The sequence below is a fragment of the Solenopsis invicta genome, chromosome 5, assembly GCF_016802725.1.
Source record: "Solenopsis invicta isolate M01_SB chromosome 5, UNIL_Sinv_3.0, whole genome shotgun sequence".
Taxonomy (NCBI): Eukaryota; Metazoa; Arthropoda; class Insecta; order Hymenoptera; family Formicidae; genus Solenopsis; species Solenopsis invicta.
Genome location: NC_052668.1, coordinates 838,266 through 910,354, shown reverse-complemented (window position 1 = coordinate 910,354; position 72,089 = coordinate 838,266). Strand labels below are relative to the sequence as shown.

Below are 72,089 nucleotides of genomic sequence, written 5' to 3'. Positions count from 1 at the left end.
GAAAATCCACCTTCTTTCCCCCAGCTTTCCATAAAAAAGCAAGAAATCTAGTAAACTGTGTCCCTCTAGAATTAATCGAAGAGATAGCAGAAATCTTCGATTGCTTTCCACCAAACTTCTTTTAAGAGTAAGAAGAATAACCTCACGCTTTCCAAGAATCGCCTATTTAAGCAATTATTATGCTAATAACCAATTAGAATTAAAATTTTTTAAATTTCTTAGTTAATCAAATTCTGTTACTCGACTTAAGATTTTATTAATCATTTTTTTTTTACTAGCGTAAACATGTGTGCGTGCGTGCGTGCGTGCGTGCGTGCGTGCGTGCGTGCGTGCGTGCGTGCGTGCGTGCGTGCGTGCGTGCGTGCGTGCGTGCGTGCGTGCGTGCGTGCGTGCTGTGTGTGTGTGTGTGTGTGTGTGTGTGTGTGTGTGTGTGTGTGTGTGTGTGCGCGCGCGCGCGCTATTAATCTCTAATTACCTTATTTTATTTATCAAAAACCTGTGTAATCATCTTTATCTTTTAACAATAGAATAAATTCTAAGTTTATTTCTAACCATTACTGATTCATTTTAATCATCTCTGATCCCTCGCTCCTTGAAAGATAGTACTTGGTCCGATCCCGTGTAAAAGAGATTCAATTTGTTTAGATAAAATAAGGATCACCGAATACATGATATGAAATGAGTGTTATAGCATCCTTGTGGCATGCTGACCTACATTCGGGCTCACTCGGAGCATTCAACTCGTGGACCACGTTGTGAAAACATGCGTGCACGAAACTAAGGATCCGTTCCGTCCTTCTTTACCTCTCTCCTTAGTCAAATAAATAGACTCGGAGACCTCCTCGAGGACCTTGGACATATTATTACTATTTTATATTCATTGTATAAACGTTTTTACAAAATTATAGAAGTTTTTATTTTTCTAAATTATTTCTATAATTAATTAATTATTAATTTTTATTTAAAATGCTTTAACATATTTCTAAAATTTTTTGTTTTAAACTGCAGACTTACAAAATATAATTTATGCCGCTCTCGCGAGTGCTCCTGGAAGAGGGAGAGAAAGAGGACGAGGAAAAGGAAGAGCAGGAAGAGGACAAGGAAGAGAAAGAGCAGGAAGAAGAAGAGGGAGAGGAAGAAGAAGACAATGACAACGAAAAGCAGAAAGAGGACGAGGAAGAGGGAGAGCAGGAAGAGGACAAAAAAGAGGCAGGGGTGGGGGTAGAGGTAGAAGGGATACAGGTAGGGACAATAACAAGAGGAAAAGAGGAGGAGACCCGGGTTTAATTTCACAACTAATAAAAGGTGTTTTTCAAACAAATTAAATGTATATACAAAAGAACTTCGTTTACAAATTAAATTATTATCGCCCTCATCCATCTATATGCTTTCGCCACTCTTGTGCTACCTATTTTGAATAAAATTTGGAAAAGGTGAACCCACCGATTTAATTGCGATTGGTATACTACTGTATTTTGATGCGTTGATTACGAATATGATAATAAAAATCACCGACAAGGTCATATTTAAGGTAAAAAATTAAGGTAAAAATCAGGTTTTTTAATTCTTTTACATATATCTCAGAAAATATTGATTTCCTAGAAGTGTCAAATAAAAAAATAAAATTTTTGAAATTGTTTATAATAAAGCTTTTATAAAAGCTTTTATGCATATATGCATAATTTTTGTAATTGCATTTTGGTATACGCGAAATAATACTTTTAAATAGCGCATGCTTGTAATTGTGCAAAATAAAGTGTATTTGTTCTGTTATGTTAATTATACACACACACACACGCGCAAACGCGCACACGCGCACGCGTGTGTGCGTGTATGTGCGTGTGTGCGTGTATGTGCGTGTGTGCGTGTATGTGCGTGTGTGCGTGTATGTGCGTGCGTGCGTGCATGCGTGCGTGTGCGCGCGCACGGGCGCGCGCGTGTGTGTGTATATATATATACGAGGTGTGTTCAAAAAGTATCGCGAATTTTGAATTTTCGCGGGTTACGTATATTCGAATTTCGATCTTTTTGTGGCGTTATGTCTATACTCATGTCTCTCACTTATGCCGACAAGCCCGGCCATTTTGAATGTTCACTTAATTGTTGCCAGCTGCTTTGCTTGCACGTGTTTTGGATCGTCTTCGATTTTACCTATTCAAAAAATGGATCAAAGAACCTGTATCAAATCTTGTGTGAAAAACGAAATTAAGTGCGCGGATGCATTCCGAATGTTGACTGTGGCATACGGAGAAGCTACCTTGGACCGAAGGAACGTTTATCGGTGGTACAAAATGTTCTCAGAAGGCCGAGAAGATGTGAACGACGAAGAGCGTGCCGGACGCCTGAGCACTTCAACAACAGACGAAAAAATTAATGAAGTGGAGAAAATGGTATTGGCCAATCGTCGAATCACCGTTAGAGATGTTGCTGAGGACCTAAACATATCGATTGGCTCGTGCCATTCGAGTTTTATCAATGATTTGGGCATGAGACGGGTCGCCGCGAAATTCGTACCAAAATTGCTCAATTGCGACCAAAAAAAGCATCGCATGAACATTGCTAATGAGATGTTGGACTCTGTCCGCGACGACCCAAATTTGCTCCAGAGGGTCATAACTGGTGACGAATCGGGTTTATGGTTATGACGTGGAAACCAAAGCTCAATCATCTCAATGGAAGCTGCCGCACGAACCAAGACCGAAAAATGCGCGCCAAGTTCGGTCGAATGTGAAAGTTTTGCTGACAGTTTTCTTCGATTGCAGGGGCGTGGTGCATCATGAGTTCTTGCCACAGGGTAGAACGGTCAATAAGGAATATTACCTGCAAGTTAAGCGCAATTTGCGCGAAGCAATCCGCCAGAAACGCCCGGATTTGTGGAAGAACAAAAATTGGCTTTCGCACCACGATAACGCCCCTGCACACACATCGTTGCTTGTGCGCGACTTTTTGGCCAAAAACAACACACTAACGATGCCGCAGCCACCGTATTCCCCAGATCTGGCCCCCAGAGACTTTTGCTTGTTCCCTCAACCGAAGAGGCCCATGAAAGGACGACGTTACGCTACGCTTGGCGAGATAAAGACGGCATCGAAGGAGGAGCTGAACAAGAAAAAAAAGATTTTTTGAAGTGCTTCGAAGATTGGAAAAACCGTTGGCACAAGTGTATAATATCTCATGGGGATTACTTTGAAGGGGACAAAATAGATATTCATGAATAAATAAATAATTTTTGAAAAAACACAAAATTCGCGATACTTTTTGAACACACCTCGTATGTATGTATGTATGTATAATAACATAAATTATTACTAACTTCAAATCTGATTTGCTTATATAAGTATAACGAAAGATAAGACACTTGCAAAGAGTCAAAGAAGATAAAAAATATTTTAGCGTACAAATTTGTAAAAAAATATTTCTCAGATGAGAACAGTAAGTTTCATTTAATTTAATCCAAAAGCTTGTCCTATGCCGACAAATTTGTCACTCGATTATTCACTTGTATCGTAAGCATTAAATATGATCAAAGATATAAAAGAAGCAATCGAGGATCTGATCAAAAAGTCTTACTGAATAAATAAGAAAATTAAGAACTTGGCTTTAGCAAAAGTAAAGAATTTCAAAGGATTTATCGGATTTATCGGATATCCGAAATGGTACAAAAATACCACGATTACCCAAAAATACTTTAAAGAAGTAAGTTTTTTAAAAATTGTATTAATACTAACTGTTATTGTATAACTATCATTTTATATAAAGTTATTTTATTGAAACTTATTATTAGTACATCGTAGTATGAGAATAGTATTCGATGACAGATACGTCAAAGTGTAAGGTCTACGGAAGTTATCGGATAATAATAATGAAATTCAATTTTTCTATAAAACATGAGATAATTTATTATTTAATATATTTCAAGTTAAAGAAATTTTATATACACAATAAATTTTATGTTACAGAAATTCATTTGAATTGCTGAATACCATTACTGTGAACGCATTATATGTATATGCCCTGGTTAAATGCCTTAGGTACGTAATATATTTTCTTATTCAGTGAAATATTAATTACATATTATTCATACATCATAGTAAACTAGGAAATTACATTAATGAAAGTTTTACATATTTGCAATTAACTTTCGTCAACAGTTGTCACGGCAGCAAATTTCCAGAGCCCACGCTAACGGTCGACGTAGATAAGTTGTAAAGTGTGGTCTCCTACCGACGGGGTCGGTGCTGTAGGCCCACTTTCTTGCACCCTTTCGTGTGTGTGCATGCGTACGTGTGTGTATAAATATAACATATTTATCCATTTATATACTTTATTTTGTAAATCCATGCGCAACAGTACTAATAACTTGTAAGATCAATCTCGTTCAGCGTGGAACGTCGAAAGCCCATATGTATACTGAATATGTCCGAAATAATAAATACACTTACTGTAGGAAATATTCCTTGTGTTTAGTAATAGTCGGATTCTCAGTAAGCAAACTTGCGACTTCACGAGTTCTGCGTTTAACCGGTAATAACGTCAATTTAATTTCTTATTTGTGAGAAAAATGTTATTAGGCAAAACATTGAGTGCCCACGATGTAAGCATCTCCTTAATTTTGTGTATGGAGACAACAAATTATTGTTTCATTGTACAGTAGATTATTATAAAATTGATCGTGAACGAAAAAGACAAAGGAGCACATGCAATTTCAAATTAAGCCCATTGAATGGAATTCTTTTTTCGTTTCTGTTTGGACATAGACAAAGCGTGTCGTTTTATAGCATACTTTTTAATGTTATGTTCACCCTTGCAACAGTTTATACAATTTAAGTTAAACATGAATTAAAATATAAATAGTACAATTCCTCGCTATGGAATTTCTCAAAATCATTATAAATTTTATCTCAAAAATTTTTATTTAAAAGAATTTATCCTATTGATGAAAGCATTTTTACAAATTATGAAAGATATGTATCCACAATTAGTAACAATATTGATGAATAAAATATGTATATAAAAATAAAATTGGTAGAAATTGTGTTTTATTTATGAAACTTTTGTGCTTATAATATTTTAACGAATGGCGAGCGACAGCTAAAACTTGTTGGAGGTTACTGAGGGCAATGACATTGACAACTTATGTCAAGGTCAAGGTCATTGGAACTGCCTTCCCTCAACGGTATATTTACCGCATTTTTCCTATACATTTAATAATTTTATGTTAATGTAAATTTTAATAAAATATATTCCTAACAAAACTATTTTTCTATGGATCAATTAATTTTGAAATTATCATACGATTTGTTATAATCCATGAAAATAATCATGGTTTCAATAATGATGATATGTTAATAACACATTGCTTTTATGTTCTACGTTTTCTTTTAAATTTACACTGTAATATTTTTTATTATAGTATAATGATTTATTATTTTAACGAATTAATGAATATTCGAGAATATTTGATGAGAAAGAGAAATAGAGAAATAATTTTTAAGGTACATGTACGATAAAGATGGTGACTTTTTGGGATTGTTCTCATCAGTAGTCGACGCGTAGGACAATAAAGAAGATTGTGTGATTTGTGAAATAGTTTAATAATTATCCTATTGAGGAAAAAATAAATTAAAAAATAAAAGTATATTAAGCTAATATCGCAAACTTGCTAAATATTTAAATTTTTAGTTTACTAAAGATTTGTTACGGTTCAAAGACAATGGGTGTCTTCATCGCGGATTCAATGGGATTATAGACGATATTTAAGGCTTATCAAAAGAAAAAGAAGGAGAGCGATACACCGGATGCCACGTTACCAAGCATGGACGATTTTACCGATAATCAATAGTTCTTTTTATCCTTTGGCAATGTGAGTATCACAGACATTAATAGAGAACTATACAATACAAAAGTTAACTATAAAGTTAATAATAAAATATGTTATTTCTTATATGGTTTAATTATATTAAAATAATGACATTTACAGTTATGGTGCGAAGCAATCGATTCTGAAAGGTTAATAAACGTTGGCAAAGATGATGAGCATAGCATCGAACGACTGAGAGTTATAGACTCTGTATCAAATTCGGATGACTTTGCTATAACTTACAATTCCCCGGTTGGCAGTCCAATGAATCCCAAAAAGAAGTGCAATATCTCAAAATAATTTAAAAAGTCTTGCAAGTCATATTTCACAAATTTATCTTACAGAAATTAAATATTCTGTATTAATGAATAAAATTACGCATATTGATTGACTAAATGTTTCTTTTTGCATTCCTTTAACTCCTAAATATTGTACCAACTCAACCGAATTTGAGCATGATTGTTCGATATATTGAAGATAAACGTAAGTTAAATATATATGTAACATTTTAAATCATGATCGAAAATGTGAAACTTTCATAGATTGTTTTGTTAGTATTTGCTTATCTTCGTAAAATTTGTGTGCAATCCTCTTATTAGCTCAAAATTTATTTAATTTCATGTTTACTCTTAATTCTTATGTAAAATAATATTTTATAATATTTATATATTTGTTGAGTAAATTATGAATTAAACTTTTTTTATATATACTAATAAAGATCTAATAAATCATGCAAGAGGTTCATTTGGATTTACTTATTTCATTATTTGTTTATAAGTTATTTACTTAAACCTGCAATAAATTTAATCATTTACGCTACATAAAGTATTATCAACCAAATTATTTACTATTTTGTTCTTTGCAACTTGTTTTAGAATCAAATTTATATATTTACGACCAAAACTTTTGTCGTTTGTTAGGAAACAAGATAGAAAGCTAAGAAACTTTTACATCTTCTAAATTTTGATAATTTTTAGCTAATATTATACAGCAAGTACATCTTAAACTGCAATATATTAAGAATATCAATCAAAATCCGATAAATTTGCGTTAGGGTAATAAATTAAAAAACGTTTTAAATTAAGAAAAGCTTAAATTAAAAACATTTACATTACAATTATTTATTTAATATGTGTAAACAAAATAAAATAAATATTTACAAACATCATATCAAATTTCAAAAAGCAACTTTACTATTTTCAGTGTGTGCACTTATGTAAGTATATAAATGTTTTTCGTTTTCTTTACGATACACCTATTATAAATGCAATAATAAACGAGAAAGTATTTCTGAGTAACTTTATTACTGCAATGCGCAATACAATTCAGTAAATAACTTATCTTCACTTATATTGCATTATATAAATAGATATAGTAATCATGAAAAGACGGATGTTCTGGAAGCGATAATTTGTGGTAATTCCGCTAATTAAATTGTATAATAAATACACGCGTTCCGCTGGCCTTGATAAGAATTCTAAATTTATGCAAAAAATAGATAAGTAACAAATAACTGAAACTACACAATTACTGAAAGATATGGAATAATAAATAACTTTTTTTAGAAAAGTGAAAAACGTATTACGTTTGGGATAAATGTTACATCACACATAAAATCATTCATATATAAATATAATGTAACTGCTAAACATTTGTTTAATATTTTAGAGGTTCAATCAGTAAGTCTATTTTATCATTATTCTTTATTAATCATTCCCAAATAAAGAATAAAATCCAGAAGAAAGAGATACTCTTCTTAGAAATCTATGTTCCGCATTATTTTGCACGATAATAAAACTTAAAAAAAAAATTGTGAAAAGGAATATTGTTTAAGTTTTAAATGCAAGATTGATTATGGCAAAATTCATAGATATATCGGAAGGACGGAAGATATATCTCCGTCCTTCGGATTTATCAGTTTGATATGCTTGCGTAATAAGACCCTTCCGCTGAAGTAGTGATATATAAAGGAGTAATAATCTCTGCAACAAATAATTTTACAAATCACAGTGGAGAATACAAAAATACATACGTACCACATAGCGCAATTTGAAATTTATATCAGCCTCAGGTTGCTTTCCGACAATGAGACGGTTCATACTTTTGTAAGTAAAAAATAATTATTTTTTAATCCTGTTGCCAACAATTATAAGTGAATTCAACGATTCATCATTCTATTTTACAAAAAATTAATTTGTTTTTATTGATTAAAAAAGGCGTTAAAAATAAAAAAAGACGATTGAATATCACGTGATCTTTTTTATATTGTTTCAAATTCTAAAGCTATTCGAAAAATGACATAAAGTAAGAGTTATCATTTCTTTTATCATCTAATTTATTATTTTTATATATTACACTATATATCATTTCTAATATATAAATATATTGTACTGATTTTTTTTCCAATTATACGTTGAAGCGCCTTCATTGGCGTACTTTTAATGAAGAATGCAACGCCGTTCGAAAATCAAGGATATCCTTCACATCTGGCTTGGTTATTTGACTCAAACAATAAATTAACTAAAAACAATGAGAGTGAACATAAGGAAGAAGACAAGCCTACTGTATGCCAAACTCAAGAGTGCAAAAAATTTGGTATTTGATAGTGAAAACTATACCTAGAATTATTATTATTACTAGATACAGCTAGTGTGAAAATTCAAATCATTATTTATTTCTACTTTTCTTCTTATTTTTTATTATCTTTCAGCACAAATGTTATCGGGGAGCATAGACAAATCTGTGAATCCGTGCGACGACTTCTATGAATACGCGTGTGGAAAATGGCCGGAGCATAATCCCATTCCGGAAGGAATGGATTCATGGAATATGTTCCGCAGAGCCCAAGTAAATGTTGCGAAACAAATAAAAGGTTAATATTAAATCACTTACACTATAGCTCGAAATGTGTATGTAATAAAATTCTAAAATATTAAACAATACTTTGCAGAAATCTTTGACGAGGGTCCAAAGGATGACGATCTTTATGCGATAAAACTCGCGAAAAAGTGGTATGCAGCTTGCATGGATACAGGTAAGCACCGATAATTTGATAATCAAAGCAATCGAAGAGTCGTGCCTAACTTTAATAATATTTTCATTGATAATAGTGGTTTGTGGTATGTTTGTTGAATCACAAAATGCTTCCAGATACAGCGGAAAGGCAAGGTCTCCAGCCTATTATTAACACTATATCCCGAATAGGTGGATGGCCAATGATAATGGAACCGGAGGAATGGAACGAGGAGGAGTACAGCTGGCAAAAAGTGGATGATCAATATATGCGTTTGACAGGAAGCAATACTTTCCACGGGGTGCAAATATGGTACAGTGCTCCGGAAACACCTCAGGAAACGCTTCAAAAAATAATACTTGTACGTATCACGTGTGTTACGTAAGCTCCTAATGCAAATTATGATTACATTAATATTATAACGCCAGTTGACAAAGGAAGATAAAAGTTTAATATTAATATATAGAGTTTTATAATTAAATTCTACTATATGTATATGTTAATATGAACCTTTCTAAAATCCGCGAGATACCTGGATCTGCCCTTGTAAATAAAGAAATGTGTTTACGGTGCACATACAAGTGGCATTTACAATTTCATTATGTAATTCATAATATTACAGTGTGTTTTGTTTCCATTTTGTTTTTTCTATTTTGTATAGGTATAAATTTATAATTAAAAGATACAATCAAATTTCTCAACAACGATATTTTAAAATAAAGCTTTTGTTGCTAGATACATATGCCAGAGTTACTTCTGAAATCATACGACGTTTGGATTAATTGGAACGATAGCAAAAAAGAATATAACGAAAGCGACGAGCAGGAAGATAGTCAAGAACCTGGAAGCGAAGACAAAAGTGATAATAATAGTAACGAAGACGATGGTAATAATAATCATAATAACGACAATATTGACAATAAAAATGACGTTGATGATGACGATACAAACGAACAGAATGATCCTAAAAACAGAAAGAAGAAAATTAGTATGAAAAAGATTAGTAAGTTGATAAAAAACACAAATGTGAAGCATAATAGAAAAATGAAGAGTAGCATCCATTCCAAAAAACATGAAGATTATAAGACAAAGAAAGAGAAAATAAAAAGACGAGTAATACCAACAAATGTTAGCGAAAAATTACGCTCGCCAAAGAACGAAAAGAATCATATGAGGCAAGCACGTAGAGAGAGACTGCAGAAAACTTTAGTGGCGACAACACCACAAATTAGCATAGAAAAGACGGCTGACGAAGATAACTTTAGGAAGCACTATACTGATTACATCTCAAAAGTAGCACGCGCCATAGCAAAAGCAAGAGGCGTCGACGTTACGGAGAAACGTATAAATAAAGATATTCAAGACATGATCGATTTTCAAATAAAGCTATTTGATGTAAGTGTTGCACTGCTTCATCGAACAACGAACAAGAAGAATAATAATATAATTAATGATAATGTATTCCAGATTGTGGACTTCGGAGAATATGAAAAAATGAATCTCACTGATCTCCAGGAATGGTATGATAAAAAAAATCCTAAAACTGCTAATAGCAAAGTAAGTTGTTATTTTAATCGATTAACATCATGTGTAATTTTCTCTGATTAAATAAGCTTGATTAACATCGCAGATTAACTGGCTATACAAAATTGGGGAAATATTTGATGAGGCCCATGTAGACGTAGATGTCAATTCAAATGTAGTTATTGAATCAAGTTATGTCTCAAGTCTTGTCACTTTGCTAGACGAGACGTCGAGTCGAACAATCGGTAAATTCTGAAAAAAAGTACGGCTACTATAATAAAATATTGTCAATAAATATACTTACGTGGAGTATATATTTTAGTGAACTACATACATTGGAATTTTGTGAGCAACATAATAAGAACTACTACAAGTGAAATGAAAAAATTATACCATGAATGGGAAGAGAAACAGAAAAATGTTAATGCACGAATTTTTGGAGTGCCAGCAAGGTGTGGTATAAGCTCTTATATGTATAAAAGAGGGGTTCGCTTTTCAATTAGCTGAAAATATAACTTCTTATATTAAGATATATTTTTTCATACGACGCAATTTTAATACATGATTCAAAATCAAAGTTTTAAATTTTATATGTGTGTATTTATATTAAACTCATAATAAACTATTACAGATTGTTTGAATGCATACAGGAAAAAGAGATGAGTGATATTGCAGCATACGAATACGTGAAAAATCATTTCTCTGATGAAATTACAACAACAGTAAGCACATTATACTTTTTAAAAGTTTTATTCTGCCAGTCTCTATATATAGCTTTTTGTTTAAGAATGTATAATTAAATCACTTATTTCTATTGTAGGCTTCAGACATGTTAGACGATATACAAAAGGAAGTCGAATATGAAATTAAAGAGACGGATTGGTTGAATGACGATACTAAGGATATTATTTTAGCGAAGTTAATAAATATGAAGAAATTTATTGGATATCCAGATTGGTATAAAAATAACACTATTGTTAAAAAACATTTTCAAGGAGTAAGTTTGTTCAAATTTATTAAATGCTACTACATATTAACTATTTGATTTAATTACTCTATTTCATTATAGCTCATGGTCATTAATTCGTATTATGAAAATACACTCAGTTTTAATAGATACAGCAAGTGGAAATCATTGCGACCCTTGATGCCAGATGAAAATGATCTATTGTAAGAAATGCATATGCATACATTTATTCCAGTATAATAACAGATTTATTTCCTAATTTACAAAACTAAACATATATAAATTCTGTTTTACAGAACGAGTTTTATAAGTCCTATTATGGTAAATGCTGGTTTTACAAAGTATTTTAATGCTCTAGGTACGTCATATGTCTTCTTTTAATAGCTTATATAAATTTGTAATAATTAATATTAATTAGTGACTTATATAAATTTGTAATAATTCAATTAAGCTCATAATAATTCACATCATTATCGATATTAAGCTCTCCTTTGTTTATAGGTCTTTCGGCAGCGGATTTCCAGAGCCCATTGTTCGCTTACGATAGACCACAGTAAATAAACCATTTTAATTTAAAAAAGGCAATAACGGAACACAGCGATAGATTCATATAAACTATAAATTATACCATTTTCACAATTTTATAATTTCTAATAAATTCTTAACAAATTCGTTTTCTAACTATTCTTTGTTTCAGAGTTATTAATTACGGCATTGTTGGAGTAATAATGGCTCATGAAGTTAATCATGGATTCGATGACGATGGTAACGTTATCAAATAATATTTTATATTACATCTTTAGCTTTTCTAAATTTTAGTACATACGTGTATATGTATATAAAACTATTGCGATGATTTAACAATAGCTATGACTTTAAGGGAAACTGGGGTTACAAGTAACATTGATAAATTGTAACATCCATATAAAGAATATTATGAACAAGATATAAAAACTTAAAGAAAGATAGTAATCTGTTATGGTGATTGTAACAAAACTTCTATCTTTTCTTACGTTGTTATTATATTCATAATTTTTTTGTATAAATGTTGCAACTTATCCTCCTTTCTCTGTTACTTTTAATCCCAGTTTCCTTACCTTAAAAAGTATATCTCCACAAATGATCTTTTAAAATATTTAAGAAGTATTGCAAAAAAAAACAGAGACAATTTTTTTAGGATACGCTTACAATAAGAACGGAAATTTGATAAAATTGTCATCTGCAATAACTGAAGCACACGATAAAAGAACAGAATGTTTTGTAGAACAATTTAATAATTATTCCATTTCAAAGAAGTCAAATTACAAAATAAAGGTTCGTTATTTATTCTGCATTTGATTAATGTAATTCACATTATGTTTCTTGTTGTGTATTTTGAAAATATTTGATCGAATGAATTATTGAGAAAAATTGCAGAACTATGGAAATAAGACGATAGGGGATAATATTGCTGACACAATGGGATTAGAGGCTGCGTTTAGAGCATATGAAAGGAGAGAAAGAGAATGCGGAAAAACGGACACTGTATTGCCGGGCCATGAAGATATCACTAATGATCAACTTTTCTTCTTATCCTTTGCTAATGTAAGTATACAGAGAAATAGTGAATTCATAGATGTAAAAATTTGTTGTACGGCTAACGTACAAAATTGGGCATAAGCCCGATGGACGCCGTGGAGGGAGTGAGAACCTAAGAAATCGTTGACCAACGAAAAGAGTCCGAACGTTTGAATATAAGCGTATATTTATAAACGTTTGATAAGACTCACGAGCGGCAGCTCGTATTACAGCTGTGGTACCTCGAGTGGTACTATTGTGTATGTGCTAACGGTGTGACCGTGCTGGATGTATGGCTCATCGTAGGTACGGCTGCTGCTCGTGGCTGACTTCTTGACGAAGATGTGTTTTGTATCAAGGCTTGGGATGACTGATCGCCGCTTGACCGTCAAGCGGCGTTTTTATATTGATCGCAATTGCGAAAAGCTATTGCCAATCGCAAGTGCGATGTTCGATATTTCCGCGCGGTTAGCGTGTGTCAGTATTGTCGCAACTAATTCGGGGAACTACCGTTGGATTTTAAGGTTTCCGGGTTTGTCCGCGTTGCGACAGCGCTTTAGACATAAGTTTAATTTCTTTCCGGTGCATGCTAACCGGAGATCGGTTGCCATGCACCAGGTCGTTATAATGCTCAGTTATAACAAATTAGATTATGAAAATAACAATAGTAATCGAAATAAATTATGAAAGACCAATACTAATTCAAATAAATGTTTATATACTGTAATGCATTAAATTGCGATAATGTTTGCAGTTGTTCTGTGAAGATATAACAAATAGAACCTTAGAAAAGGCCAAATCAGATGAGCATAGCATCGGAAGACTGAGAGTGATAGGGTCTGTTTCAAATTCACGAGACTTTGCCAAAGCTTACAATTGTCCGGTCGGCAGTGCGATGAATCCCGAAAAGAAATGTCATGTCTGGAAGTGACTTTCTTATATACATATTACAGAATGAGTTTGCCAATGCTTAACAAAAATGGGAAACGATTAACAAAAATAATCTTATTACATATATCGATAAATAAAGTGAAGCATATATATAAATCAATTGTTTTATTTTTCCTTCACTATAATAATTTGTGATCTACACTACTCAAAAAAAAATAGGGAACACTTTCCAGACACCAAAAATTAGGCTATTTTCAAATGACTGTAACTCGGTGAAAAATCATCGTAGATAAAAAATAAAAAAGCATTTTGAAGCTTGAAGATCCAACTTTAACGCTCTATCAGCCGATTTTCAAAATTCTTTTAACTTCCTTGTCTTATGCAGTAAGAAAGAACACCCTGTTTTGTTCTTTAAAATTTCGTATTTTTGACACTTTGCAGCTCGACCAACAAATTTTTTTCGAATAATTCAAGTAAACTTCATAAACTACAACATTTTGCCTACAAAATGCTTTTTTTAAAATTTATCTACGATTTTTTTGACTGAATTACGCAACTTTGAAGTTAAACCTGCATTTTTTACAAATGATATCCGTACTCCGTGAAAAATCATCGTAAACAAAAAATCAAAAAACCATTTTAAAGCTCGAAGTTTTAGCTTTAACATGTTAATAATTGTTTCAAAAATTTTTTTAATTTCTTAGTACTATGCCCCAAAAAGATACACTGTTTTTTCCTTGAAATTACGTATTTTTAACAGCCCGTAACTTAATAAAATAATTTTTCTCGACAAATCCAGTGCAAGTGCCATAAAGTATGACATTTTTTCTACAAAATGTTCTTTTTTTTAAATATTTTCTACAATTTTTTTTGACCGAGTTACAAGACTCCGAAGAAACACATCTTTTACGTATATTTTTCTGAAAAATGACGTCTACCGCCGACATTAGCATTACCCAATATGCACCACGTGGAGGTTGCCGGTCGGATTTTTGCACATCGTGTGTGTGTGTGTGTGTGTGTGTGTGTGTGTACGTGCGTGCGTGCATGCGTGCGTGCGTGCCGGTGTGAGTGCGTGCGTGCATGCGTGTGTGTGTATCACAGCAGAGATAAGGATCCCACAGTTCATCACTTCTGCGGTATTTAATGACTCCAAACCCTCTCTTTTGTGTGTGTGTGTGCGCGCGCGCGCAAGAGTGTTTAAAAGTGTGTATTTCCTCCTCTCTGATCAATTACTGCTTGCAAGCGTTCTCGCATATTTATACATCTTGCAATACGATCTTGCGAAATGTTGTGCCAAATTTTCGTTAAAATTTCTCTCAATTTTTCTAAATTTTGCGGCTTTTCTTTGCGACGCCTTAATCGTCGTTCTTGGCGTCGACGAAATAAACGCTATGATCAACGTTGCGTAATGCCAGTACGATCTTACAATGGCGGTTCCGTGATGGTGTATATCACTTACATGACAAAGTGATCTAGTAATCCTGTCACCTCCGGCAATGACAGGTGTTCAATATGTTAACGATATTTTACGACCACATGTTTTGCAATTAAATCGTACTTGTCGAAACTTTATTTTCATGCAGGACAACGCTCGACGGCGAATATAACGCGACGTTTTTTTGAACGATACGCAACTAGACTGTTAAATCATCTCGCCAATAGCCCGGACTTAAATCCAATCAAGCACATTTGGGATAAAATGGAACGACGATTAAGGCGTCGCGAAGAACAGCCGCAAAATTTAGAAGAATTGCGAGAAATTTTAACGAAAATTTGGCACAACATTCTGCAAGATCGTATTGCAAGATGTATAAATATACGAGAATGCTTCCAAGCAGTAATTCATCAGAGAGGAGGAAATACACACTATTGAACACTCATGCGTGCGCACGCATACACATACACACACAGCAGAGAAGGTTTGAAGTCATTAAATACCGCAGAAGTGACAAACTGTGGGGTCCTTATCTCTGCTGTGACACACACATACACACACACACACGATGTGCAAAAATCCGATCGGCAACCTCCACGTGGTGCATATTGGGTAATGCTAATGTCGGCGGTAAACGTCATTTTTCAGAAAAATGTACTGTAAAAAACGTGTTTCTTCGAAGTCTTGTAACTCTGTCAAAAAAAATCGTTAAAAAAATTTTAAAAAAAGCATTTTGTAGGCAAAATGTTGTAGTTTATGAAGCTTTACTTAAATTATTTGAAAAAAAGTTTGTTGGTTGAGCTGCAAAGTGTCAAAAATACAAAATTTTAAAGAACAAAACAGGGTGTGCTTTTTTACTGCATAAGACAAGGAAGTTTGAAAATCTGCTGATAGAGCGTTAAAGTTGGATTTTCAAGCTTCAAAATGCTTTTCTTATTTTTTATCTACGATGATTTTTCACTGAGTTACAGTCATTTAAAAATAGCCTAATTTTTGTTGTCTGGAAAGTGTTCCCTATTTTTTTTTTTAGTAGTGTATATCATATTTTTGTTCGTTATAAAAATAACAGTTATAAACATTTTTGCGCATCAATTATACATGAAAGACATAATGTGTGTAGTTATGACGCAAAGCGATGCCACGAAAAATCAAAATATCAGGTAATTTTTTTTAAATATGAAGGAGGATAAATAAAATAATCTAATTTTGTCTTAAATGATGGAACCATCATTATGCATGTTTTTTATTTATATTTTTTGGTATGCTGAATTATTTATAAATGTTAATTTTAAGTTAGCCTGTTAGGAAATTATAGTATTTACGTTATGTTACCGTTAATTGGTGTTTTACTAAACATTCAAACGCGTATTACTTTCTGGGTTAATAAAAATTTGAGAAAAAAAGAAAAAGGTAAATGTGAAAATTAATTACTTCTTGAGTTTTAGACGTTGCATTGATATACATGTTATCATAAGCGCCATTTAATTGACATAATTCAGAAAGTCAAAGATGCGTTTTCTTAGGCTCTATCAATTCAATATTGTGATGTAGCAGGATTTTTCTGCTTACATATAATAATGACATTTAAAAGAATAAACTGTGTAGTAATTCTATATTGTAACGGAAAACATAGAAATATTCATTTACCGCATAGTGCAACTGAATCTTACATCAGCCTCAGACAACGTTGCAATAATGAGATGGATCATTTTTCTGTAAGTAACTTATATAATGAGAAAAAAGTTTGTTAATTTTAGTAAATGTATTTACTAATTCTAAATTTACTTAATTAAAGAAAACAATATTTTAATTATAAAACTTTTTTCTTAAATATAGTAAAATGTTTTGTTGAAATAAAAAAATGATTTTTTGTTGAAAAATTTACTTAAATCTAGGTCAGAATTCCTAAATTACTTCAAAATATTTGTTGAAATCTAGTAAATAAATTTTTATAATATTAAATCCAAATTTCTTAATTTTAAAGATAACATTTTAGTACATATTTGTTCAAATTTACTTTTTCAAACTTACAAAATTAATAAATAGTTTCTTAAAAAAAAAAATAATTGTTAAAAATAATTTGTTACTTTTGAGAGAACGTAAACTTGAATAAATGTAATATATCCGATAAAAAACACAAGTTTTTATTTTTATGAAATATACATTTTTTCTTTTAAAAGGCAATTTTTTAATCTAAAAATTCTATTTTCTGGTATTAAAGTATTATTTTGTATATTTTTTTATAAATCTTAAAGGGCAAATTTGGTTTTTTGGGTCGGAAAAATCGATTTTTGATTTTTCACTGAATATTTTAGTTTACACCTCAAGAATATTTCCAGAAAATTTCATTTCAAAATTTGTAAAACGAGTTATGAGTCAGTCTTAATTGACCTGAGCACAGGTCTTGATGAATTCGATTACGAACCGCCACTACATGAAGATGCTTAGCAAATCATAAGAGCAAGATTAATACCGGCTTGAAAGATCAGTGAAACGAAGCCTTGAGACTACAAAAAAGCTTGAACAAAGCGTAGAAGCAAATTAATGACACAAAACCAATTCTACGAAAAGGAGGAAGAACTATTATATGGCCCTGGAATAGCTGAGTAACAGAAAAATCATGTAAGTATTTGATATACTTATATAAACTAAACTTAGAACTTTAAACGCTGTTTTTTTCAAAAAACCATGTTTGTGGATTGTGTGCGTGATATTTTTCTAACCATTAAACCAATTACCTTCAAACTTGGCCTGCATGTTCAGTAAACATCACTTCATTATTTGATGAACCAGAATATTGTTAAATATTGGTAAATTACATATTTTTTTACATAATAAAAATGGACAAATTTTGTCAGTAAAAACTATAGTTTTGATTTGAAAATTAATAACTTCCGCAATAATCTTTTTCTTGTAATTCTGGTCAAACTGAATCTACATGTATATAAAGTATAACGCCGTTTCATTTTTCTGTTTCAGATTACCTAGAAGATCAATATTGTGCACACCAGAGATGAAGAACATTGCGTGATATTCATATATAACTTTTCTATTTATAATTAAAAATTAACAAAATAAATTATACGTTCTTAAAACATGGATAAAAACATGATGCAAATTTTACATTAACTGAATAGTTAGTTTTTGAGAAAAAAATTCCTATACTTTATTATATTTTTGGCCAAAAAGACCGAATTCCCCCCTTAAAAACAGCGTTTAGCAAAGAAAATAACTCAATAAGCATTTAGTGACTAATAAATCTGATTATGGAGCTGTTATTAAAATAATATTTATTCAATTTGGATAATATACTTTTTGAAAATGAAAAATTTGATTTTATTATATTAAATAATTATATATAAATAAATATTTTATAAAATCAATTTTTTAATTTATTTTATAATGTTATACTATTTTATAAAGATTGCTTAAATCAAATGTAATAAATATTTCATTGAAGATATTAAATTATTTATAGTTTAATTTTTTGTATAAAATATAAATGATTTAAGAAAGAGTGATGTATATTCCTTTAGTAATTTTTTCTGTAAAATCGATTGACACAATCAGTTTCCCTTTACAGTTAATCTTTAATAACTTGTTTATAACAATTAATTGAAAAATTGATTTTCGCAACGTGCTTTTTATGTCAATAATGTTTCTTCATGTTCCGGTACTATTATTAATTGTTTTTTTGGCATCATTACTGGCATGGTTATGAGCAGGAACAAGTTAATTATTTATATATACTATGTGTAAGAAAAAAATTTACTAAAAAGAATTTTTCTTAACATTAGTAAACCATGTGTTTCTAGAGTATTGTAAACGCATTTTTTAAAAATAAGGAATTGTATTTATTAATTTAAAGAACGCCATTCTTCTTTTTAGTAAATCATTCACTAATTATATTATCAAATTTATTTTACGCATTACAGTAAACATTTATTGAAATATAAGTTTTATTAATTAAAACAAATACGAAAGATTAGAGCTTTTGTGAATAACAATTTGAATAGGAAAAATGAGCTTAGGAGCCGGATGTTGTGTGCCAAATCAAAAATATAATGACCAAAATAAAAGCAAACGTGTCGACTTTTAATCAACAGTCTTCATCAGAACAGAGCTTAGAATCAACAACAACAAACAATTAAATTATACGACTTATTATACTTATCGCAAACTTAACGCATTGAAATAACTAATAATTAGAATCTTACCGAATATGAATCAGGGATATCCACATAGAAAAACGTACAAATCAAATCAAGCTTACACATGATATGTCGAAATCGCTTTAGTCTAAATGATACTCTGAAGGAACGTGAAAAGAGACATCGTTTTCGAAACATGAATCTAGTGAAACAGCACAAAATGCAACATAAAAACAATAGGTAAAAAGTATTAATTAAAACAATTACCTTTAAATTAAACTAATTATATATAAAATCAAGATGTAAAAATAATAAATAAGAACAAAAGTTAAAAAATTTAATTAAATAAAAGCTGTACAAATCAGTGTTGTAAAATTGTAAAAAAAAAAATTAAATAGCTTAGAAAGAAATTGTAAGAAAATTATACTATACATATATTATACCTGTGTATTCCGAAAACTTTATCTTACAATTAGACAATACTTGTACGAATGTCACATCACAGAGCGTTTCGAGACGAATAATAAGAAACAAACGAAAGTGAATTGTCAGAACAGAACGATACGAGTGGAAAGAAGAGGAGTTAGGACGTTAAAGAGGGGAAATATGTTCGAGAATAAGAACAAAAAGATAAGCATCGGGAAGGAGTTTGGCATCACTTTGTTGAGTCCTTTTCGTAGTTTCTAGTACGTAACATTTCAGATATCGATCTTGTTACAAAAGATTGTTTTTTCATTTTTACGTTCTCCAATCAAAATCGTGATTATTCGCGATGTTTCGTGATAACGGAAGGAAAGCTAGATTTTCTAATATTCGCTTTCTGTGACTTTCGTTTTTAACTGACGTTTTGTCTGTCACACAAGAAAACTCACAATCTCTACAATTGATTGTAAACTATGTTGTTGCACGATAGTCGATCATGTAGTCTTTTTCAGTAGTTATAAAGTTAAGTTTACAAGGAATTGTAAAAACTATATTACAGTCATACTTATTAAAAAACGACAAAAATTTCTCAAATGATTGAATTGATCCTTTGTAGAAAAATATTATTAAGCATTACTAGTGCGCAGTAGTATTTTGAAGTACTACGGCACTACTGCACCACTACACTACTGCACTGAACACTATTTCACCTCCCTTACGAAAAAGATGCACTGGCTAGGAGTTGTAATCCATGTGATTATTGCATGCTTGAGTAGTAACTGGTTAAAAAGTTAAAAGTTAAACAAAATATTAAAAAATTAATTACTTTTAACTTAATTAAGTTAATTTTAAATGCGTTAATTTTTAACTTTAACTATTTATTTTTAAACATTAACTTATTAACTTTTTTCTAAGTTAATTTTTTTTATCTGTTTTATAAATGACAGTATAATATATCACGACTATCCTCAGCACTTGTAAAATAAATGTTTAGTGCAGGTAGTTTGCTATGTGATAACTTACGAGGAAAGTAAACCGATTGTCATTTTGAAATAAAGCTCTTATTAATATTTTTTAATACTTTAAGAATGATAAATTTTAATAGGATTATATTTTATCGGTTTATTATATGTAAGGTTATACAGGGTGTCAGGTAACGATCGCCCGTGGTTTCGTGGATTGATAGATCAAGTAAAACTGAGCAGAAAAGTCCTTTACCATTTTTTAATATTTGCCATAGTTAACGAAATAAAAATTAATAAATTCTGCAAATAAGCGCGTTTCACCGCGCGCAAGGACCGCCCGCCGGTCGCCGAGACGTAGGCAGCCATGGCTGTAGGCGCGGCGCTGTGCGGTGAGGAAGGAAAAGCAGTAGCTGTTTTCCTTCCTCACCGCACAGCGCCGCGCCACAGCCGCTGCCTACGTCTCGGCGACCGGCGGCGTCCTTCGCGCGGTGATACGCCTTATTCGCAGACTTTATTAATTTTTATTTCGTTAACTATGGCAAATATTAAAAAATGGTAAAGGACTTTTCTGCTCAGTTTTACTTGATCTAGCAATCCACGAAACCACGGGCGATCGTTACCTGACACCCTGATATATGTATATATATATATATATATATATATATATATATACATATATAACATAAATTATTACTAACTTCAAATTTGATTTGCTTATATCAAAGTATAACAAAAGATAAAACACTTGCAAAGAGTCAAAGAAGATAAAACATATTTTAGCGTACAAATTTGTAAGAAAATATTTCTCAAATGAGAACAGTAAGTTTCATTTAATTTAATCCAAAAGCTTGTCCTGTGTGACAAATTTGTCACTTGATTGTTCACTTGTATCGTAGGCATCAAATATGATCAAAGATATAAAAGAAGCAATCGAAGATCTGATTAAAAAGTCTTATTGAATACATTAGAAAGCTAAGAACTTGGCTTTAGCAAAAGTAAAGAATTTCAAAAGATTTATCGGATATCCGAAATGGTACAAAAATATCACGATTATCCAAAAATACTTTAAAGAAGTAAGTTTTTTAAAAATTGTATTAATACTTACTGTTATTGTATAACTATCACCTTATGTAAAGTTATATCATTGAAGTTTATTATTAGTACATTGTACTATGAGAATATTATTCGATATGACAGATACGTCAAAGTGAAAGGTCTACGGAAGTTATCGGATAATAATAATGAAATCTAATTGTTGGACGAATAGTGAGATAATTTATTATTTAATATATTTCAAGTTAAAGAAATTTTATATACACAATGAATTTTATGTTACAGAAATTCATTTGAATTACTGAATACCATTACTGTGAACGCATTATGTATGCTCTGGTTAAATGTCTTAGGTACGTAATATATTTTCTTATTCAGTGAAATATTAATTACATATTATTCATACATCATAGTAAATTGGGAAACTACATTAATGAAAGTTTTACATATTTGCAATTAACTTTTGTCAACAGCTGTCACGGCAGCTATTTCAAGTGTTCGAAAACTTCCTCAAAAACCATTGAAATCATTGGCAGCAGAAGCTGTTCAACTACTGGAACCACCCGAAATTCCTGCTAATACACCACACAATTATAATAGTGATGATGCGGGATCATCAACCGAAACCTCGCTTAGTTTATATGAATCTGACAACGAGCAAGATTTTTGTTATTAAAATACAAATAATGACTATAAAATTATTTTATTTGTTTAAATCTACTCCAAAATCCCTTTTGTGACATCCCTTTTACATTTTCGTCCACCATTTTGTATCCGCCATTTAAAATTTTTTCATTTTGACTTTAGATTCATAATCAGCGTCCTTGAAAAACCCAGTATACTCAATTTCGCTTCATTTATACGATTTTTTAATATTTTCGTCCGCCATTTTTGATCCACCATTTTGAATTTTCAAATTTTGACTTCAGAGTTTTAATCAGCGACATCGAAAACTCTAATATACACAATTTCGATAATTTTTTATAATTCTTTTATATTTTGGCCACGTTTTTGCAATTCGGCCCCACTGTGCGACGGGGTGGGTGCTGTAGGCCCACTTCCTTGCACCTTCACGTGTGTGTGCTTGCGTGCGTGCGTACATCTGCGTATAAATATAACATATTTATCCATTTATATACTTTATTTCGTAAATCCATGCGCAACAGTACTAATAACTTGTAAGATCAACCTCGTTCAGCGTGGAACGTCGAAAGTCTATTTCATATGTATATTGAATATGTCTGAAATAATAAATACACTTACTGTAGGAAATATTCCTTGTGTTTAGTAATAGTCGGATTCTTAATAAGCAAACATGCGACTTCACGAGTTTCTGCGTTTAACCGATAATAACGTTAATTTAATTTCTTATTTGTGAGAAAAATGTTATTAGGCAAAACATTGAGTGCCCACGATGTAAGCATCTCCTTAATTTTGTGCATGGAGACAACAAATTATTGTTTCACTGTACAGAAGATTGTTATAAAATTGTTCGTGAACGAAAAAGACAAAGAAGCACATGCAATTTCAAATTAAGCCCATTGAATGGAATTCTTTTTTCGTTTTTGTTTAGACTTAGACAAAGTGTGTTGTTTTATAGTATACTTTTTAATGTTATGTTCACCCTTGCAACTGTTTTTACAATTTAAGTTAAACATGAATTGAAATATAAATAGTACAATTCCTCGCTATGGAATTTCTCAAAATCACTATAAATTTTATCTCGACGAATTTTTATTTAAAAGAATTTATCCTTTTCATGAAAGCATTTTTACAAATTATGGAAGATATGTATCCACAATTAGTAATAATATTGATGAATAAATATGTATATAACAATAAAATTGGTAGAAATTTTGTTTTATTTATGAAACTTTTGTGATTATAATATTTTAACGAAGGGCGAGCGACGGCTAAAACTTGTTGGAGGTTACTGAGGGCAATGACATTGACAACATACGTCAAGGTCAAGGTCATTGAAACTGCCACCCCTCACCGGTATGTTTACCGCATTTTTTCCTATACATTTAATAATTTTATGTTAATGTAAATTTTAATAAAACATATTCCGAACAAAACTAATTTTCTATGGGTCAATTAATTTTGGAATTATCATAGGATTTGTTATAATCTATGAAAGTAATCATGGTTTCAATAATGATGATATGTTAATAACACATTGTTTTTAAGTTCTACATTTTCTTTTAAATTTACACTGTAATATTTTTTATTATAGTATAATGATTTATTATTTTAACGAATTAATGAATATTCGAGAATATTTGATGAGAAAGAGACATAGAAAAACAATTTTTAAGGTACATGTACGATAAAGATGCCTTCCTGGGATTGTTCTCATCAATAGTCGACACGTGAGACAATAAAGAAGATTGTGTGATTTGTGGAAAAGTTTAATAATTATTCTATTGATGAAGAAATAAATTAAAAAATAAAGGTACATTAAGCTAATATCGCAAACTCGCTAAATATTAAAATTTTTAGTTTACTAAAGATTTGTTACGGTTCAAAGACAATGGGTGACAACATCGCGGATTCAATGGGATTATAGACGATATTTAGGGCTTATCAAAAGAAAAAGAAGGAGAGCGATACACCGGATGCCACGTTACCAAGCACGGAAAATTTTACCGATAATCAATAGTTCTTTGTATCCTTTGGCAATGTGAGTATCACAGACATTAATAGAGAACTATACAATACAAAACTATAAAGATAATAATAAAATATATTATTTCTTATACGGTTTAATTATATTAAAATAATGACATTTACAGTTATGGTGCGGAACAATCAATCCTGAAGGATTAATAAACGTTGCCAAAGATGATGAGCATAGCATCGAACGACTGAGAGTTATAGACTCTGTATCAAATTCGGATGACTTTGCTATAACTTACAATTCCCCAGTTGGCAGTCCAATGAATCCCAAAAAGAAGTGCAATATCTGAAAATAATTTAAAAAGTCTTGCAAGTCATATTTCACACATTTATCTTGCAGAAATTAAATATTCTGTATTAATGAATAAAATCACGCATATTGATTGACTAAATGTTTCTTTTTGCATTCCTTTAACTTCTAAATATTGTACGAACTTAACCGAATTTGAGCATGATTGTTCGATATATTGAAGATAAACATAAGTTAAAAATATATGTAACATTTTAAATCATGATCAAAAATTTGAAACTTTCATAGATTGTTTTGTTAGTATTTGCTTATCTTCGTAAAATTTGTGTGCAGTCCTCTTATTAGCTCAAAATTTATTTAATTTCATGTTTACTTCTAATTCTTATGTAAAATAATATTTTATAATATTTATATATTTGTTGAGTAAAAAGCGTTATGAATTAAATTTTTTTTATATACACTAATAAAGATCTAATAAATAATACAAAAGTTCATTTGGATTCACTTATTTCATTATTTGTTTAAAAGTTATTTACTTAAACCTGCAGTAAATTTAATCATTTACGTTACATAAAGTATTATCAACCAAATTATTTACTATTTTGTTCTTTGCAACTTGTTTTAGAATCAAATTTATATATTTACGACCAAAACTTTTGTCGTTTGTTAGGAAACAGGATACAAAGCTAAGAAACTTCTACAGTTTCTTAATTTTGATAACTTTTAGCTAATATTATACAGCAAGTACATTTTAAACTGCAATATATTAAGACTATCAATCAAAATCCGACAAATTTGTGTTAGGGTAATAAATTAAAAAACGTTTTAAATTAAGAAAAGCTTAATTTAAAAACATTTACATTACAATTATTCATTTAATATGTGTAAACAAAATAAAATAAATATTTACAAACATCATATCAAATTTCAAAAAGCAACTTTACTATTTTCACTGTGTGCACTTATGTAAGTATATAAATGTTCTTTGTTCGCTTTATAATACATCTATTATGCAATAATAAACGAGAAAGGAATTCTGAATAACTTTATTACTGCAATGCGCAATACAATTCAGTAAATAACTTATCCTCACTTATATGGCATTATATAAATAGATATAATAATCATGAAAAGACGGATGTTCTGGAAGCGATAATTTGTGGTAATTCCAATAATTAAATTGTATAATAAATACACGTGTTCCGCTGGCTTTGATAAGAATTCTAAATTTATGCAAAAAATAGTTAAGTAACAAATAACTGAAACTACACAATTACTGAAAGATATAGAATAATAAATAACTTTTTTTAGAAAAGTGAAAAACGTATTACGTTTGGGATAAATTTTACATCACACATAAAATCATTCATACATAAATATAATGTAACTGCTAACCATTTATTTAATATTTTAGAGATTCAATCAGTAAGTCTATTTTATCATTATTCTTTATTAATCATTCCCATATAAAGAATAAAATCCAGAAGGAAGAGATACTATTCTTAGAAATCTACGTTTTGCATTATTTTGCACGATAATAAAACTTAAAAAAAAAGAAATTGTGAAAATGAATATTGTTTAAGTTTTAAATGCAAGATTGATTATGGCAATATTCATAGATATATCGGAAGGACGGAAGATGTATCTCCGTCCTTCGGATTTATCAGTTCGATATGCTTGCGTAATAAGACCCTTCCGCTCAAGTAGTGATATATAAAGGAGTAATAATCTCTGCAACAAATAATTTCACAAATCACAGTGGAGAATACAAAAATACATACGTACCACATAGCGCAATTTGAAATTTATATCAGCCTCAGATTGCTTTCCGAGAATGAGACGGTTCATACTTTTGTAAGTAAATATTAATTATTTTTTAATCTTGTTGCCAACAATTATAAGTGAATTCAACGATTCATAATTCTATTTTAAACAAAAATTAATTGGTTTTTATTGATTTAAATGGCGTTAAAATTAAAAAAAAAACGATTGAATATCACTTGATCTTTTTTATATTGTTTCAAATTCTAAAGTTATTCGAAAAATGACATAAATTAAGAGTTATCATTTCTTTCATCATCTAATTTATTATTTTATTATTTTTATATATTATACTATATATCATTTCTAATATATAAATACATTGTACTGATTTTATTTCCAATTGTACGTTGAAGCGCCTTCATTGACGTACTTTTAATGAAGAATGCAACGCCGTTCAAAAATCAAGGATATCCTTCACATCTGGCTTGGTTATTTGACTCAAACAATAAATTAACTAAAAACAATGAGAGTGAACATAAGGAAGAAAACAAGCCTACTGTATGCCAAACTCAAGAGTGCAAAAAATTTGGTACTTGATAGTGAAAATTATACCTAGAATTATTATTATTACTAGTTACAGCTAGTGTGAAAATTCAAATCATTATTTATTTCTACTTTTCTTCTTGTTCCTCTCATTACTTTTCAGCACGGATGTTATCGGAGGGCATGGACAAATCTGTGGATCCGTGCGACGACTTCTATGAATACGCGTGTGGAAAATGGCCGGAGCATAATCCCATTCCGGAAGGAATGGATTCATGGAATATGATCCGCAGAGCGCAAGTAAATGTTGCGAAACAAATAAAAGGTTAATATTAAATCACTTACACGTCTTACACTATAGCTTGAAATGTGTATGTAATAAAATTCTAAAATATTAAACAATACTTCGCAGAAATCTTCGACGAGGGTCCAAAGGATGACGATATTTATGCGATAAAACTCGCGAAAAAGTGGTATGCAGCTTGCATGGATACAGGTAAGCACTGATAATTTGATAATCAAAACAATCGAAGAGTCGTGCTTAACTTGAATAATACTTTTATTTATATTTGTGGTCCGTAGTATGTTTGTTGAATCACAAAATGCTTCCAGATACAGCGGAGAGGCAAGGTCTCCAGCCTATTATTCATACTATATCCCGAATAGGTGGATGGCCAATGATAATGGAACCGGAGGAATGGAACGAGGAGGAGTACAGCTGGCAAAAAGTGGATGATCAATATATGCGTTTAACAGGTAGCAATGCTTTCCACGAGGTAGACGTATGGAACTTTGCTCCGGAAACACCTCAGGAAACGCCTCAAAAAATGATGTTTGTACGTATCACGTGTGTTACGTAAGTTCCTAATGCAAATTATGATTACATTAATATTATATCACCAGTTGACAAAGGAAGATAAAAGTTCGATATTAATATGTAGAGTTTTATGATTAAATTCTACAATATATGTTAATATAAACTTTTCTAAAATCCGCGAGACACCTGGATTTGCCCTTGTAAATAAAAAAAATGTATTTACGGTGCACACATAAGTGGCATTTCTAATTACGTTATGTAATTCATAATATTACAGTGTGTTTTGTTCTCATTTTGCTTTTTCTATTTTGTATAGGTATTTAAAAGGTACAATTTCATTTTTCAACAACATTTTAAAATAAAGCTTTTGTTGCTAGATATACGTTCCAGAGTTACTTCTGGAATCATACAAAGTCTGGATTAATTGGAACAATAGTAAAGAAGAATATGATGAAAGCGACGAGCAGGAAGATAGTCAAGAACCTGGAAGCGAAGACAAAAGTGATAATGATAATAACGATGTCGATGACAATAGTAATCATGATAAAGATAATAATGACAATAAAAATGACGATGATGGCGATACAAACGAACAAGATGATGATAAAAACACGTACAAGAAAATTAGTATGAAAAAGATCGGTGAGTTGGTGAAAAAAACAAATGTGAAGCATAATAGAAAAATGAAGAGTGCCATCCATTCCAAAAAACATGAGAATCATAAGACAAAGAAAGAGAAGATAGAAAGACGAGTAATACCAAAAAATGTTAGCGAAAAATTACGCTTGCCAAAGAACGAAAAGAATCATATGAGGCAAGCACGTAGAAAGAGACTGCAGAAAACTTTAGAGGCGACAACACCACAAATTAGCACAGAAAATACGGCTGACGAAGGTAACTTTAGGAAGCGCTATACTGATTTCATCTCAAAAGTAGCATGCGCCATAGCGAAAGCAAGAGACGTCGACGTTACGGAGAAACATATGAATAAAGATATTCAAGATATGATCGATTTTCAAATAAAGCTTTTTCATGTATGTGTTGCACTGTTTCATCAAACAACGAAAAAGAAGAATAATAATATACTTAATGATAATGTATTTTAGATTCTGGGCGACGGAAACTATGAAACAATGAAGCTCACTGATCTCCAGGAATGGTATGATAAAAAAAATCCGAAAACTGCTAATAGTAAAGTAAGTTGTTATTTTAATCGATTAACATCATGTGTAATTATCTCTGATTAAATATACTTGATTAAAATCGCAGATTAACTGGCTATACAAAATTGGGGAAGTATTTGATGAGGCCCATGTAGACGTAGATGTCAATTCAAATGTAACTATTAATTCAAATTACGTCTCAAGTCTTGTCACTTTGCTAGACGAGACATCGAGTAGAACAATCGGTAAATTCTGAAAAACAGTGCGGTTATTATAATGAATATCGTCAGTAAATACACTTACGTGGAGTATATATTTCAGTGAACTATATACATTGGAACTTTTTGAGCAACATAATAAGAACTACTACAAGGGAAATGAAAAAATTATACTATGAATGGAAAGAGAAACAAAAAAATGATAATACACGAATTTTTGGAGTGCCAGCGAGGTGTGCTACAAGCTCTTATATGTATAAAAGAGGAGTTTTATAACTAGATGAAAATATAACTTCTTATATTAAGATATAGTTTTCCTACAACGCAGTTTTAATATACAATTCAAAATCAAAGTTTTAAATTTTATATGTGTGTATTTATATTAAACTCATAATAAACTATTACAGATTGATTGAATGCATACATGAAAAAGAGATGAGAGATATTGCAGCATACGAATACGTGAAAAATCATTTTTCTGATGAAATCACGACAATAGTAAGCACATTGTACTGTTTAAAAGTTTTATTCTGCCAGTTTCTATATATCATAGCTCTCCGTTTAAGAATATGTAATTAAATCACTTATTTCTATTGCAGGCATCAGACATGTTAGATGATATACAAAAGGAAGTCGAATATGAAATTAAAGGGACGGATTGGTTGAATGACGATACTAAAGATATTATTTTAGCGAAGTTAATAAATATGAAGAAATTTATTGGATATCCAGATTGGTATAAAAATAACACTATTGTTAAAAAACACTTTCAAGGAGTAAGTTTGTTCAAATTTATTAAATGCTACTACATAATAACTATTTGATTTAGTTGCTCTATTTCATTATAGCTTATGGTCATTAATTCGTATTATGAAAATACACTCAGTTTAAATAGATACAGCAAGTGGAAATCATTGCGACACTTGGTGCCAGATGAAAATGATCTATTGTAAGAAATGCATATATTTATTCCAGTATAATTACAGTTTTATTTCTTAATTTACAAAAATTAACTTATATAAATTCCGTGTTACAGAATAAGTCCTATTAAAGTAAATGCTGTTTTTGACTACATCTTAGATGCTCTAAGTACGTCATATACCTTTTTTTAATGATTTATATAAATTTGCAATAATTTACATTAATTAGTGAATTATATAAATTTGTAATAATTTATTTAAGCTTATACAAGTTTCTAATAATTCATATCATTATCGATATTAAGCTCTCCTTCGATTATAGGTCTCTCGGCAGCGGATTTCCAGAGCCCATTGTTCGCTTACGACAGACCACAGTAAATAAACCATTTTAATTTAAAAAATCAAGGCGATAACGGAACACAGCGATAGATTCATATAAACTATAAATTATACCATTTTCACAATTTTATAATTTTTAATAAATTCTTAACAAATTCGTTTCTAACTATTCTTTGTTCCAGAGTTATTAATTATGGCATTATTGGAGTAATAATGGCTCATGAAGTTAATCATGGATTCGATAACTTTGGTAACGTTATCAAATAATATTTTATATTAAATCATTTGCTTTTCTAAATTATAGTATATACATGTATATGAAACTATTGCGATAATATAACAACAGCTATCACTTTAAGGGAAACTGGGGTTAAAACTAACATTGAGTTGTAACATCCATATAAAGAATATTATGAACGAGATATAAAAGCATAAAGAAAAATAGTAATCTTTTATGGTGATCGTAACAAAACTTCTATCTTTTCTTACGTTGTTATCATATTCATAATTTTTTTATATAAATGTTATAACTTATTCCCCCCCTTCTCTGTTACTTTTAATCCCAGTTCCCTTACCTTAAAAAGTATATCTCCACAAATGATCTTTTCAAATATTTAAGAAGTATGGCAAAAAAAAACAGAGGACAATTTTTTTAGGGTACGTTTATAATAAGAACGGAAAATTGATAAACTTATCATCTGCAGTAACTGAAGCACACGATAAAAGAACAGAATGTTTTGTAGAACAATTTAATAATTATTCCATTTCAAAGAAGTCAAATTACAAAATAAAGGTTCGTTATTTATTCTGCATTTGATTATTATAATTCACATTATGTTTCTTGTTGTGTATTTTGAAAATATTTGATCGAATGAATTATTGAGAAAAATTGCAGAACTATGGAAATATGACGATAAGGGATAATATTGCTGACACAATGGGATTAGAGACTGCGTTTAGAGCATATGAAAGGAGAGAAAGAGAATGCGGAAAAACGGGCACTGTATTGCCGGGCCATGAAGATATCACTAATGATCAACTTTTCTTCTTATCCTTTGCTAATGTAAGTATACAGAGAAATAGTGAATTCATAGATGTAAAAATTTGTTGTACGGCTAACGTACAAAATCGGGCATAAGCCCGATGGACGCCGTGGAGGGAGTGAGAACCTAAGAAATCGTTGACCAACGAAAGGAGTCCGAACGTTTGAATGTAAGCGTATATTTATAAACGTTTGATAAGACTCACGAGCGGCAGCTCGTATTACAGCTGTGGTACCTCGAGTGGTACTATTGTGTATGTGCTAACGATGTGACTATGTTGGGATATATATGGCTCTTCGTAGGTATGACTGCTGCTCGTGGCTAATTTCTTGACGGAGATGTGTTTTGTATCAAGGCTTGGAATGACTGGTCACCGCTTGAGCGTCAAGCGGTGTTTTTATATTGATCGCAATTGTGAAAAGCTACTGCCAATCGCAAGTGCGATGTTCGATATTTCCGCGCGGTTAGCATGTGTCAGTGTTGTCGCAACTAATTCGGGGAACTACCGTTGGGTTTTAATGTTTCCGGGTTTGCCCGCGTTGCGAGCAAGCGCTTTAGACATAAGTTTAATTTCTTTCCGGTGCATGCTAACCCGAGATCGATTGCCATGTGCCGGGTTGTTATAATGCTGAATTATAACAAATTAAATTATGAAAATAACAATAGTAATCAAAATAAATTGAAAGAACAATAGTAATTGAAGTAAACGTTTATATACTGTAATGCATTAAATTGCAATAATGTTTGCAGGTGTTCTGTGACGATATAACAAATAGAACCCTAGAAAAGGCCAAATCAGATGAGCATAGCATTGGAAGACTGAGAGTGATAGGGTCTGTTTCCAATTCACGGGACTTTGCCAAAGCTTACAATTGTCCGGTCGGCAGTGCGATGAATCCCGAAAAGAAATGTCATGTCTGGAAGTGACTTTCTTATATACATATTACAGAATGAGTTTGCCAATGCTTAACAAAAATGAGAAACAATTAACAAAAATTACCTTATTACATATATCGATAAATAAAGTGAAGCATATGATATAAATCAATTGTTTTATTTTTACTTCATTATAATAGTTTGTGATCTATATCATATTTTTGTTCGTTATAAAGATAACAATTAAAAACATTTTTGCACATCAATTATACATGAAAGACATAATGTGTGTAGTTATGACGCAAAGCGATGCCACGAAAAATCAAAATATCAGGTAATTTTTTTTAAATATAAAGGACGATAAATAAAATAATCTAATTTTGTCTTAAATGATGGAACCATCATTATGCATGTTTTTTATTTATATTTTTTGGTATACTGAATTATTTATAAATGTTAATTTCAAGTTGGCCTGTTAGGAAATTAGAATATTTACGTTATGTTACTGTTAATTAATGTTTTCCTAAATATTCAAACGCGTATTACTTTCTGGGTTAATAAAAATTTGAGAGAAAAAGAAAAAGGTCAATGTGAAAATTAATTATTTCTTGAGTTTTAGACATCGCATTGATATACATGTTATTATAAGCGCCATTTCATTGACATAATTCAGAAAGTCAAAGATGCGTTTCCGGTCTTAGGCTCTATCAATTCAATATTGTGATGTAGCAGGATCTTTCTGCTTACATACACATGACACATAAAAAAATAAATTGTGCAGTAATTCCATATTGTAACGAAAAACATAAAATATACACTTACCTCATAGTGCAACTGAATCTTACATCGGCCTCAGACAACGTTGCAATAATGAGATAGATCATTTTTCTGTAAGTAACTTATATAATGAGAAAAAAGTTTTTTTATTTTAGTAAATGTATTTACTAAATCTAAATTTACTTATTTAAAGAAAACAATTTTTTAATTATAAAACTTTTTTCTTAATTATAGTAAAATGTTTTATTGAAATAAAAAAATAATTTTTTGTTAAAAAATTTATTTAAATCTAGGTCAGATTTTGTAAATTACATTAAAATATTTGTTGAAATCTAGTAAATAAATGTTTATAATATTAAATCCAAACTTTTAATTTTAATATAACGTTTTAGTACATATTTGTTTAAATTTAGTTTTTCAAACTTATAAAATTAATAAATAGTTTATTAAAAAAAAATAAATAATTGTTAAAAGTAATTTGTTACTTTTGAGAGAACGTAAACTTGAATAAATGTAATATATCCGATAAAAAACACAAGTTTTTCTTTTTAGGAAATATATATTTTTTACTTTTAAAAAGCAATTTTTAAATCTAAAAATTCTATTTTCTTGTATTAAAGTATTTTTTTGTATTTTTTTTATAAGTTTTAAGGGGGAAATTTGGTTTTTCGGGTCAAAAAAATCGATTTTTAATTTTTTACTGAATATTTTAGTTTAACACCTCAAGAATATCTCCAGAAAATTTCATTTCAAAATTCGTAAAACTTCCGGAGTTATGAGTCAGTCTTAATTGACCTGAGCACCGGTCTTGATGAATTTGATCATAAACCGCCACTACATGAAGATGTTTAGCAAATCATAAGAGCAAGATTAATACCGGCTTGAAAAATCAGTGCGACGAAGCCTTGAGACTACAAAAAAGCTTGGACAAAGCGTAGAAGCAAACTAATGACTCAAAATCAATTCTACGAAAAGGAGGAAGAACTACTATATGGCCTTGAAAAAGCGGAATAACAAAACAATTATGTAAGTACTTGAAATACTTATATAAACTTAAAACTTCAAACGCTGTTTTGTCGAAAAAGCATTTTTGCGGATAGTGTGCGTGATATTTTTCTAACCATTAAACCGATTACTTTCAAACTTGGCCTGCATATTCAGTAAACATTACTTTATTGTTTAATAAACCAGAATATTGATAAATTACATATTTTTGTTTACATAATAAAAATGGATGAATTTTGACAGTAAAAACTATAGTTTTGATTTGAAAATTAATAACTTCCGCAATAATCTTTTTTGTTGTAATTCTGGGTAATCAACTGAATCTACATGTGTATAAAGTAAAACGCCGTTTCAATTTCCTGTTTCAGATTACCTGGAAGATCAATATCGTGCACACCAAAGATGAAGATTATTGCGCAGGGTGATATTTATATATAACTTTTTTATTTATAAATAAAAATTAACAAAATAAATTGTACGTTCTTAAAACATGGATAAAAACATGGTGCAAATTTCAAATTAACTAAATTGTTACTTTTTGAAAAAAAAATCCTAAATTTTACTATGTTTTTGGCCAAAAAAACCGAATTTCCTCCTTAAGGACAGTGTTTAGCAAAGAAAATAACTCAATAAGAGTTTAGTGATTAATATCTCGGATTGTGAAGCTGTTATTAAAATAATATAAGAAAAAATATGTAAATAAATACTTTTAAAATCAATTTTTAATTTATTTAATAATGTTATACTATTTTGTAACGCTGGTACTTTCTCGGTTACGGGATTTTAGGTTCAGGACAGGATGCTCGGATGTGCTCGCCGGGTGTCCGGGTTCGTATTCAATGATAACGCCGTGGTTTGGTAGTGAAAACGAAAGAGGTTAAATATATTTGGCTATGCTTTAGTACAAAATGAAATGATACAGATCCGATATGGTTATCGGGTAATACTGAACTACTCGAATAGTATTGCGGTACTTAATTGCGCGGTCGTCGGCCCGCGTGACATCAAGAGATCGGTCACAATATATTCGCGGTACACTTAATACCTAAAACACTTAGGAGTACGTATCGTAGGAACTCCGCGATTGGTAGTACGGCACGGGAGTGCTTAATTGCGCGGTCGTCGGCCCGCGTGAAACTAATGAGAACGGTCACGATGTATTCGCGGCGTACTTACTATTTAAACGGAGCGGATTCCAGAAACTCCGGAACGAACGGACAGGACTTGTGCGCCAAGCGCTCGGAAGTAATGATCGGAGGGCCGCGAAGCGGCTAATGTACAGTTAAACGGGCCGCTATTGGCCCGCGCGGCGGACAGTCGCGATACGCGAGTGCGGTCGACGGTAGAGACCTAAGCGGTCTCTCCCTGCGGGGTGTTGTCACCCCGTAGGGAACAGGTTTGCGGAATGAGCCTTAGAACGGTGTCGGGCATCCCCGACGGTGGTGCGGGTCTCGAGAATCCCCGAGAACGGAATTGCGGGACGGACGGTTCCTGTTGGCCGAGAATACCCAGCCGCGGAAACGACGAGTATTCCCGTCGCGGAGGATGGGATTGGCCGAGTATTCCCAGCCGTTAGGACCGACGAGTATTCCCGTCGCGAGAGAGTTAGAACGAGAATGCCCGTTCCGGGGAAGTGCTTGAGAATGCCCAAGCTAAGGAGCGTCGAGAATACCCGGCGCAGGAGCGGAGTAGGTTTGAGATCGGTGGCTCGGAGTGATCTGATCTCGGCTGCTCGCTGCCGGCTTATATAGCAGTCCGCGCGGTCGTATGTACTAGTCAGCGCGCGTGGTGGGGCCGGCCGGAGTAGGGACGCTTGCCGAGCGCGGCGCGCGGCACGCATGGTAGCGCGTGATCGCGGCATGCTTAGCTGAACGCGCGCGCGTGTTTGCTCTCACGCGTTGCGTTTGGCGGCGGAAAGGCGTAACGTTACAATTTTATAAAGATTGCTTAAATCAAATGTAATGAATATTTTATTGAAGATATTAAATTATTTATAGTTTATTTTTCTGTATAAAATATAAATGATTTAAGAAAGAGTCATGTATATTCCTTTAGTAATTTTTTCTGTAAAATTGACTGACACAATCAGTTTCTCTTTACAGTTAATCTTTAATAACTTGTTTATAACAATTAATTGGAAAATTGATTTCCGCAACGTGTTCTTTATCTCAATAATGTTTCTTCATGTTCTGGTACTATTTTCATTTGTTTTTTTCACTATCTTTACTGGCATGGTTATGAGCAGGAACAAGTTAATTATTTATATATACTATTTGTAAGAAAAAAATTTACTAAAAAGAATTTTTCTTAACATTAGTAAACCATGTGTTTCTAGAGTATTGTAAATGCATTTTTTAAAAATAAGGAATTGTATTTACTAATTTAAAGAAAGCCATTCTTCTTTTTAGTAAATCATTCACTAATTATATTATCAAATTTATTTTACGCAATACAGTAAACGTTTATTGAAATATAAGTTTTATTAATTAAAACAAATACGAAAGATTAGAGCTCTTGTGAATAACAATTTGAAATAGGAAAAACGAGCTTAGGAGCCGGATGTTGTGTGCCAAAACAAAAATATAATGACCAAAATAAAAGCAAACGTGTCGACTTTTAATCAACAGTCTTCATCAGTACAGAGCTTAGAATCAACAACAACAAACAATTAAATTATACGATTATCGCAAACTTAACGCATTGAAATATCTAATAATTCGAATCTTACCGAATATGAATCAGGGACATCCACTTAGAAAAACGTACAGATCAAATCAAGCTTACACATGATATGTCGAAATCGTCTTAGTCTAAATGATACTCTGAAGGAACATGAAAAGAGACATCGTTTTCGAAACATGAATCTAGGTAACAGCACAAAATGCAACATAAAAACAGTAGGTGAAAAGTATTAATTAAAACAATTACCTTTAAATTAAACTAATTATATATAAAATCAAGATGTAAAAGTAATAAATAAGAACAAAAAGTAAAAAAAATTATTTAAATAAAAGCTGTACAAATCAGTGTTGTAAAATTGTAAAAAAGAATTAAATAGCTTAAAAAGAAATTGTAAGAAAATAATACTATACATATATTATACCTGTGTATTCCGAAAACTTTATCTTACAATTAGATAATACTGGTACGAATGTCACATCACAGAGTGTTTGGAGACGAATAATAAGAAACGAACGAAAGTGAATTGTCCGAACAGAACGATAGGAGTAGGAAGAAGAGGAGCTAAGACGTTAAAGAGGGGAAATATGTTCGAGAATAAGAACAAAAAGATAAGCATCGGCAAGGAGTTTGGCATCACTTTGTTGAGTCCTTTTCGTAGTTTTCTAGTACGTAACATCTCAGATATCGATCTTGTTACAAAAGATCGTTTTTTCATTTTTACGTTCTCCAATTAAAATCGTGATTATTCGCGATGTTTCGTGATAACGGAAGGAAAGCTAGATTTTCTAATATTTGCTTTCAGTTCTGTGACTTTCGTTTTTAACTGACGTTTCGTCTGTCACACAAGAAGACTCACAATATTTACAATTGATTGTAAAGTACGTTGTTGCACGATAGTCGATCATGTAGTCTTTTTCAGTAGTTATAAAATTAAGTTTATAAGGAATTGTAAAAACTATATTACAGTCATACTTATTAAAAAACGACAAAAATTTCTCAAATGATTGAATTAATCCTTTGTAGAAAAATATTATTAAGCATTACTAGTGCGCAGTGGTATTTTGAAGTACTACGGCACTACTGCACCACTACACTACTGCACTGAACACTATTTCACCTCCCTTACGAAAAAGATGCACTGGCTAGGAGTTGTAATCCTTGTGATTATTGCATGCTTGAGTAGTAACTGGTTAAAAAGTTAAAAGTTAAACAAAATATTAAAAAATTAATTACTTTTAACTTAATTTAGTTAATTTTAAATGCGTTAATTTTTAACTTTAACTATTTATTTTTAAACAGTAACTTATTAACTTTTTTCTAAGTTAATTTTTTTTATCTGTTTTATAAATGACAGTATAATATATCAGGACCATCCTCAGCACTTGTAAAATAAATGTTTAGTGCAGGTAGTTTGCTATGTGATAACTTACGAGGAAAGTAAACCGATTGTCATTTTGAAATAACGCTTTTATTAAAATTTAATAATACTTTAAGAATGATAAATTTTAATAGGATTTTATTTCATCGATATATTATATGTAAGGTTATATATTTCACATTATACGTAAAATCATATTTTTAATAACTTAATTAGAAAATGTAAAAATTATAAAAGAATACATATCTATATATAAAAAACAATATTTCTTCTTTACTTCATATAAACTTAAATTATAAATAAAACAAAAAATTTATTTAAAAATTCATACTGTAATTGTTTTGTTATTTAGATTAACGCAATTAAAAAAAATTAAAATATTTTATATAAATAATGATTTTGAAAATTAATTTTTATTTTAATTTACGTTAATTTAATTTTAACGTAACTTTTAATTTTAACTGAATTCATTTTTTATTCATATAATTTTTAACGTAATTAAATTAATTTTATGTGCTATTAACTTTAATTTAATTTAACTAAAAAAAATTTATTAACTTACCCAACCCTGGATTATCGTAATCCCGCACAAAAATACTACATTCGATGGACCACATGCGTATTAGTCCGAGAGGTAATAACACAAATTTTCGACCAATATCGACAAAATTGATTTTCATTTATACAGTTGTTTTTGTATTACAAATGAATAAAATGACTGTCATACCATGAATTAGTGGGACGGGGAGCTCCCCTAGTGTCTCAACAATGTAAAAAAAAGTGTTAATATTAATAAAAAATTAATATCGACAAAGCTGAAAATTCATGTACTCACTATTGACAACACGAAATGTCGAAAGGACACCGTCAGCCGCGGCAACTGTGGAACGTCGTGTGTCAGTCACTCTTAGTAATATGTGAAAAAATAGGGTAATTATATGTGCGTGAAGTTAGAATGGCCATTTTGAAAAAATAAAGAAATAAAAATTGTGCTGAGTTGTGCTCGGTTTGTGCTATATTGTGCCACAAAAATAAATCACATATCTCAAAAAATAAAGCGATAGATCACAAAAAACTTTTTTTCCATGAGCACCGCTATTTTGAAAAAAAATGAAAATGAAATTTGTGCTGATTTGTGCTAGGTTTGTACTAAACTGTGCCGCAAAAACTAATCACATATCTCAAAAAATAAAGCGATAAGTAATAAAAAACATTTTTTCATCAGCACCGCCATTTTATTATATCGATAAAATAAAAAATGTGCTGGATACAACTTCAGCTACTGTATATTGTGCCGCAAAGTATTTGAATGTATCTACAGCCAGAAAAAAAATTAGAATATAAGATATTTAAACACAAATTCGTAGCTCCATAATTTTACTATCATGACAGACAAATCAATTCCGTATCTTGTGCCGAGTTATACTATTCAAGGTGCGTAAAAACCATTCAAGAAAACCTTCTCTACCCTTGAGAGTTGGCCGAGGATTGATCCAAAGTGGGTGGAGATAAAAAAATGTGACTTCCGAATTTTTTCGAGTTGTGCCAGATTGTGCTAGGCGAGCACAACAACTTTGCTTAATGTCAAAATGACGTCAGATCAACGGAATTGGCGATACACTCAAAAAAAGAATTTTGATTTTTCAATTTCGAAACTTTTCAACCCCATAACTTTTCAACCGTGACAGATAAATCAATTCCGCAACTTGTGACGAGTTGTGCTACTCAAGGCGAATAAAAAATCGTGGTAAACCAAAAATAGAATGCAGTATTTGTGGCGATCCGATACGCCATCATCACGCGCAAGTGCGCGTGCAAACCATGGGCCCTGGCGTTACCTCGAGCACTGGCACAGTTCAGTCGCCGCCGCTAGGCGGTCGCGCGGCACAGCGTTACTCGGGAGTAGAATGCGTCCATCGGTAGCATATTAAGCGAATCACGGGTTCAGGCAAGATGAAACTCTGTTAGCGGCGATTCGTGCAAACGTACATTTATTCTCCACCAAAGACGAATATCTTAAGCCGTGTCGCATATTTATAGATAGCTGGAGTGCTATACGACTAATTCCATCCAATGGCGTCCCAACAACTCAGCACAATTTTTACTGTTATTTTTTCAAAATGGCGGTGCTAACTTCACGCACATGGTAATTATGCAGTGTAGGAAACTCGGCTCCAATCATGTTGACCTTGACATATGTTATAGAGGCAAGGATACTGAACAATTTTCCTTATAAATTTATTGGCGCTCTCGTACAGTTTTCGAGATATACTTAGGGCCACTTGCACCAACGCCGATTAACTTAATCGACGATTACAGGATTGCCAATTTGAGAATATGATTCAGTTATAGTTCTGGCGTACCTAACCCTAATTTTTCGTTACGTACTAAAGGAGAATAACGCAATTGGATATAATTGATAGCAGCTCGCTGGCCAGGATTTACATCAAATGTAAGCATATTTTACTCAAAAATGAAGAATTTATTTCAGTAAATAATTTGAAAAATTAATTAAATTGAAATTTGTTGGAGATTAATATCGTTGCACGCAATTTATATGGACTTCTTATCACTTAATATGTATATCGCATATAGATTGTAATTGTTATTTGCTTAATTCATGTTGTTTTGCTTTCTCTTATGGCTTCGTATCGCCTGTTATTCTCTGAATTATATACTTTATATTAACACGCATCTCAAGCCTTGTGTCTTCTGGTCTAAATCACTGCGATAGATGTAAAACCTTCTAACAGGTTATGTGCCCAGAAACACTTATATTGTAAGAATTAAAATTATTGTGTTATATATTGAGAGCGTAAAGAAACATATTGTGCAAAATGGCTACTACGAATAGTCTGCATATTGAAAAATTAACGGAGGATAACTACGAGTCCTGGAAGTTACAAATGAAGAGTGTATTAATCTGTAATGAGCTATGGGCGTACGTAAACGGAGCCGAAATAAAGACAGAACAAAATGCCATTCAATGGACAGCTAAGGACGAGAAAGCACTGGCATTGATTGTGCTGAATATTTCCCGTGGACAACTGAGCTTAGTGAAGAAAGCAGAGACGTCGAAAACAGCGTGGGATGGACTCAAGCGTGTCTTCGAATCGAAAGGACCTGTCAGAAAGGCGACATTGTATAAGCAATTATACCGATTGAAGAAGGATTCTAGCATAACAATGAACCAGCACGTAAGTGACTGTATTAACAAAGCCGAGCAACTCGCGGAAATAGGCATAAAAATTCCGGAAGATCTATTGTTGATAATGTTATTAGGATCATTATCTGATGAATTCGAAAATTTTAGTATTGCTATTGAATCTAGAGATGAGATACCTAATATTGATAGTTTAAAAGTAAAACTTCTTGAAGAAGAAGCTCGACAAAACGATAGGGACGGAAAAAGTGACCGCGAGAAGAACAATTCAAGTAATGAGGCTTTAGTCGTTAAAACAACACAGAAATTTAGTAAAAATAAGCACATTGACGCGAAAGAAAAGCATCACAAACCTTTTTCACAAAAATTTAACGGTAGCTGTTATAATTGTGGAAAATTAGGACACAGGAGTTCGGAATGTCGATTCAAACTGAAGCGTAACGCGAAACAAAGTAATGTAAGTGCATTAACTGCGATTGCTTGTGCAGCAGAGGAGCAAAAATCTGAATCTTGGTGCCTCGATAGCGGCGCGACGAGGCATATGTGCAATAACAAAGTTTTTTAAACTTAAATAAAAGTCAACAGCAAAAAGTAAATACAGCCGCGGAAGAATTTGTTGTATCTACTGGCTCAGGCGACGTACATTTAAATGTAAAATTAAATAGAAATTTAACACGAGAAATTAAATTACAAAATACATTGTATGTACCTCAATTGCGAAATAACCTTATGTCAGTGTCAAGTTACAGAAAATGGTTATAAGGTAATATTCTACAACATTTATCCAAAAGATAAAGCTCAAACTACTGATCCATGTTCTGTCTCACAAATGATGGAGAGAGACGATCGAGAAGCATGACTAGCTGCAATGAAAGTGGAATACAATGCATTAAAAGAAAATAAAACTTAGATTTTGGTTCCAAGACCCGAAAATAAGAAGGTATTATCTAATCGATGGGTCTTCAAAATAAAACGTAAGCAAGATGGCCGAATTGAAAAATATAAAGCACGATTAGTAGCTCGAGGACACACACAAGAGCAGGGAATTGACTTCGAAGAAGTCTTTGCTCCTGTTGCCAGATACGAAATAATTAGAAGTTTACTTGCTGTCGCAGTAAATGAAGAAATATATGTGCATCAAATGGATGTAATCTCAGCTTACATACAAGGTGATTTATCTGATGAAATTTATATGGAACAGCCTGAGATGTTTATTCAACTAGGTCAAGAAGATAAAGTTTGTAGATTACAAAGACCTTTATATGGTTTAAAGCAATCAGGCCGTGAATGGTATCGAACATTTAATAATTTCATTGTAAACAATGGTGGAAAACACAAGGCTTGGGTACACAAGCGGATCCGTGCGTCTATGTATTTAACGAAGACGAAGATCGAGTCATCCTTGTTTTGTATGTAGATGATTTAATACTAGCATCAACAAAGATTACAAGACTTGAAAATATAAAAACTAAATTGCAGTCTGCATTCAAAATGACTGATCTTGGACCTATTGGTAGCATTCTTGAAATTTGTGTAAGAAGAAAAGGTCAAACAGGTGATATGCATCTTTCTCAAGAAAAATATGTGAATGAATTGTTAGAAAAATTTTATATGAAAGATGCAACAACGGTCTCAACACCAATAGAATCAAATGTTAAAATTTCTAAAGAAATGTGTCCTTCGTTAGAAGAAGAAAAACTCAGAATGCAGAATAAACCATACAGAGAACTTATTGGAGGGCTAATTTATTTGGCGAATGCAACACGTCCAGATATCGCATTTGCTGCTGGTTTATTAAGTCGTTTTAGTGAAGATCCCGGTGAGATGCATTGGCAATTAGCAAAGAGAGTGCTGAAATATCTAAAAGGCACTTCTGAGTATGGTATAACTTATACAAAAAACAACGAGAACTTAATAGCATACGAGTATACTGACTCCGATTGGGCAGGAGACGTTGACGATAGAAGATCCTGTACTGGTAATTTGCTAATCTTGGCAAGAGGTCCGGTGAGTTGGAAATCAACGAAGCAGACATCAGTTGCTTTATCAACTATAGAAGCGGAATATGTCGCTTTAGCGGAAGTTTCTAAAGAAGTGATGTATATAAAAAGATTATTATTTCATATGGGTTTTTATAAATATGTTCAAGTTCCCATAACAATATTTTGTGATAACCAGAGCGCTATAGAATTGTCAAAAAATGCAGTATCTCACAAACGAAGCAAACATATTGATATAAAATTTCATTTTACTCGGGACGATTAGTAGATCAAAAAGAAATAAAAATTATGTATTTGAGGACTGATAATATGCTTGCAGATGTATTAACTAAATCGTTGCCAAAGACTAAACATAAGCGATGTATTGAAATGTTAAAGTTAAGTTAAAATCATAGTTAAAGAATATTTCTTTTGTATTATTAAATGTAATTACGCATGCATCGATAGGAGGAGTGTTGGAGATTAATATCGTTGCACGCAATTTATTGGACTTCTTATCACTTAATATGTATATCGCATATAGATTGCAATTGTTATTTGCTTAATTCATGTTGTTTTGCTTTCTCTTATGGCTTCGTATCGCCAGATATATATTAATATTGTATTCTACTGTTATTCTCTGAATTATATACTTTATATTAACATGCATCTCAAGCCTTGTGTCTTTTGGTCTAAATCACTGCGATAGATGTAAAACCTTCTAACAAAATTATTTAATAAACAAATAATAAATCATTTGCAGAATATCGATAAAATGCAACGAACAACAAATTTTACGATTTCTGAGAAGAATGATTTATTAAGTATAATTTTTTTATATCGTCACATTATTGAAAACAAAATAACTGATAACATAAGTACTGTACAAAAAGAAGAAGCATGGACAAGAATAACAATAGAGTACAATAAGAATAGAACTATTATCAGATCTGAAAAAAGTTTACGTGGTTGTTGGGAAAATATAAAAAGAGATACGAGAAAATACTGCGCAACAGAAAGACGTGAAAGTTATAGAACAGGTAAATTTATTTATTAAAACTGCCATTAAAATTTTAATTTGATAAATTTTTATTGCATTTGCAGGTGGAGGTGTAGTGGATTTTTAAAAAAATGACTTGTTTGAAAGAGCCCAAGAAATTATGGGTGAAATCATAGTAAATGGATTAGCTAATCCATTTGATTCCGATTGTATTGAAAATGTCAGTACTGTTTGGTAATATATTACAAGATAAAAATTATATGTCACAAAAGGAAGAAAATAATTCAGCGGAAATATTTTCAGTAAGTTATGAACAAATAACATTATTTATTACATTTGTGAAATTATAATATATACTAAATTTTATATTTTGAATTTTTAGTACTTACTTAAAAATAAAGAAATTAATAATTGGAAATCTTGGGAGCCAAAAAAATTAAAATCGGAAAAATGTCCTCTGCTTCAAGTTAAAAATTCACCTACACTGTCAAAAAATGAAAAGTCAAAGAAACAAATCGACGAAAATAGTGACACAATAAATAAAGCTAAGACTGAATTATTACATATATTGCAAACAAATGAAAAGAAAAAAAACAATCATGAAATTGACTTATTAAAAGTTAAACTTGAAAAAGAAAAATTACAAATAGAATTATTAAAGGTGTCTATAGAAAAAGAAAAAGCAATGAAAAAATTAATTGAAGAGAACAGAACTAACATAACTCTTTTAAGATAATTTAAAAAAGTTCCAAAAAATGTTTAATATATTTTAATATATTTATATATTAATAGTATCTAATAATTATTCAAATTTAAATTTTTGCAATATAAGTGTTAATATTTGTTGAATTTAGTAAATCTATTTGATTTGATTTAATTACAGTAAATCTAATTATAGTAAAATCAGTATTTTAGTTTATAAAGAAATGTGATTACTTTCGGATAATAGACATTTAGTTATGTTTATTTCTTTTATTTTGGAAAGAAATAATTGTTACTAAAATTAATTAAAAAGAGAAAATAGCAATTATAGTGATTAATAATGATTTAAAACAAAATATTTGCAATTTATTTTTATTTTGTATTTGAGTTTATGTAACAAAACTATTAACTAGTATTAGTTTATGAAAAAATGTGATATGTTGCATATAAAATATAAATTTATTTTATTTTACAAAAAAGAAGAGATTTGAATTCAACTTTTATATAATAATAAGACTGTTAATTAGTATGTTAGTTTAAAAGAAATGTAATAAATCTTAAACATGCATTTTACTTACTCTTATTGTTTAAACTTACTCTGGAAATATAATAAATATGTTAAAAATGTAAACATGCTGATACAAAAAGAACATTATATGATTGTATCATTTATTTATTACTAAAGTACGTAAAATATAAAACAAAGTAAAATTTTTTAAGTTACTTTCTCCATAAAGCTTATATTTTATAACTATTATTTCGAATAAATTCAAAATATATAAAGTTTATCTCAGTCTTGTTTATTGCCTTATATTCAATTATGTTTTGTTGTATTTTATAATAATCTGTAATTATTAAAATATATTAATTATCAAATTTATGTATCATATGAGTACTTTTGATCAAATTATTATTACCTTTCAAAATATTCCATAATTAAACGTTGCCGTTCATCATTGATGTTTCTATCATCCAAATTTTGTATTTCTGCGATAACATTATTATATATTTTAGGATTAACTAAATATTCGTTTTCTTGCTGGGCAATATTGTGTAATATGGCTGTTGCTGTAATAATAGGTAATATCTTTTCAACTGTTTGAAAACGTGATCCAATAGACAAAACAGCAAATCTTCGTTTCCAAATCCCAAAACACCTTTCAATTGTTGAGCGTGTCCGAATTTGAGCTTCATTATACAAATGTTCTGCTGGTGTTGAAGGATTTAATAATGGAGTCATTAAATAAGATATATTCGGATAGCCAGAATCTCCGAGAAGTAATCCATTATTAAATCTGTTTGCCTCAAACAAACTCTTGATTCTTGAATGGTTAAATATTGTTGAGTCATGTGTAGATCCTGGCCAACGCGCTACTACATCGATTATTTCAAGTTTTGCATTGGTAATTACTTGTACGTTTAAAGAAAAATAGCCTTTTCTGTTACGATACAACTCACTGTCTTCTCCACCTTAGAATAAAGAGTAAAAAAAAGTGTTTCAAGGATACATGCTTTTATGGCTATATTTTAAAGATGAGTGATTTAAAAATAAATTTCTCTTACCATATGATAGAACTTTGATATGAGTGCAATCGATGCAACCAATTACACGAATAAATTTAGCTATTTGAAAAAATTGTTGTTGGCTTAGATGAATTTCTACGTCTATTAAGCTAGCACACCAACATGGGCACAATCACTTTAAACGTACAGAGGATTTAGTGCTCTTTATGTGCTAATTTATTGCTCTAATCGCGATTTTAGTGCTCCAGCCGTTTAGTTAGAAATCATTTTTCTGCTAACTTTCAAAAAAGTTAGAATATCCATTAAGAAAAAAAATAATTAAAAATAAAATGCTTACGCTAACATTTAGTGCTAATTATGTGCTTTCAAAATGTATACATTGAAATTTTTGTGCTCATCCCCTTTGACCAAAAAACCGCCCCCGACGTAAACACGCACAAGAGTAAAATGCCATTTAAAGTGTGGATAGCGAATTAGTTGTAGGCTTAAAATATACTTTTATTTATGTGCTTCCGAAATATGCACAACGCGATTTTTTTGCTCAACCCCTTTGACACGAAAACCGCCCCCGATGTGAACAAGCACAAGAGTAAAGTGCCATTTAAAGGATGGATAGCGAATTGGTTGTAGGCTTAAAATATACTTCTATTTATGTGCTCTCGGAATGTGCACATCAAGATTTTTGTGCTCAACCCCTTTGATAGAAAACCCGCCCCCGACGTGGACATTCAATGAAGTCAGAATGCCCATTAAGAAAAAAAATAATTAAAAATAAAATGCTTACGCTAACATTTAGTGCTAATTATGCGCCTTCAAAATGTACACATTGAAATTTGGACACGTATAAAGTTTCAATTAAAGTATGGATAGCGAATTTGTTGTAGGCTTAAAATATACTTCCATTTATGTGTTTTTGAAATATGTACGAGATTTTTGTGCTTAACTCCTTTGACAGAAAAATCGTCTCAGACGTACAAGAGTAACACGCACAAGAGTCAAGTGCCAGTTAAAGTATGTAACTATCTATCCAACAAAGGTACACAAACAAAATATTAATATTGAATGAACGATTTATTGTTTCATATATAAGCAAGAATATAAAATCTACTTAGAAGAATTTAGAGAATTTTTTTCTTCATGTAAGGAAATTATATCTGTTTAAGATTGTAAATTCTTTCAAAAAGAAGTTATATTCTTGCTTATATATGAAAGAATAAATTGTTAATTTGATATTAACTTTTTTTCTGTGTATCGATCGCGAAACACATCTATGATATGACGACGTAACAAGAGGAGGCCGGTACAATGATGTCGCAGATTTTAATAAAATTTTATGGGTGTGTAGTATTAACTCAGACCTTCATTGTAGTAAAGCCGTTTGTTGCAAAACTTAGGCATTCTCGAGAAAATGACAATTAAATATTTCTAGCATCTATAGTACCGTTACAGAAGAACGATTCTCGAATAAGCGACGTAGCATAGGGCATTAGGACGTCGACTGGTACGCTAGAATCCCTGGTTCAATTCCAGCGGATGCGATTTTTTATTATCTTACATTTTTTAATTATTATATATAATTTTTAAACCATTTTTAATTATTTAATATAAAATGTTATTTTTTAAAAATGTAGGAATTTAAAAATGCTTTTTTATTATTAATTAAATTAAAATTTCTTATGAACACAAAAAAATATATTTGCAACAAAAGTTTACAATAACTGTTTTAAGAACGTCAAAATAAATGTTTCTATAAATCGTTATACCTACAACGGTCTCCGAGTAAAACGGTTTTATTATTGTGTTTTAATTGCTTTTACGATAAGTATCACCCTAAAAGCTGTAAACAAATTGTAAAGCAGTCACTGTAAATTTTTATTGTAAGTATATTTTTTGTTCTGATTTTTTAGGTCTTTTATTCTTGTGTTATACATTTTTTTGGTTTATGAGAAATTTTAATTAATTAATAATAAAAAAGCATTTTTTAATTCCTTCACTTTTAAAAAATAACATTTTATATTAAATAATTAAAAACAGTTTCAAAATTATATGTAACAATTAAAAAATATAAGGTAAAAAAAATCGCATCCGCGGGGATCTAACATGGGACCCCAAGAGTACCAGTCGACGTCTTAATGTCCTATGCTACGTGGCTTATTCGAGAATCGATCTTCTATAACGGTACTAAAGATGCTAGATATATTTAATCTTCATTTTCTCGAGAATGCCTAAGTTTCGCAACAAACAGCTTTACTACAATAAACGCCTGAGTGAATACTACACACCCATAAAATTTTATTAAAATCTGCGACATCATTGTACCGGCCTCCTCTTGTTACGTCGTCATATCATAGATGTGTTTCGCGATTGATACACAGAAAAAAAGTTAATATCAAATTAACAATTTATTCTTTCATATATAAGCAAGAATATAACTTCTTTTTGAAAGAATTTACAATCTTAAACAGATATAATTTCCTTACATGAAGAAAAAAATTCTCTAAATTCTTCTAAGAAGATTTTATATTCTTGCTTATATATGAAATAAATCGTTCATTCAATATTAATATTTTGTTTGTGTACCTTTGTTGGATAGATAGTTACATGCTTTAACTGGCACTTGACTCTTGTGCGTGTTACTCTTGTACGTCTGAGACGATTTTTCTGTCAAAGGAGTTAAGCACAAAAATCTCGTACATATTTCAAAAATACATAAATGGAAGTATATTTTAAGCCTACAACAAATTCGCTATCCATACTTTAATTGAAACTTTATACGTGTCCACGTCGGGGGCAGTTTTCGTCTCAAAGGGGTTAAGCACAAAAATCTTGATGTGCACATTCCGAGAGCACATAAATAAAAGTATATTTTAAGCCTACAACTAATTCGCTATCCACACTTTAAATGGCATTTTACTCTTGTGCGTGTTTACGTCGGGGGCGGTTTTTTGGTCAAAGGGGATGAGCACAAAAATTTCAATGTGTACATTTTGAAAGCACATAATTAGCACTAAATGTTAGCGTAAGCATTTTATTTTTAATTATTTTTTTTCTTAATGGGCATTCTAACTTTTTTGAAAGTTAGCAGAAAAATGATTTCTAACTAAACGGCTGGAGCACTAAAATCGCGATTAGAGCAATAAATTAGCACATAAAGAGCACTAAATCTTCTGTACGTTTAAAGTGATTGTGCCCATGTTGGTGTGCTAGCTTAATAGACGTTGAATTTCTTCTGGTGATGTAGGAAATTTAATATATTCAGCTTTTAATGTAGCAATAACAGAAAAAACTCGATGAACTATTCTCTGTGCACTTGCTTCACAAATTCCACAAAAATCACCCATAATTTGTAGAAAAGAACCTGTTGCGTAAAATCTAAGCGTAACCATTAATTGAATTGCAGATGGAATGGCATTATTACTGTTGGAAACATAAAAATATAAAAACATAAATTTCAAATACAATATATCTGCGTATATTTTTATATATTATATACAGAATATTCACACATACCATTGCTTAAATGTTCAATTTGACCTTGAATTCTTTCTAATAGCATCATAAAATTATCTTTTGATATTCTAAATCTTTCTTTAAAGTGAACATTATCAAAAATTTCCAAATAATTAGTACGTAGTCTAATTAAACGTGCTCTTCGTCGATTATTTTCTTGAAAATATTCCTCGTATTCATTATAGTCATCAAACAAAATATTAATAATTCTATTCATGTTACAATATTACACAATAAAATCTGTAACGAAAAATTAGGGTTAGGTACGCCTGAACTATAACTGAATCATATTCTCAAGTTGGCAATCCTGTAATCGTCGATTAAGTTAATCGGCGTTGGTGCAAGTGGCCCTTAGAGAAAGAAAAAACTGTTTTTCTTAATTATTTAAAAAAATATTCATTTTACAAAAAAAGGTTAAACAAATAATGAAGCTCGTGATGAGCTCTACTGGATAGATTATTGTAATACGAATATTACAGAGGCCAACTTATTACATTATACTACAGTAAGCTCTTGTTATTAACCTCGTCATATTGGAATTTAGGATGCGACGCGGATGCAAGTCTGATTTCGCATTCTCAATCAGTGACCACATAGTTTTAAATATTTTTTTGTAGTATTAAGTTTTACGAGTGTTCAATATATAAAAGCAGCAAATCTTCATCAAAGGTCAGTAAATGATTTATAATATTGACAGATATAGGTTAGGTTAGGTTTACCGGTGTATCTAATAAAAGGATTGTTAAAATTACATAAATCAAATTTTGAATATTACTACATTTGTTTTATAAATGTTAGTCGTATATTAATTGTTTCTTTTAGTCCGCGTATGATTTAAACATTTATAGAGATCCCCTATAACCATTTCTGCAACTGCAAGGGTTGGTAACAGACCCTACTAGCACAAAATATTGGTCCAATATTGGAATATAATGTAAACCTAATATTCTATATTGGTTGTGAATTGATTTTAAATATTGGTCCAATATTGCAAAGTATGATATTGACCATTATTTAACCAATAGTGAAGTTGCAATATTGATCCAATATTTAAAAATCATGTAAACCTAATATTATCTATTGGGTGTGAATTGATTTTTAATATTGGTCCAATATTGCTAAGTATAATATCGACCTTTATTTATTCTCCTTACTTTTATCTTTCTCCAGATAATCAAATGTAAACTTATGCTGTCACCGTTATTTAATGCGGAAACGATATCTTATACGGGCGTTTTAGGATCAACGATTTCATCATTATTCTTGATTATCTGTTCACGTTGATGAAGTAAATATTCACCAATTATCAATTATTATTGCTATACAGAGATAGAAATCGGTCGGCTTATGCGATTAATCAACATCACTCGTGCATGCGACGCTCTGCAAAAATAACAGTTTGCTACCATGTCACTGATCTACACCACAGTTTTGTATATGCGCATCGGACGTTATTGCGATGACGTAATTTTAAAATGTAAATATGAGGCGTGCTTGGAAGCATATACTAATCACAAAATTACATAACAATATTACGATTAACATTTACTCTTTCTTTTCATCCTCCTTCCCTGTCTCCGCTTTCTCAAGAAATTTTGAGATTCGTTTGAAGACATTACTTCTACTTGCTTGTGGCAATTTTCTTGATACGACTTCTATAAACAGAAAGAACATTTATATAAGTAATGTTTTTGTTGGTAAAGTAGAAAACAATTTCCCACCCGTAAAATGTATTTAATGCAATAATTTTTGTTAAGAGATACAACTTTAATATTGAAATGTGTATTTTAAGTAATGTAATAAAGAGAAAGTAGAGCAAAGCTTACCAAATACAGCAGCAGAAACTTTGGTAGTAGAAAAATCATGTTTTTTTTCCGCATCCATTGAACTGGATTGAAACGATTTTTTTTAGAAGAAGTTTTATTACCAGTGGCACTAATTGATTCACCGTTTTTTCTGATGCAAATGTGAAATATTTTACCTATAAATTAAAATATGCGTTAATATAAATATTTAAATATAAGTAGCTTGGAAAAAAATATAGATTACATTACAATAATTTTAAAAATATATTTACCAAAGATGAAAAGTCCTCTTCCGAGTTTGTGAACCAGTCCTCAATTTCACTTAAATTCTATTAAAGTAATCGGAAATAGCCGACTAAATTTATTTACAGTTATATCATTAATTGTCGCCAGTAAAGTGTCTATTCCTGCTTTCATATCTCTCTGATTTTTTCTGATTGTGGCTATTTCATATTTAATTTCTTCTATTTGTGTATAAATCTTAGTTAATGTTTCTGCAAAAAGAAGATGATAGTTATAACGCTTATATTAAAGGAAGGACGGCGGTCATGAAATATATCAAGGGTGGTGGAATATCATGATATCTCATATAATTGAATTCAAAGAGCAACTATTAAAATTATTACGTTACAATCATTATTACGTTACAGTCTACTTATATATAAGATGGTTACTTATCATTAGCGTTTGCTATGTTTTTATAAAAGCTGAATTTTAGTTTAGCAGGTTGCAGAACTTTTTACAAATGTATACCCTCTATATAATTTTGAGAAGTATGTTACATATTAATTTTTCAATTTTAGTTCAACTTAAAGGCCTTGAATGTAAATTAAAAATAATATCACTAAATTTAATGTGTATCGTAACGTGTATGAATTTGGCAAATCAAGTCATGTTGTATGTGGGCTGTGGTTATGACTTGTGGAATATGGCCGCCATGTGCATTTTTTTTACAACTTTATAATCATAATTAGTAGACTATGTAATGTTTATTAAAAGAAAAAAATTTATTTTAAAAAGTTGTAAATTTTATTTTTAACAAATTTTTAAGCCAAAAAAATTTAACAATAAATTTTTTTTAGTAAAAGATATTTCTTAAAATGTTCATAAAACCTTGTTTTATAGTACTTTTTGTGTAAAATCTACGAAAGATCATTAATTTGTGTTTTTTTTGTAATTAAAAGTGCTATTCATAACATTAATTGTTAGCATAACATTAATGCCCCTGTTATTCCACAAACACATCCTTTTTCCCTCTTCAATAAATTGTAAATTATGTTCATTTTCTATATACTCAATGAACTTGTGTCTCTATGGTAATTGGTAGAAATCTATGGCTAATAAATTGGCGTTGGTTACAATTGTGTCACATTAATATTTTCTGAGTTATTGTCAAAAACCGAAATGGTAATCCACAACCTCTTCCTTTTCGCAAATCTAATGAAAAGTGGATAAAATGTATTTCTTTTTATTTAAAAATAGATATAAACAGCAACCGATTCTTACCCTTGATAATATGTTTTAAATCGATTGGCTTTGTAACTGTTATTTCTGTGTTCTGCAACTCTTTCATTAGGCACAACAGGACTATTTGTAACTTGACAGTCTGTAGGTTTTCCTGGCATTTAACTGGTTGTGTTACTGTAGAATCTTTAATGACAAAATGTATTAAATTTTAGGAGGTTTATGAAATATAGTCTTGAATATTAATATATTGAATAATGTCTTTTATGATATAAAAATTAAGGAAGAAATTACAAATTAATTAATACGTTTTATTTAACAAATATTGAATTATTGCAGTATATAATTTAATGTTGTTAATAATTATACATTAGAATATATTATAAATATATTAAATAATGTTAATAAGTTACATATAAACTACTTCAATTATTAAAAATTTAAAATTATTTTAAGTATAGAAGATCTTCAAAACAACATTTTTATATTCTGTACACCCAGCGGCATCGATTCTGTCCCTCAGAAAATTTTTCAAACTGACAAGTCACCATCTTTCTGCATACTTGCAGTTCATGATAAATGTAACGACTAGAGCTTATTGGTTGTTACGTTATTCATAAAATGTAAGTATATAGAAAGATAGCGACTTTTCAGTTTGGAAAATTTTCCGAAGGATAGAATCGATGACGCTCGATAAACAGTAGCAATCATAAATGGTCATAAATACTTTTCAGGTGAACATACATATGCACTTACGTACATATGTATATACGTGTATCTTACCTTGAAACTTGGGAAAAAGTGGAACGGCGGGACGTGTAGAACAATTTTGGAAATTTATTTTTTTCTTCTGGATTTATTTACTTGGTTATTCGCGTGACTCTTCTTTTAGTGAGCTTTCTTCTTCAGAAGATTGCGAACAAAATCGAGAAGGCTTCTTTCTTGTTCGTTTTAATTGAGACGACTCCGAATCCGTGTCACTGCTCAAATGAGACGTATTTTCTGCTTTTTGGAGCTTTTCTTTCAGCATTACTGAAAGAGTGAGTATAAAATAATGTACAATTTTTTGCAATAATATCACCTTACTGGCACTGTGTGATTTCTATTTAAAATTAGATGTTATATATTTTTTATACTTATTCTAATGTTACAAATTGCTAATAACTAATAAGCCAATTTTATTCAACAATAATAAATAAGAAAAAAAATATACCTGCTTGTCCCAAAACTCTTATTTATCCGGCAGACCAATTGGCATTAAGTTTAATACATTTCCTTAAGTATTTCTTTAAAATTGATGGGTTTATGCCTTTAGGCCACAAAGCTGTTTTGTTACCAGATAAAAACCAAGAAAAGGGATTAATTTCGACTGTGCTCTCGTCGATAAACTCAACTATTGAGTAAATCATCTATATATAAAAAGTTATTTTATATTTACTATCTGTATATTTTAATAATGCTTTTACAAAAAAATTGCAGAACTAAATTACTTGTGGCGACCGTTCGCCACATGCCCAACCGAAAAATTTGAAAATAATAATATTCACAAAAATAAATAACGTATTCGAGAGTCAGGATAAACACGCGGAGATAACAAGATACACAAAAGGAGAGAAGATTCGAAAACAAGTAAAGTCATTCGGAGCTTATATAAAGCGGGCGAGAGGAGATACTCCGGCTCTCTCATCCAGTATCCGTTAGCATCAACGTATCTTGTAACTCGGGCATCTCAAATTTAAATCGCATATTAAACAGAACCGATTGAAAGCTCACTTAATTTCTGCATTTATTAACTCACTACCGCACTCCTAACACCGAATCTTATCCAAATACTCATTAATCAAAATTTAGACATATGCAATACATGTATCAAGCAAGTAATTTATATATAAACATATTAAGAAAAGAAAAATATATTTTAAAAATATTTATACTAGTACTGATTTACTAGTGTTAATTTATTTTGGTTTCAGTAATTGTGTGTAAAAGAAGATATGCAATATACGATATATGGTTACGATATATTTTAAAAATATTTATACTAGTACTGATTTACTAGTGTTAATTTATTTTGGTTTCAGTAATTGTGTGTAAAAGAAGATATGCAATATACGATATATGGTCCTGAAATACAATGCATTTGGCTTTTAGTTGTGACAAATCAACTATTTTAAGTAATTCTTGTAATTTACTAATTCTAAATATTTGTAATTTTTGAGATTTACAAGGATAAGTAAAATAATTGACCGATCGAACGAGCCCGCCTTCGCCGAAGGCGGGCTCGTTCGATCGTAATTATATGAAACGTCTCGTTCGAAGATGATGAAGAAATGTAGTAATGTTTGTCATGACTAACTTCACAATGTTTAGAGTATAAGAAAAAAGAAAAGGACTTTAGATTGGCGCCAACGGCCCCATGGTGGCGCCAGCGGCTTTGCGGCGCTTCCTGTTCTCGCTCTCTCTCTCTCTCTCTCTCTCTCCCGTCATATTGTTTAGAGGTCTTGGATAGAGTGACGTTATCTTGGTCGATGATAATGGGAAAAAACAAGAATTTTTTTTTTTTTGGGGGGGGTGATAAGAAAAGGGTGGGAAATTATCATCTTCGAATGAGACGTTTCATATAATTACGATCGAACTTCGCCCGCCTTCGGCGGGCTCGTTCGATCGGTCAATTATATTACACGTCTCGTTCTCGATGATGAAGAAATGTAGATTTTCAGAGTAGAAAGATAACTCACTCCTTTATTTATTTGTTTAGTTCTCTAGTATTGAGCGTGCAAACTTATCATTTGGAGGGAGAATAGGTTTGTTATAAAATTTTGCGAACATTTGTGATTGCGCAGACCAACCTGCTGTACGTCTGATCGTGTCTATATTTATCTTATTTCTAAATGCTGCAGATACAGCCGCATGTCTTGTACTGTACGCTGTGAATATTTTCGTGTCTATACCCGCTTTATTTAACAAGGACTTAATCCAGTGACCTATCGTCTGAGCTGATGCATCTTTATATGGTTTAATCGTCGAGATTAACAATTTTTTATTTTTCCTTGTTCTGAAGTCTTTTGTAATTTTTAAGTAATCTAAAATGGCCGAAGCTACACAAAGGCTCGGTTTTTCTTTAAAGAAGGGTAAAATCAGCTCAGGTTGAGAGGTACTTGGTTTCGATGTTTTTATTAAGTCTGGTATCTTAATGGTTATTCCTGATTCCGAAAATACGATATTATCCACGTTTATCAATGATAACGTCTGCAATCTATGAGCTGTGGTTAAGGCTAGAAGTGTGGCAACTTTTTCCGTTGCTTCCCTGAGTTTGAGTTGACTTAAGGGATGCAGATTCTCCATATACGTAAGAACTAACGATGTATCCCAGGTAGTATTATACCTTGGTTTAGTGGGTCTCTTTTTGAATGTACCTTTCAAAAATCGTGAAATGAGGCCATCCTTGTGAATGTCTCGGGAAGAAACAAGGGCAATAGCTGATCGGGCAGTATTTAAGGTGATATAACTGGCCCCATTGTTAAATCTCGTTGTTAGAAATTTTATAATGTCAGGTGTTTTTGCATTGTACATGTTCACCTGATTTTGTACTGCAAAATTCCTCCATAGTTTCAAGGGACCTTGGTATTGTTTAAGAGTAGATTCGGTGATAGAATTGATCATAATCTCAGCTGAGTCCTCGTCAATTCCTTTTCTTATAAACGCTGTCCTGATAAGCTCCCTACCATCAGTGAAAGTTTAGACGCAAGTGGGTGTTTTACCTCCCTGCAAGGAGATAATAAGAGATTCTCGTCTGGATTAAATATTAAAGGTGGAGCCACTAGCAATGACATAAATAGAGGGTACCAATGTTGAGCTAGCCATCTGGGTACAACTACAACACCTTTTGCTTTGTCTAAAATTATCTTTCGTAACGTTTTAGAAATAACTGCAAAGGGAGGAAAAGCATAGAATCTTTCATTTGCCCATGACATTGTAAAAGCATCTACTACTGTAACTTCTGGGTTAGGAAATCTTGAGCAAAATCTTTTGCATTTCTTATTTAGTCTCGAGGCAAATAAATCAATTGAGAATGGACCAAATTTTTTAAGAATTTTCTTAAACACCTTGTGATTCAACTCCCATTCTGTGTCAATGTTAACGATACGTGATGCATAATCCGCTTCAATGTTTTCTTTTGAAGGGATGTAAGAAGCAAAAATCCATAGATTCCTATCTTCGCACCATTTCCAAATCTTTCGCGATAATTCGCTTAGGTGTGGAAATTGGATTCCACCCGCTTTATTTATGTATGCTATTGCGGATGTGTTGTCTATTCTTATTAAGATTTCGCAATTGGAGTAATCTTCTACGAAACACTTCAATGCCAGAAAGGCTGCTAGTAACTCTAGGTAATTAATACTAAATTTTCTTTCCTCGTTGGACCAGAGGCCATGAGCGCTCATACCTCTACAATGAGCTCCCCACCCAGTCAAAGATGCATCTGATGATAACTCAATTTGAAATTGATTTAATCTAATAGGATTCTTTCCTATTACAGTTTTATTTTGCCACCAGTTTAAATCTTCCCTCATCTTTTTGTTAATAAGTATCTTTCCTTTGTAGCTGTTATTATTAATAATTAAAGCTAGAAATTTTTGCCGTTCTAGTCTTTTACAGTGAATTGATCCATAGGCTACTGCAGGAACTGCTGCTGTTAGAACACCTAATAATTTAGCAAACTCCCTGATTTTAAAGTATTTTCCTTCTTCGAAAGTTTTACATAACTTAATTATTTGTGACTTTTTCTTCTCTGTTAATTCTAGTGTGTAGTCTACAGAATTTATTATAAAGCCTAAATACTTGCGTTTTTGACTGGGTATTAGAGAACTCTTTTTGTAATTTATCACAAAACCTAAATGTTCCAACAGTTTTATTGTATCTGTACATCATCTGAGCACAGGACAAACGAGTTTTTAATGAAAAGTAAATCGTCAATGTAAATTATACATAGCATTCCTAATGTTCTTAATTTATTCATTACCGGTTTCATAATTTTTGTGTAAACATAAGGACTAGTACATAACCAAAGGGTAGGCATGTAAATTGAAATAATTTGTTTTGGAATCTAAAGCGTAAGTATTTGCGAAACTCTTCGTGTACCGGTAACAAATAATACGCATCTTTCAAATCCACTGAGGCCATGTAGTCTCCTTGACTTAATAGAGCTTTTGCAGAGCGTATATCTTCCATTTTAAAATGTGGTGGAGTAATAAATTTATTTAAGTTTTTTAAATTAATAATAAATCTGTTGGACCCATCAGGTTTTGGAACTAGAAAATATGATGAGATGAATTGTCCATCACGGTCTTTACACTCTTCGACTGCTTGCATGGATAATAATTTTTTAAGTTCGGTCTTAATTTTAAGAGATTCTTCTGTCGACCAGCTGGGTTCTTTTGGAGGATTATCTTGTTTGGGAAGTTTTTTGAAGGGGATTTTATATCCTTGCAGCCATTGAATTGTGTGTTCATCAGTAATTACTTCATGCCAATTATTTATAAATAATTTAAGGCGACCTGCGACTGGCTTTACCTCAGCTATTTCTTCGTCGACGTCTGACTCTTTGAGCGACTCGAAGTCTTCGATGTTCTCTGATTGGACTGTGTATTCCTCGATCTGAACCTTATTGTTGGATGTCTCTGATACTGACCCACCTGCTTGTATTTTGCAGATGGGGTTTTGAAGTTTTCCTGATACTTAGGTTTTTTATCAAAGATTTTGGAAGACTTGTCGGGAGCTTTGATGTTAGTGCACGCTTTTTCAATAGTTTTTGCCTCCTTAACTTGTTCAGCGAACTTGGTTCCATAGAGCCATTCGTTTGGTTTTGTAGCGTCAATCGTTGGTTTTACTGATTTGCTTAGTAGCGGTGTGATAAAGGATCTTCTAGCGACAGAGTGTTTATGGAAAACATCCGTCATTAGTTTACCAGCATCACAGAGGTAAGTTATGAGAGTTTCCGAGTCAATTCCGTCCTCTGGTTCGTTCAGAATCATTGAGATTGTAGCCCCTAGGGCTGACAATGCCGAGCCCACTGTATTTTGAGTGTCAATGAAATGTCCGTCTCGTTTCTTAGCAATATCTGTCATTACTGGAACAATCTCTAGATTAACCTTAGGAGCTTCTACAAGCAATTCACCTTTACGAGGATATTTTTCTAGAATAGGCTTCTTATCGTCGTCTGGAAAACCCTCTCGTAGCCATTTTTCCCATCTGATTTTTAATTCAGGATGGAAATCAACTGTTATTTCCTTTGTGCTGCTGGGATCTTCTCCTAAGATGTCCAACATCTCTTTGGGAACCGTTGATATATCATTCGGTGTTGGTGTGTCAGCACCGAGTTCGATCGCTTTATTAGCTAGGTTAGGCACGTTCTCTTTGTTACCTTCTTTTTCTTCACCTGAAAAGAGATTACTTACTTATTCGTGAAAGAGATAAACAAGGCGCCACTTATTGTGCGTAGTGCGAAAATATTTTATTCTTGTTGAATTATTCGCAATTTTTTTTTTTTTTTTTTTTGTTGCCTTGCCAGAATCGGGTAGATGTTTGTGAGAATGTAAAGAGGGGCACCACTTATTGTGGGTAGTGCGAGAATATTTTATTCTCATTGACTTTCTTCGCAACTATTTTTCCCCGTCAGAGTCGTGTGGACCTGACAGTTTTGACTTTTGTTTGGAAAGTTCAAAACAAGGTTATGAGTACAAGAAAAAGGGGGGGGGGGTTATAAAATTCGTGTGGAAATTTTTATAACCTCCAACGTACCCCTGATTTCCTGGTGTGTTGGTATTTGTGCCTGACTTAGGATTTGTAACTGGCTTGTGAGGTTATCCAGTTGAATTTGCATTTTCTGCAACCTCTCATCCGATCTGTCACGGTTCCTGTGACGATCTCTTGATCTGGAACGTGAGTGCTTTCTCTTCTTTCCACTTCCCATCGTGGAAGGAAAGCAAAACTCTTTTATTGTTAATTTATAAGATATTTATACTCTTAGATGTGCGAAGTTCTGCACAACAAAACAATATGACGGGAGAGAGAGAGAGAGCGAGCGAGAACAGGAAGCGCCGCAAAGCCGCTGGCGCCACCATGGGGCCGTTGGCGCCAATCTAAAGTCCTTTTCTTTTTTCTTATACTCTAAACATTGTGAAGTTAGTCATGACAAGCATTACTAAATTTCTTCATCATCGAGAACGAGACGTGTAATATAATTATTGTATTTCATAAATTGCTTACAAATTTAAATAGAATAATATATCTGTTGAGAATTTTTACTCACAATATTACAAATCTGTACAATAGTCCCATCATTTAATAATGCATAACAATAAGATTTAGATTGAGAACGAATTTTAAAGTGATATTTATTAAAAATTACTTGTTCATACTGAGTTGCAGAGTTATCCATATCAGCAAGAAGCGGTCCACACTTGTGCTCACGTTTTAATTCCGACTTAGAGTTATATTTAAAAGAATTGAACTTGCTTTCCAAAAGTTATCGTGACAATTGCGACAATGGTTTATTTCCAGAACGAAGAAATCGTTTTATTTTTCTAAGTAAATTTTCAAAATCAAAAGCACTTGTCTCATCTAATAGTTTTCCAAAGTTTCTTACATCATCTGAAAGATGAATAAAATTATGAATGTTGTATATTTTAGAACCTGATCCAAAGAAGTCATCAAAATATTTAACAAATTGTATTAACGAAGGCTGTGCGTAATTACATAATTCAACCGCTAAGTTGGGAGATGAAAAAATAAATATAGCGACATGGAGAATTTTTAAATGTTCGTAATGATTTTTTTAAATAATTCTATTAAAAACAAACATTTCAGTGTATAATAGAAACAGACGTAATTCTGTAGCTTTGCAACTTTTAATTTTGTTAAAACTTGGTGGTTTTTTTGCAAAATCAAAACGAGAATATGTTTACGTAATGACTGTAATATTTCTGACAAGAGACTAACTCTTCTTGCATCCAACTTACAAAAATAATTATTTCCCTGCACAAATACAAAGATAAATCTTCTCATGACTCCTAAATAAACTAAGTGCATTGGATCTAAAATAAATCCTGTAACCATAGGAAAACTGATTTCTGTTAAAGGTGAAATATTGTTGTGATGTTCAATTTGCGTTTGTAGTAAAAAGCTTCCATTAGTTCTTAAATCACTATCAATATCGTTAAATATCGTTGTTCCAAATTTATGTTCTCCTTTTTATACGCATTTTTCGCAATTATAATAACCAGTATGGCCATTTACTTGTTTAATAAAGGCTCTAGCAGGTGTATCACAAATAAAACCCAAAAATGAAAATAATTTTGTATCAATAGTTATTCCAATATCACATAAAATTTTATACTCCTGTATAAAATCTTTCAAAAATTCATGTATATTTGAAAATTTTGATTGGCCACAGTAAACAGCGACAATAAAAGTTCTAATTTATATAAAGACTGATTTATTTTACACAGTATCGGCCAAAATTGTATTGAAGAACTATTGGCTAATGATATTCCATGAATATTTATAAATAGTTCTATTTTTTGTAATGATTTTAGTACAGGTATTTTCAAAAATATTATTTTCAAGTTACTAGCAATTCCAAATAACAGTATTTACCATTATACATATCAAGAACAAAAGTGTTTCTTTGTGTTTTTAAAATAGTTCTAGCATCGCTAGGCAGATTAAAGTTATATTTTTTAAATAATTTTGTAAGAGAATTTAAAACTAAGTGAGAAATTTTAAATTCAATAGCCCATTGAGCAAGATCATTTACTAAATTAGAATTTAAGAAATCTTTAAAATCATTGCTATTATTAAAAACTTCTTCGTTATTATTTTGACAACGTTGTTTAATTACATTATTTTTAATGAAATTATTTCTATTGAAGAACAAGATATGTTATCAGTTGCATTACATACATATTCACAAATATTATTATTAACATTTTGTACTGAAATACAAAATTCGTTATCAGACACATTACTTACATTTTCAACAATATTATTATCTACATTTTTTACTGTAAAATTTTCATAAAATTGATTTTATTGGTAATGCTCTGAAATATCAGAATTAATATGATATTGTGTGGGTTTTAACTTGGTTCCTTCAACTTGAATTCTTTTTTTTCAGAAAATTAGTTTTAGTTTCATTATCTTGTATTTGTATTGCCAAATATTTTTTTATTCTGTTGTTTATTACTTTTCATTTGGTATTTGCACGTCTTATTGAGGACATCGTAATAAATAATACATATTAAAAAACTCTATACATGTATATTTACGTATGAATAGGAATAAGTATTTTCAATAATTAAAAAACTAGAAGAAAATACAAAATTTATTAGAAACCCTGTAAAATAAAATAGTTAAAATATAATATATATTTAATAATTTTTCTTTGCAGTTTTTCTATGTTTTATAAAGCAATCATTTGTCAGCTTTTTAACCGCAATTTTGCGTATCAAATGCTCGGTGTAAATTAGTTACAAGATTGGTCAGAGGTCAGGTCTTTTCGCATTTTAAGTCGTCCTCACAATTGATTTTTTTTAATTCCAGGATTAGTTGTTTTTTTCAAAGAAAAAATTTTCAAACCTATAAATCGCTGAGAAGAAATTATTAGAAGACGAAGACTATATGTTGATGATCAAAATAAAAACGCTTTTTAAAAACAATTTTTTCTTTTTTGCATAAAATACAAAGACTTTCTGATCAATGTGATAAAATAATCTTTAGTAACATTATTCTTTAAGAAAAAATAACCTTCTGGAATATAACCTTAATAAATTTCTAAACTGATTTATATAGATATCATTTGAAACTCACCTTTATCACATTTATAATGTATCCTTGTCGGAAGAAAAACATTCATTACCAGCAAAGAGGTAATATATATTATTTGTTTCATACAAACAAATCACGTAGGCAGCTACTCGATCAATTCGTATCAATTCATTCGCGTGGTGCGTGCAAAATGCGTTCATGCAAAATATATGGGATTGTGTAGGATTGCGTGATCACGTTTGTCATTTCACCATTTTTTTCAGGTGAGCTTTTTGAATTCTTGTTGTCTTTTACATAATCAGGTTTGTCCATAAAAGAAATTTTTACACATATGAAATATCTTCTATATAATTTTGAAAAGTATGTTACATAATAATTTTTTTAATTTTATTTTAACTTGAAGGCCTTGAACGTGAATTAAATATACCATAAAATTTAATGTGTATCGTAACAAGTGTATGATAATTTTCGGTGTCTAATATGTTTTGTAGCATAACATTTTAAGTCGTGCACAACATAAGATCGCACAGGATCAAACAAGTCCGAACAAGTCAGGCACACGTACATACACACATACACTCACGCGCACACGCATTCACACAGCCGCCGATCCTTCACGGAGGATCGCGGCTAGACGGAATCAAAGTGATACGTTGCGTCTCTCAACGTTACACCCAATCACGCGGCACGCAGACGGCTCGCCAAGGGATTTGCTAACAGTGGTGGGATTTTGTAGCCCTTCGTGAGTATATAAGCGAATAGATTCCTATATAAAGAGAGAAGCGACATCAAACCCCCTCCACAACCTTCAGTATCCAATTGAGTCCTCCACCACTATTTTGGGACCGTTTTAACGTCATCAAACACCATTCGTATCATTCTGCAAACAGCTGTGGTCACAATATAGCTGCTCGCTTAGCCAATCAAGTATCAATTAGATTACCAATCAGAGCTTCGGACATCAATGTCGCTTCTCTCTTTATATAGGACTCTATAAGCGAGCGTTTATCGACCGATTTTGTCTTGATCTTCAATCTCTCTTGATCAGTTCATATCGAAAGATAATTCTGTGCGCGTGCGTTAAAACCGATCCTTGGCTCAGGGCGTATGATCGACCTTCAAGCGTTGCCACATCAATTTAGATCTAGACTCAGGGCATACGACAGCCCCCAGGCGTTGTCTAGATAAATTCGTATACACGAAATTACCTTTTATAAACATTTATATATTTTTTTTAAGAAAATAAACTTATTTTTAAATCGGAAACACGGAGTGACATTAACGTCGATTCCTTCGACTAAACACTAATATGTAATTTTAGTTTTATTTTATTATTTCATTTTATATCTATTTGACACAGTCTTTATTGCAAAAAATTGTACATTTTTTTAGAGACTCTCAGTAATGTTGAAAGAAAAAAGCTCATAAAGTAGAGAATGCGTCTTATTTGAATAGTGACTCAAATTTTTTAAATTTTTTCCTTAATTTTTATATCATAAAAGAAAGTATTTAATATATTGAATATCAATCAAAATCCGATAAAGTTGCGTTAAGATAAAAAATTAAAAAACGTTTTAAATTAAAAAAAGTTTAAATTGAAAATATTTACCTTACAATTATTCATCTAATATATGTAAACAAAATAAATATTTACGAATATCATATCAAATTTCAAAAAGCAACTTTATTATTTTCAATGTGTCCACTTATGTAAGTATATAAATGTTTTTTGTTTGCTTTACAATACATATATTATAAATGTAATAATAAACGAAAAAAAAAATTCTGAATAACCTTATTATTGCAATGCGCAACACAATTCAGCAAATAATTTGTTCTCACTTATATTGCATTATATAAATAGATATAATAAACATGAAAAGACGGATGTTCTGAAAGTGATAATTTGTAGTAATTCTGCTAATTAAATATAATAAATGCACGCTGGCCGTGATAAGAATTCTAAAAAACTGCACAGTTCTTCGAGAATATGAAATGATAAATACCTTTTTTTAGGAAAGTGAGAAACATACTACGTTTGTCATAAATTCTAACATATCACATATAAAATCATCCGTATATAAATATAATTCAACTGTAAATAACTGCTAAACATTTATTTCACATTTTAGAGATTCAATTAAAAATTATTTTATCATTATTCTTTATTTATCATGAAGTCTTTGAAAAAAAGGTATTCTTCTTAGAAATCTACATTCCGTATTATTTTGCACGTTAATAAAATTTAAAAAAAAAGGAATTGTGAAAATGAATATTGTTCAAGTTTTAAATGCAAGATTGATTATAGCAAAATTCATAGATACAAATCGGAAGGACGGAAGATGTATCTCCGTCCTTCGAATTTATCAATTTGATATGGTTGCGTAATAAGATCCTTCCGCTCAAGTAGTGATAAATAAAGGAATAATAATCTCTGCAACAAATAATTTCACATATCACAGTGGAGAATATAAAAGTACATACGTACCACATAGCGCAACTTGAAATTTATATCAATCTCAGATTGCTTTTCGACAATGAGACAGTTCATTCTTTTGTAAGTAAATAATAATTATTTTTTATTCCTGTTGCCAATCATAAGTAAATTGGACGATTTCTAATTTTACTTTACACAAAAATTAATTTGTTTTTATTGACTAGAAAAAACGTTGAAAATAAAAAAAAAACAATCGAATATCACGTAAACTTTTTTATATTGCTTCAAATTCTAAAGCTCTTCGAAAAATTATATAAACTAAGAGTTATCATTTCTTTATCATCTCATTTATTATTTTATTATTTTTATATATTGCACTACTTATGATTTCCAATATATAAGTATATTGTACTAATTTTATTTCCATTTGTACGTTGAAGCGCCTTCATTGGAATACTTTTAATAAAGAATGCAACGCCGTTCGGAAACCAAGGATATCTTTCACATCTGGCATGGTTATTTGACTCAAACAATAAATTAACTGAAAGTAAAGAAAACAATAAGAGTGAATATAAAGAAGAAAACAAGCCTATCGTATGCCAAACTCAAGAGTGCAAAAAATTTGGTATTTGATAGTGAAAACTATATCCAGAATTATTATCATTACTAGTTACAGCTAGTATAAAAATTCAAATTATTATTTATTTTTACTTTTCTTCTTGTTTTCATTACCTTTCAGCACGGATTTTATCAGAGGGCATGGACAAATCTGTGGACCCGTGCGACGACTTCTATGAATACGCCTGTGGAAAATGGCCGAAGTATAATCCTATTCCGGAAGGAATGAATTCATGGAACATGCTTGATAGAGCGCAAGTAAATGTTGCGAAACAAATAAAAGGTTAATATTAAATCATTTACACTATAGCTCGAAATGTGTATGTAATAAAATTCTAAAATATTAAACAATACTTCGCAGAAATCTTCGACGAGGGTCCAAAGGATGACGATCTTTATGCGATAAAACTCGCGAAAAAATGGTATGCAGCTTGCATGGATACAGGTAAGCATGGATAATTCGATAATCAAAGCAATCGAAGAGTCGTGCCTAACTTGAATAATATTATTTTCATTCATAATTGTGGTCCGTGGTATGTTTGTTGAATCACAAAATGCTTCCAGATACAGCGGAGAAGCAAGGTCTCCAGCCAATTATTAATACTATATCTCGAATAGGTGGATGGCCAATGATAATGGAACCGGAGGAATGGAACGAGGAGGAGTACAGCTGGCAAAAAGTGGATGACCAATATATGCGTTTAACAGGTAGCAATGCTTTCCACGAGGTAGACGTATGGAACTTTGCTTCGAAAACACCTCAAAAAACGCCTCAAAAAAGGGTATTTGTACGTATCATTTGTGTTACGTAAATTCCTAATGAAAATTATGATTATATTAATATTACATCGCCTGCTGATAAACGGAGATAAAAGTTTGATATTAAGATATATATATATATATATATATATATATACACATATATGTATATACATAAAGAGTTCTATAATTTAATTCTATATGTTAATATGAAACTTTCCAAAATTCGCGAGGTACTTGGACCTGCTCTTGGGAACAAAAAAGTGTAATTATGGTGTAATTGGATTTTAAAATTGCATTATTTAATTCATAGTACTACTGTGTGTCTTGTTTCTGTTTTGCTTTTTCTATTTTATATAGATGTAACTTTATACTTGAAAAATACGATTTAATTTCTCAACAGTGATATTTTAAAATAAAGCTTTTGTTCCTAGATACGCATTCCAAAGTTACTTTTGGAATCATACTTTAACTGGATTAACTTCAACGATAGCAAAGAAGAATATGACGAAAGCGACGAGCAGGAAGATAGTCAAGAACCTGGAAGCGAAGACAAAAGTGATAATAACAATAACGATGACGATGATAATAATAATCATGATAAAGATAATAATGACAATAAAGATGACGATAATGATGGCGACACAAACGAACAGTGTAATGATGAATGTACGAAGAAAGAGATTAGTATGAAAAAAATCGGTAAGTTGGTGAAAAATAAAAATGTGAAGCATAGTAGAAAAATGAAAAGCATCATTCATTCTAAGAAACATGAAAATCATAAGACAAAGAAAGAGAAGGTTAAAGAACGAGTAATACCAACAAATTATGAAGAAAAATTATTCTCGCCAAAGAACAAAAAAAATCACATGAGGCAGGCACGTAGAGAGAGACTGCAGAAAACTTTAGAGGCAACAACACCACAAATTAGCACAGAAAATACGGCTGACAAAGGTAACTTTAGGAAGCACTATACTGATTACATCTCAAAAGTAGCATGCGCCATAGCGAAAGCAAGAGGCGTCGACGTTACGGAGAAAAATATGAATAAAGATATTCAAGACGTGATCGAATTTCAAATACAGCTATTTCATGTAAGTGTTGCACAGCTTCATCAAACAACGAACAAGAAAAATAATAATATACTTAATGATAATGTATTCCAGATTCTGGACTATGGAAGATATGAAACAATGAAGCTCACTGATTTCCAGGAATGGTATGATAAAAAAAATCCGAAAACTGCTAATAGCAAAGTAAGTTGTTATTTTAATCGATTAACATCATGTGTAATTTTCTCTGATCAAATAAGCTTCATTAACATCATAGATTAACTGGCTATACAAAATTGGGGAAATATTTGATGAGGCCCACGTAGACGTAGATGTCAATTCAAGAGTAACAATTTATTCAAATTATGTTTCAAGTCTTGTCACTTTGCTAGACGAGACGTCGAGTCGAACAATCGGTAAATTCTGAAAAACAGTGCGGTTATTATAATAAAATATCGTCAGTAAATACACTTACGTGGAGTATATATTTCAGTGAACTATATACATTGGAATTTTTTGAGCAACATAATAAGAACTACTACAAAAGAAATGAAAAAACTATACTATGAATGGAAAGAGAAACAAAAAAATGATAATACACAAATTTTTGGAGTGCCAGCGAGGTGTGCTATAAGCTCTTATATGTATAAAAGAGGAGTTCGCTTTTTAACTAAATAAAAATATAACTTCTTATATTAAGATATATTATTTCATACAACGCAGTTTTAATATACGATTCAAAATCAAAGTTTTAAATTTTATATTTGTGTATTTATATTAAACTCATAATAAACTATTACAGATTGTTTGAATGCATACAGGAAAAAGAGATGAGAGATATTGCAGCATACGAATACGTGAAAAATCATTTCTCGGATGAAATCACGACAACAGTAAGCACGTTGTACTGTTTAGAAGTTTTATTCTGCCAGTCCCTATATATAGCTCTCTGTTTAAGAATATATAATTAAATCACTTATTTCTATTGCAGGCATCAGATATGTTAGATGATATACAAAAGGAAGTCGAATATGAAATTAAAGAGACGGATTGGTTGAATGACGATACTAAGGATATTATTTTAACGAAGTTAATAAATATGAAGAAATTTATTGGATATCCAGATTGGTATAAAAATAACACTATTGTTAAAAAAAACTTTCAAGGAGTAAGTTTGTTCAAATTTATTAAATGCTACTACATAAAAACTATTTGATTTAATTGCTCTATTTCATTATAGCTCATGGTTATTAATTCGTATTATGAAAATACACTCAGTTTTAATAGATACAGCAAGTGGAAATCATTGCGACAGTTGATGTCAGATGAAAATGATCTATTGTAAGAAATGCATATGCATTTATTTATTCCAGTATAATTACAGTTTTATTTCCTAATTTGCAAAACTAAACTTATATAAATTCCGTGTTACAGAATAAGTCCTATATTAGTAAATGCTGCTTTTGACTACATCTTAGATGCTCTAAGTACGTCATATACCTTTTTTTAATGGTTTATATAAATTTGCAATAATTTACATCAATTAGTGAATTATATAAATTTGTAATAATTTATTTAAGCTTATACAAGTTTCTAATAATTCATATCATTATCGATATTAAGCTCTCCTTCGATTATAGGTCTCTCGGCAGCGGATTTCCAGAGCCCATTGTTCGCTTACGACAGACCACAGTAAATAAACCATTTTAATTTAAAAAATCAAGGCGATAACGGAACACAGTGATAGATTCATATAAACTATAAATTATACCATTTTCACAATTTTATAATTTTTAATAAATTCTTAACAAATTCGTTTTCTAACTATTCTTTGTTCCAGAGTTATTAATTATGGCATTATTGGAGTAATAATGGCTCATGAAGTTAATCATGGATTCGATAACTTTGGTAACGTTATCAAATAATATTTTATATTAAATCATTTGCTTTTCTAAATTATAGTATATACATGTATATGTATATGAAACTATTGCGATAATATAACAACAGCTATCACTTTAAGGGAAACTGGGGTTAAAACTAACATTGACAAGTTGTAACATCCATATAAAGAATATTATGAATGAGATATAAAAGCATAAAGAAAAATAGTAATCTTTTATGGTGATCGTAACAAAACTTCTATCTTTTCTTACGTTGTTATCATATTCATAATTTTTTTGTATAAATGTTATAACTTATTCCCCCCCTTCTCTGTTACTTTTAATCCTAGTTCCATTACCTTAAAAAGTATATCTGCACAAATGATCATTATCTTTTAAAATATTTAAGAAGTATGGCAAAAAAACAGAGGACAATTTTTTTAGGATACGCTTATAATAAGAACGGAAATCTGATAAAATTGTCATCTGCAATAACTGAAGCACACGACAAAAGAACAAAATGTTTTGTAGAACAATTTAATAATTATTCCATTTCAAAGAAGTCAAATTACAAAATAAAGGTTTGTCAATTATTCTGCATTTGATTATTATAATTCACATAATGTTTCTTGTTGTGTATTTTGAAAATTTGATCGAATGAATTATTGAGAAAAATTGCAGAACTATGGAAATAAGACGATAGGGGATAATATCGCTGACACAATGGGATTAGAGGCTGCGTTTAGAGCATATGAAAGGAGAGAAAGAGAATGCGGAAAAAAGGACACTGTATTGCCGGGCCATGAAGATATCACTAACGATCAACTTTTCTTCTTATCCTTTGCTAATGTAAGTATACAGATAAATAGTGAATTCACAGATGTAAAAATTTGTTGTACGGCTAACGTACAAAATCGGGCATAAGCCCGATGGACGCTGTGGAGGGAGTGAGAACCTAAGAAATCGTTGACCAGCGAAAGGAGTCCGAACGTTTGAATATAAGCGTATATTTATAAACGTTTGATAAGACTCACGAGCGGCAGTTCGTATTACAGCTGTGGTACCTCGAGTGGTACTATTGTGTATGTGCTAACGGTGTTACTATATATGGCTCTTCATAGGTATGACTGCTGCTCGTGGCTAATTTTTTGACGGAGATGTGTTTTGTATCAATGCTTGGAATGACTGATCGCCGCTTGAGCGTCAAGCGGCGTTTTTATATTGATCGCAATTGCGAAAAGCTATTGCCAATCGCAAGTGCGATGTTCGATATTTCCGCGCGGTTAGCGTGTGTCAGTGTTGTCGCAACTAATTCGGGGAACTACCGTTGGGTTTTAATGTTCCCGGGTTTGCCCGCGTTGCGACAGCGCTTTAGACATAAGTTTAATTTCTTTCATGCTAACCCGAGATCGGTTGCCATGCACCAGGTCGTTATAATGCTCAGTTATAACAAATTAAATTATGAAAATAACAATAGTAATCGAAATAAATTATGAAAGACCAATAGTAATTGAAATAAACGTTTATACTGTAATGCATGAAATTGCAATAATATTTGTAGCTGTTCTGTGAAGACATCACAAATAGAACCCTAGAAAAGGCCAAATCAGATGAGCATAGCATCGGAAGACTGAGAGTGATAGGGTCTGTTTCCAATTCACGGGACTTTGCCAAAGCTTACAATTGTCCGGTCGGCAGTGCGATGAATCCCGAAAAAAAATGTCATGTCTGGAAGTGACTTTCTTATATACATATTACAAAATAAGTTTGTCAATGCTTAACAAAAATGGGAAACGATTAACAAAAATTACCTTATTACATATATCGATAAATAAAGTGAAGCATATGATATAAATCAATTGTTTTATTTTTCCTTCACTACAATAGTTTGTGATCTATATCATATTTTTGTTCGTGATAAAAATAACAATTAAAAACATTTTTGCGCATCAATTATGCATGAAAGACATAATGTGTGTAGTTATGACGCAAAGCGATGCCACGAAAAATCAAAATATCAAGTAATTTTTTTTAAATATAAAGGACGATAAATAAAATAATCTAATTTT

The 72,089-nt window shown here is 31.1% G+C and overlaps 5 protein-coding genes across 5 annotated transcripts; 3 read left to right on the top strand and 2 right to left on the bottom strand.

The window, feature by feature from the left end:
- The first annotated feature begins 7,833 nt into the window (after positions 1 to 7,833).
- LOC105202913 (neprilysin-11) lies at positions 7,834 to 13,968 on the top strand. The gene is made up of 18 exons (XM_039449034.1): positions 7,834 to 7,965; positions 8,280 to 8,455; positions 8,571 to 8,732; positions 8,811 to 8,894; positions 9,011 to 9,234; positions 9,609 to 10,268; positions 10,341 to 10,430; positions 10,504 to 10,642; positions 10,720 to 10,849; positions 11,029 to 11,119; positions 11,218 to 11,394; positions 11,467 to 11,567; positions 11,661 to 11,722; positions 11,866 to 11,917; positions 12,062 to 12,129; positions 12,542 to 12,678; positions 12,781 to 12,948; positions 13,676 to 13,968. Exons 1-18 carry the CDS (start codon positions 7,946 to 7,948, stop codon positions 13,850 to 13,852), a joined length of 2,718 nt encoding a protein of 905 aa, XP_039304968.1. The 5' UTR covers positions 7,834 to 7,945; the 3' UTR covers positions 13,853 to 13,968.
- A 12,542-nt stretch (positions 13,969 to 26,510) lies between these two features.
- LOC113003154 (membrane metallo-endopeptidase-like 1) lies at positions 26,511 to 32,622 on the top strand. Its single transcript, XM_039449027.1, has 18 exons — positions 26,511 to 26,625; positions 26,949 to 27,124; positions 27,242 to 27,403; positions 27,491 to 27,574; positions 27,691 to 27,914; positions 28,273 to 28,929; positions 29,002 to 29,091; positions 29,165 to 29,303; positions 29,380 to 29,509; positions 29,684 to 29,774; positions 29,876 to 30,052; positions 30,125 to 30,225; positions 30,313 to 30,365; positions 30,519 to 30,570; positions 30,718 to 30,785; positions 31,192 to 31,328; positions 31,431 to 31,598; positions 32,329 to 32,622. The coding sequence occupies exons 1-18, from the start codon at positions 26,606 to 26,608 to the stop codon at positions 32,503 to 32,505; spliced, it is 2,706 nt and encodes a 901-aa protein (XP_039304961.1). The 5' UTR covers positions 26,511 to 26,605; the 3' UTR covers positions 32,506 to 32,622.
- Positions 32,623 to 57,138: 24,516 nt separating this feature from the next.
- LOC120357977 lies at positions 57,139 to 58,017 on the bottom strand. Its single transcript, XM_039450135.1, has one exon. It carries the CDS (start codon positions 58,015 to 58,017, stop codon positions 57,139 to 57,141), a length of 879 nt encoding a protein of 292 aa, XP_039306069.1.
- Positions 58,018 to 59,022: 1,005 nt separating this feature from the next.
- On the bottom strand, positions 59,023 to 60,473 carry LOC120357976. The gene is made up of 2 exons (XM_039450134.1): positions 60,245 to 60,473; positions 59,023 to 59,882 (listed from the first exon to the last, which is right to left on the bottom strand). Exons 1-2 carry the CDS (start codon positions 60,414 to 60,416, stop codon positions 59,023 to 59,025), a joined length of 1,032 nt encoding a protein of 343 aa, XP_039306068.1. The 5' UTR covers positions 60,417 to 60,473.
- Positions 60,474 to 65,695: 5,222 nt separating this feature from the next.
- Positions 65,696 to 71,875, top strand: LOC105198278 (endothelin-converting enzyme 1). Its single transcript, XM_039449025.1, has 18 exons — positions 65,696 to 65,828; positions 66,149 to 66,333; positions 66,448 to 66,609; positions 66,688 to 66,771; positions 66,891 to 67,114; positions 67,520 to 68,179; positions 68,252 to 68,341; positions 68,415 to 68,553; positions 68,631 to 68,760; positions 68,940 to 69,030; positions 69,129 to 69,305; positions 69,378 to 69,478; positions 69,572 to 69,624; positions 69,778 to 69,829; positions 69,978 to 70,045; positions 70,465 to 70,601; positions 70,702 to 70,869; positions 71,582 to 71,875. The coding sequence occupies exons 1-18, from the start codon at positions 65,809 to 65,811 to the stop codon at positions 71,756 to 71,758; spliced, it is 2,718 nt and encodes a 905-aa protein (XP_039304959.1). The 5' UTR covers positions 65,696 to 65,808; the 3' UTR covers positions 71,759 to 71,875.
- The last annotated feature ends 214 nt before the right edge of the window (positions 71,876 to 72,089 follow it).

What these genes read in the sequence shown, in the direction of transcription:
- LOC105198278 (XM_039449025.1), top strand. Translation starts at nt 65,809, where the DNA reads ATGAGACAGTTCATTCTTTT. An exon ending in ATGAGACAGTTCATTCTTTT is followed by an intron (nt 65,829 to 66,148) that starts GTAAGTAAATAA and finishes TGTACGTTGAAG; the next exon opens with CGCCTTCATTGGAATACTTT. An exon ending in AGTCAAATTACAAAATAAAG is followed by an intron (nt 70,602 to 70,701) that starts GTTTGTCAATTA and finishes GAAAAATTGCAG; the next exon opens with AACTATGGAAATAAGACGAT.
- LOC120357976 (XM_039450134.1), bottom strand. Translation starts at nt 60,416, where the DNA reads ATGGGAAGTGGAAAGAAGAGAAAGCACTCACGTTCCAGATCAAGAGAT. An exon ending in AACACACCAGGAAATCAGGG is followed by an intron (nt 59,883 to 60,244) that starts GTACGTTGGAGG and finishes ATCTCTTTTCAG; the next exon opens with GTGAAGAAAAAGAAGGTAAC.
- LOC105202913 (XM_039449034.1), top strand. Translation starts at nt 7,946, where the DNA reads ATGAGACGGTTCATACTTTT. An exon ending in ATTTTTGGAGTGCCAGCAAG is followed by an intron (nt 10,850 to 11,028) that starts GTGTGGTATAAG and finishes AAACTATTACAG; the next exon opens with ATTGTTTGAATGCATACAGG. An exon ending in TTAAAAAACATTTTCAAGGA is followed by an intron (nt 11,395 to 11,466) that starts GTAAGTTTGTTC and finishes ATTTCATTATAG; the next exon opens with CTCATGGTCATTAATTCGTA.
- LOC113003154 (XM_039449027.1), top strand. Translation starts at nt 26,606, where the DNA reads ATGAGACGGTTCATACTTTT. An exon ending in TGTTGCGAAACAAATAAAAG is followed by an intron (nt 27,404 to 27,490) that starts GTTAATATTAAA and finishes AATACTTCGCAG; the next exon opens with AAATCTTCGACGAGGGTCCA. An exon ending in TTCGCTTACGACAGACCACA is followed by an intron (nt 30,571 to 30,717) that starts GTAAATAAACCA and finishes TCTTTGTTCCAG; the next exon opens with AGTTATTAATTATGGCATTA.
- LOC120357977 (XM_039450135.1), bottom strand. Translation starts at nt 58,017, where the DNA reads ATGAGGGAAGATTTAAACTGGTGGCAAAATAAAACTGTAATAGGAAAG.